Source organism: Oncorhynchus kisutch, unplaced genomic scaffold (genome assembly GCF_002021735.2).
Source record: "Oncorhynchus kisutch isolate 150728-3 unplaced genomic scaffold, Okis_V2 scaffold807, whole genome shotgun sequence".
NCBI classification, from domain to species: domain Eukaryota; kingdom Metazoa; phylum Chordata; class Actinopteri; order Salmoniformes; family Salmonidae; genus Oncorhynchus; species Oncorhynchus kisutch.
Genome location: NW_022262752.1, coordinates 36,604 through 108,692, shown reverse-complemented (window position 1 = coordinate 108,692; position 72,089 = coordinate 36,604). Strand labels below are relative to the sequence as shown.

General features: G+C 44.7%; 1 protein-coding gene and 2 pseudogenes across 3 annotated transcripts; all 3 read left to right on the top strand.

Moving 5' to 3' along the window:
• Nucleotides 1–28,409: 28,409 nt before the first annotated feature.
• LOC116362189 (protein odd-skipped-related 2-A-like) lies at nt 28,410–33,349 on the top strand (annotated as a pseudogene).
• A 1,614-nt stretch (nt 33,350–34,963) lies between these two features.
• LOC116352798 (protein odd-skipped-related 2-A-like) lies at nt 34,964–40,322 on the top strand (annotated as a pseudogene).
• An 11,704-nt stretch (nt 40,323–52,026) lies between these two features.
• Nucleotides 52,027–64,540, top strand: LOC116362190 (vacuolar protein sorting-associated protein 13B-like). Of its 3 annotated transcripts, none has more exons than XM_031816501.1 (3): nt 52,027–52,159; nt 55,472–55,625; nt 62,755–64,540. In XM_031816501.1, exons 2-3 carry the CDS (start codon nt 55,479–55,481, stop codon nt 62,938–62,940), a joined length of 333 nt encoding a protein of 110 aa, XP_031672361.1. In that variant the 5' UTR covers nt 52,027–52,159; nt 55,472–55,478; the 3' UTR covers nt 62,941–64,540. The 3 variants fall into 3 exon arrangements, with proteins under 3 accessions (XP_031672361.1, XP_031672359.1, XP_031672360.1); XM_031816499.1 differs by having other exon boundaries at nt 52,028–52,159; nt 55,467–55,625; XM_031816500.1 differs by having other exon boundaries at nt 52,035–52,140; nt 55,467–55,625.
• Nucleotides 64,541–72,089: the final 7,549 nt, after the last annotated feature.

The window sequence follows — 72,089 nt, the reverse complement described above, 5'->3', positions numbered from 1 at the left end:
TGGCTTAGAGCAGGGACTAATGATGTAAAGGCTGTCCCACATGGCTTAGAGCAGGGACTAATGATGTAAAGGCTGTCCCACGTGGCTTAGAGCAGGGACTAATGATGTAAAGGCTGTCCCACATGGCTTAGAGCAGGGACTAATGATGTAAAGGCTGTCCCACGTGTAAAATAATTATCAATCTGTAAAAATATGTATTTTTATTTGCCGTATATAATGAATTGGGAGTTTGAGGGCCATTTTAATTTCATGCCCAAATGCCAAAGGGGTGTGATATAAAACCGCTAGAGAGAGAGAGGGAGAAAGAGAGAGCGAGAGTGAGAGAGAGTGAGCGAGAGTGAGAGGGAGAAAGAGAAAGAGGGAGAGGGAGAAAGATAGAGAGAGAGGGGGACAGAGAGAGAGAGAGGGAGAGAGAGAGGGGGGAGAGAGGGAGAGGGACAGAGAGAGAGAGATGGAGAAAGAGAGAGAACGAGAGAGAGGGTGAGAGGGCGAAAGAGGGAGAAGGAGAAAGAGAGAGAGCGAGGGACAGAGAGAGACAGGGGGAGAGAGAGAGGGGGGAGAGAGGGAGAGGAACAGAGAGAGAGAGGGAGCGAGAGAGAGAGAGACAGAGAGAGAGAGAGAGGGAGAGAGAGAGATTGAGACAGAGAGAGAGAGAGAGAGAGAGAGAGAGAGACAGAGAGAGAGAGAGAGACAGGGAGAGAGAGTGACAGAGAGAGAGAGAGAAAGATAGAGAGAGAGAGAGTCAGTGAGAGCGAGAGAGAGGGAGAAAGAGGGGGAGAGAGAGAGAGAGAGAGAGAGAGAGAAGGAGAGAGAGAGAGAGAGAGAGAGAGAGAGAGAGAGAGAGAGAGAGAGAGAGAGAGAGAGAGTGTGTGTGATAAACCTAGTTAGATGTATGGTTAGAAACAGTACCAAGCCCCAGGTCAACTCTACGGTCTCTCCTAGGTGTTTAATAAACGCTGGTTCATCCTGCTAAGCACTTTAACGTGGATTATGTGCTTGAGAGAGTGGCCCTGGGGCCCTGTAACTTTCATAAAACACACTCCTGGCACACACCTCTTCCATCCATCACCCTGACGGCTAGCAGCTCCAGCACCACATCACGTCTGCATCCCAAACGGCACTCTGTCTCCTATATAAGTGCACTAACGTTGACCGCGGCCCATAGAATAGGATGTCATTTAGGACACAAGCCCCATAACGTCTGTCTGTGACAGTGTGAGGGGTAATAACAGGCCTGTATTCTAACGGTTTAGCCAAGTGAGGAAGAAGAGGGGGAGGTATTTCTACAGCTGTTGTCATTATTTGACTCCTCTAAAATCACACGGGTTTCCTAACGATGACGAAGAACTGATGCACTACACAAGACAGGCACCAATCCTGACTTTTACTTCAGTCACATTTTCTACTCAGTCATACTATCGATGTCAAACATCTGATTGTGTAAAAAATATAAGAGAAAGTTAGGATTCATCCCTCAGACAACAGCTAGTATTTTAGTATGTGTATTTACTATGAATCTATGAGAAGTACAATGTTCTTTTCTCAAATGGTTGGTGGAACCAAGGTAACAATCTAACAGGTTATTACTCGGTGCTGAGTCCTCCTCCCGTCTCCTCCAAACACCACTTCTTCTCCACTACAGCAGAGACTTGTCCTCCCGTCTCCTCCAAACACCACTTAGTCTCCACTACAGCAGAGACTTGTCCTCCCGTCTCCTCCAAACACCCCTTAGCCTCCACTACAGCAGAGAATTGTCCACCCGTCTCCTCCAAACACCCCTTAGTCTCCAGCAGAGACTTGTCCTCCCGTCTCCTCCAAACACCCCTTAGTCTCCACTACAGCAAAGACTTGTCCACCCGTCTCCTCCAAACACCACTTAGTCTCCACTACAGCAGAGATTTGTCCTCCCGTCTCCTCCAAACACCACTACAGCAGAGACATGTCCTCCCGTCTCCTCCAAACACCCCTTAGTCTCCAGCAGAGACTTGTCCTCCCGTCTCCTCCAAACACCCCTTAGTCTCCACTACAGCAGAGACTTGTCCTCCCGTCTCCTCCACCACTTAGTCTCCACTACAGCAGAGACTTGTCCACCCGTCTCCTCCAAACACCATGTCTGTGGCCAACTTCCCCTGGTTGGAGGACACAGTATCTACTACAGCAGGTGACTTGTCCACCCATCTCCTCCAAACACTACTTAGTCTCCACTACTGCAGAGACTTGTCCACCCGTCTCCTCCAAACACCATGTCTGTGGTCAACTTCTCCTGGTTGGAGGACACAGTATCTACTACAGCAGGTGACTTGTCCACCCATCTCCTCCAAACACCAGCACACAGCCCTGGTGAAGCCTGCCGTAACCAGCCAGGATCCACAGCCCTGGTGAAGCCTGCCGTAACCAGCCAGGATCCACAGCCCTGGTGAAGCCTGCTGTAACCAGCCAGCCAGGATCCACAGCCCTGGTGAAGCCTGCCGTAACCAGCCAGCCAGGATCCACAGCCCTGGTGAAGCCTGCTGTAACCAGCCAGCCAGGATCCACAGCCTCCCAGCACACAGCCCTGGTGAAGCCTGCCATAACCAGCCAGGATCCACAGCCCTGGTGAAGCCTGCTGTAACCAGCCAGGATCCACAGCCCTGGTGAAGCCTGCTGTAACCAGCCAGGATCCACAGCCTCCCAGCACACCGCCATGGTGAAGCCTGCTGTAACCAGCCAGGATCCACAGCCTCCCAGCACACCGCCCTGGTGAAGCCTGCTGTAACCAGCCAGGATCCACAGCCCTGGTGAAGCCTGCTGTAACCAGCCAGGATCCACAGCCCTGGTGAAGCCTGCTGTAACCAGCCAGGATCCACAGCCCTGGTGAAGTCTGCCGTAACCAGCCGCCCAGCACACCGCCCTGGTGAAGCCTGCTGTAACCAGCCAGGATCCACAGCCCTGGTGAAGCCTGCTGTAACCATCCAGGATCCACAGCCTCCCAGCACACAGCCCTGGTGAAGCCTGCTGTAACCATCCAGGATCCACTGCCCTGGTGAAGCCTGCTGTAACCAGCCAGGATCCACAGCCTCCCAGCACACCGCCCTGGTGAAGCCTGCTGTAACCAGCCAGGATCCACAGCCCTGGTGAAGCCTGCTGTAACCAGCCAGGATCCACAGCCTCCCAGCACACAGCCCTGGTGAAGCCTGCTGTAATCAGCCAGGATCCACAGCCCTGGTGAAGCCTGCCGTGACCAGCCAGGATCCACAGCCTCCCAGCACACAGCCCTGGTGAAGCCTGCTGTAATCAGCCAGGATCCACAGCCTCCCAGCACACAGCCTCACGTGACTAATAACTTCCCTCTCACCCCTACGTCGTTAACAACCTAAACTCTAGTAAAAGCACAAATACATTTTCAAAACTTAAGTAGACGTTTGTGAAACAGCATTTCCTGTCTAAGAGTTTGACTGTGAGTCATGTACCCAGAAGCAGGTTCTTACTGGTTACTCTGAAAAAGGCTGGTTTGAGTTCCCTGGATGCAAGTTGTGAATATGAGTTGCTGTAATACAATTCTGTAGAGAAAGCCTTGGGTTAACATGCAAGAACAGGCACAGACACAGACACGGGCACAGACACAGACACAGACACAGACACAGACACAGACACAGGCACAGACACAGGCACAGACACAGACACAGGCAGAGACACAGACACAGGCACAGACACAGGCACAGACACAGGCACAGACACAGACACAGACACAGGCACAGGCACAGACACAGGCACAGGCACAGACACAGGCACAGACACAGACACAGACACCGACAGGCACAGACACAGACACAGACACAGACACAGGCACAGACACAGACACAGACACAGGCACAGACACAGACACAGGCACAGACACAGACACACGCAGGACAGGGATAGATGAGAGAGAGAGGTCGCAGGCAGACTCCTAAATCCTCTGCCTCTGTAGATTGTACTGAGCTACTGCTAGGTCTGTTACATCCATTTAGCCAAACGTCTCTGGAACAGAACGCTATCTAAAGAAAAAAATAACACAGGAGTCCATTTATAAATGTTATTTCAGTTTAAAGACGGGGAGGAAAAGTGAGAGGGAGTGAAGCAACAAGCCTGGCCTACAGCCACACAGCTAGCATAGTATTTATAATATCTAGCTACTCATGCAGGGAAACATGCTCTGGGTCACTTCTTTCTGATCGGACTGGACACTCCGAGGCTGAGTGGGTTTGGTAGCGCTTCACATAAGGACTTCATAACACATTCATTACCCATACATAATGCATTTATAACCCATTCATAACCCATACATAACCCATACATAATGCATTTATAACCCATACATAATGCATTTATAACCCATACATAACCCATACATAATGCATTTATAACCCATACATAATGCATTCATGACCCATACATAATGCATTCATAACCCATACATAACCCATACATAATGCATTCATAACCCATACATAACCCATACATAATGCATCTATAACCCATACATAATGCATTTATAACCCATACATAACCCATACATAATGCATTTATAACCCATACATAACCCATACATAATGCATTTATAACCCATACATAATGCATCTATAACCCATACATAATGCATTTATAACCCATACATAATGCATTTATAACCCATACATAACCCATACATAATGCATTCATAACCCATACATAATGCATTTATAACCCATACATAATGCATTCATAACCCATACATAACCCATTCATAACCCATACATAACCCATACATAATGCATTTATAACCCATACATAATGCATTTATAACCTCATAACCCATACATAATGGATTCATAACCCATTCATAACCCATACATAATGCATCTATAACCCATACATAATGCATTCATAACCCATACATAATGCATTTATAACCCATACATAATGCATTTATAACCCATACATAACCCATACATAACCCATACATAATGCATCTATAACCCATACATAACCCATACATAATGCATTTATAACCCATACATAACCCATACATAATGCATCTATAACCCATACATAATGCATCTATAACCCATACATAATGCATTTATAACCCATACATAACCCATACATAATGCATCTATAACCCATACATAATGCATTTATAACCCATACATAATGCATTTATAACCCATACATAACCCATACATAACCCATACATAATGCATTTATAACCCATACATAATGCATTTATAACCCATACATAACCCATACATAATGCATTTATAACCCATACATAATGCATTTATAACCCATACATAATGCGTTTATAACCCATACATAATGCATTTATAACCCATACATAACCCATACATAACCCATACATAATGCATTTATAACCCATACATAATGCATTTATAACCCATACATAACCCATACATAACCCATACATAATGCATTTATAACCCATACATAATGCATACATAACCCATTCATAACCCATACATAACATTCAGTCATCAACAACAGTGAGATCCTCTATCAGACGTCCCTCAGCTCTCTCCCAGCCCGGGGTCTTTCTATTGACATGGTCAGGATCTGCTCTCCTTTCAACAGTAGAAAAACATTTCCTGTCTCTGTGAGTCCCCTCTCCATCTCCATCTGGCACTTCATAAAGAGAGAAGAAGAGGATAAAGGGGCGTGTTTTAGTGATGAAAAAACCTCTCACTGTGCCAGCAGAGGTCATGTTTCACAGATCTACACTCTGTGCCCTCCCAATATTCCCAATGAGTGACAAGCCAACTAGGAACAACAACCTCTGTGTCATTCCCCTTTAGTCAACAATAACAACAACAGGTTGGGAAGCCCTGTGTCCAAATAGAGTGAAACCCTCTATGTAGCACCTATACACAACTGGAGCACTTAACACAGGGGATCCTGAACTGACTCTAGAAAAGACATGGAACCCCACTAGAAACCACATCTCTCCACCCCTCCATCTCTCCACCTCTCCACCCCTCCATCTCTCCACCCCTCCATCCCTCTACCCCTCCATCTCTCCACCTCTCCACCCCTCCATCTCTCCACCCCTCCATCCCTCCTCCCCTTCATCTTTCCACCCCTCCATCTTTCCACCCCTCCATCTCTCCACCCCTCCATCTCTCCACCTCTCCCTCTCCACCCCTCCACCCCTCCATCTCTCCACCTCTCCATCTCTGCACCTCTCCACTCCTCCACCTCTCCATCTCTGCACCTCTCCACTCCTCCATCTCTCCACTTCTCCATCTCTCCACCTCTCCATCTCTGCACCTCTCCACCCCTCCATCTCTCCACCCCTCCATCTCTCCACTCCTCCACCTCTCCATCTCTCCACCCCTCCATATCTCCACCCCTCCATCTCTCCACTCCTCCACCTCTCCATCTCTCCACCCCTCCATCTCTCCACTCCTCCACCTCTCCATCTCTCCACCCCTCCATCTCTCCACCCCTCCCTCTCTCCATCCCTCCATCTCTCCACCCCTCCATCTCTCCACTCCTCCATCTCTCCACTCCTCCATCCCTCCATCTCTCCATCCCTCCATCTCTCCACCCCTCCCTCTCCATCCCTCCATCTCTCCACCCCTCCATCTCTCCACTCCTCCATCTCTCCACTCCTCCATCCCTCCATCTCTCCACCCCTCCACCTCTCCATCCCTCCCTCTCTCCACCCCTCCATCTCTCCACCCCTCCACCTCTCCATCCCTCCCTCTCTCCACCCCTCCATCTCTCCACCCCTCCCTCTCTCCACCCCTCCATCTCTCCATCCCTCCACCTCTCCATCCCTCCCTCTCTCCACCCCTCCCTCTCTCCACCCCTCCATCTCTCCACCACTCCCTCTCTCCACCCCTCCATCTCTCCCATCCCTCCACCTCTCCATCCCTCCCTCTCTCCACCCCTCCCTCTCTCCACCCCTCCATCTCTCCATCCCTCCCTCTCTCCACCCCTCCCTCTCCATCCCTCCACATCTCTCCACCTCTCCATCCCTCCCTCTCTCCACCCCTCCATCTCTCCACCCCTCCATCTCTCCACATGGCACCAGCCAGGCCAGTAGAACCCAAGAGAGCAGCTGTGGTCTTTTAAAGCCCGTCATGTCTGACAGCCTGCCCAGGACCGTGTTCCTGTAGTGTTTTACCATCCCTATTTACTGCTCTCCTCGGCCTGTTAACTACTGCTCAGTGTGGCCTACTGACTGGCCGAGAGGGAACGTGGCCTACTGACTGGCCGAGAAGGAACGTGGCCTACTGACTGGCCTGGAGGGAACGTGGCCTACTGACTGGCCGGGATGGAACGTGGCCTACTGACTGGCCGGGAAGGAATGTGGCCTACTGACTGGCCGGGAGGGAACGTGGCCTACTGACTGGCCGGGAGGGAACGTGGCCTACTGGCCGGGAGGGAACGTGGTCTACTGACTGGCCGGGAGGGAACGTGGCCTACTGACTGGCTGAGAAGGAACGTGGCCTACTGACTGGCTGGGAGGGAACGTGGCCTACTGACTGGCCGGGAGGGAACGTGGCCTACTGACTGGCCGGGAGGGAACGTGGCCTACTGACTGGCCGGGAGGGAACGTGGCCTACTGACTGGCCGGGAGGGAACGTGGCCTACTGACTGGCCGGGAGGGAACGTGGCCTACTGACTGGCCGGGAGGGAACATGGCCGATTGGCCGAGAGGGATCGAGGGAGGGAAGCAGGTACCCGGGTTTTATCGCTTATCACCTTCCAGCAGGAGCTCGGGTAGCCTACTCACCAAGAGAGAGGCCCGGGCCATTATTCAGAAAGAGTCTCAGAGAAGGAGCTCGGGTAGCCTACTCACCAAGGGAGAGGCCCGGGCCCTTATTCAGAAAGAGTCTCAGAGAAGGAGATCTAGGATCAGGTCATGAAGAGTCTCAGTAGGAGTGTTGATCTAGGATCAGGTCATGAAGAGTCTCAGTAGGAGTGTTGATCTAGGATCAGGTCATAGAGAGTCTCAGAGTAGGAGATCTAGGATCAGGTCATAAAGAGTCTCAGTAGGAGTGGTGATCTAGGATCAGTGGTATTAGTGGTATAGTGTGGTGTTAACATCTCAACTCCAGGGTGACATGGTGTGGTATAGTGTGGTGTTAGCATCTCAACTCCAGGGTGATGTGGTATAGTGTGAATACCCTGCACTATATTATACAGCAGAGCTGGAGGAAGTGGAGCCCTCAGCCTGGATCCTAGAGAATACCCTGCACTATATTATACAGCAGAGCATGAGGAAGTGGAGCCCTCAGCCTGGATCCTAGAGAATACCCTGCACTATATTATACAGCAGAGCTGGAGGAAGTGGAGCCCTCAGCCTGGATCCTAGAGAATACCCTGCACTATATTATACAGCAGAGCATGAGGAAGTGGAGCCCTCAGCCTGGATCCTAGAGAATACCCTGCACTATATTATACAGCAGAGCTGGAGGAAGTGGAGCCCTCAGCCTGGATCCTAGAGAATACCCTGCACTATATTATACAGCAGAGCTGGAGGAAGTGGAGCCCTCAGCCTGGATCCTGGAGAATACCCTGCACTATATTATACAGCAGAGCTGGAGGAAGTGGAGCCCTCAGCCTGGATCCTAGAGAATACCCTGCACTATATTATACAGCAGAGCATGAGGAAGTGGAGCCCTCAGCCTGGATCCTAGAGAATACCCTGCACTATATTACAGGTTGTCGTCAGCCAGGACCTGCCAGAGCCGTCAGTCAGCCAGGACTTGCCAGAGCCGTCAGTCAGCCAAGACCTGCCAGAGCCGTCAGCCAGCCAGGAGCTGCCAGAGCCGTCAGCCAGCCAGGACCTGCCAGAGCCGCCAGCCAGCCAGGAGCTGCCAGAGCCGCCAGCCAGCCAGGAGCTGCCAGAGCCGTCAGTCAGCCAGGCAATGCTAGAATCGCCCTTCACTCCGGAGCTGTCAGAGTCTCCCGCCTGTCCGGCGCTGCCGGATTCTCCCGTCAATTCGGGACCCATGTCTAGGGTTCCCAGTCCATGATCGGTGGCGAGGGTCACCGCTTTAAAGAGGCCACGGAGGTGGGCGAAGAGGAGCACCAGAACTTTGGTGAAGTGGGGTCCACGTCCCGCGCCAGAACCGCCACCGCGGACAAATCAAATCTTATTTGTCACATACACATGGTTAGCAGATGTTAATGCGAGTGTAGCGAAGTGCTTGTGCTTCTAGTTCCGACAATGCAGTATTAACCAACGAGTAGTCTAGCTAACAATTCCAAAACTACTACCTTATACGCACAAGTGTAAAGGGATAAAGAATATGTACATAAAGATATATGAATGAGTGATGGTACAGAGCGGCATAGGCAAGATACAGTAGATGATATCGAGTACAGTATATACATATGAGATGAGTATGTAAACAAAGTGCATAGTTAAAGTGGCTAGTGATACATGTATTACATAAGGATGCAGTCGATGATATAGAGTACAGTATATACGTATACATATGAGATGAATAATGTAGGGTAAGTAACATTATATAAGGTAGCATTGTTTAAAGTGGATAGTGATATATTTTACATCAATTCCCATCCTGACAGACGCCCACCCAGACCCTCCTATAGGTTCAGGTTTTGCGGCCGGAGTCCGTACCTTTGGGGGGGGGGGGGGTACTGTCACGTTCTGACCTTTATTTTCCTTTGTTTTGTCTTTATTTAGTATGGTCAGGGTGTGAGTTGGGGGGGGCAGTCTATGTGTTTTAGTATGGTCAGGGTGTGAGTTGGGGGGGCAGTCTGTTTGTTTTAGTATGGTCAGGGTGTGAGTTGGGGGGGGGGCAGTCTGTTTGTTTTAGTATGGTCAGGGTGTGAGTTGGGGGGGGGCAGTCTGTTTGTTTTAGTATGGTCAGGGTGTGAGTTGGGGGGGGCAGTCTATGTGTTTTAGTATGGTCAGGGTGTGAGTTGGGGGGGCAGTCTGTTTGTTTTAGTATGGTCAGGGTGTGAGTTGGGGGGGGGCAGTCTGTTTGTTTTAGTATGGTCAGGGTGTGAGTTGGGGGGGGCAGTCTATGTTTCGTCTTTATTTAGTGTTGGTCAGGGTGTGAGTTGGGGGGGGCAGTCTGTTTGTTTTAGTATGGTCAGGGTGTGAGTTGGGGGGGGGGCAGTCTGTTTGTTTTAGTATGGTCAGGGTGTGAGTTGGGGGGGGGGCAGTCTGTTTGTTTTAGTATGGTCAGGGTGTGAGTTGGGGGGGGCAGTCTGTTTGTTTTAGTATGGTCAGGGTGTGAGTTGGGGGGGGCAGTCTGTTTGTTTTAGTATGGTCAGGGTGTGAGTTGGGGGGGGGCAGTCTGTTTGTTTTAGTATGGTCAGGGTGTGAGTTGGGGGGGGCAGTCTGTGTGTTTTAGTATGGTCAGGGTGTGAGTCGGGGGGGGGGGGCAGTCTGTTTGTTTTAGTATGGTCAGGGTGTGAGTTGGGGGGGGCAGTCTGTTTGTTTTAGTGTGGTCAGGGTGTGAGTTGGGGGGGGCAGTCTGTGTGTTTTAGTATGGTCAGGGTGTGAGTCGGGGGGGGGGGCAGTCTGTGTGTTTTAGTATGGTCAGGGTGTGAGTCGGGGGGGGGGGGCAGTCTGTTTGTTTTAGTATGGTCAGGGTGTGAGTTGGGGGGGGCAGTCTGTTTGTTTTAGTATGGTCAGGGTGTGAGTTGGGGGGGGGCAGTCTGTGTGTTTTAGTATGGTCAGGGTGTGAGTTGGGGGGGGCAGTCTGTTTGTTTTAGTATGGTCAGGGTGTGAGTTGGGGGGGGCAGTCTGTTTGTTTTAGTGTGGTCAGGGTGTGAGTTGGGGGGGGGCAGTCTGTTTGTTTTAGTATGGTCAGGGCGTGAGTTGGGGGGGGCAGTCTATGTTTTGTCTTTATTTAGTATGGTCAGGGTGTGAGTTGGGGGGGGCAGTCTGTGTGTTTTAGTATGGTCAGGGCGTGAGTTGGGGGGGGCAGTCTGTTTGTTTTAGTATGGTCAGGGTGTGAGTTGGGGGGGGCAGTCTGTTTTGTCTTTATTTAGTGTTGGTCAGGGTGTGAGTTGGGGGGGGCAGTCTATGTTTCGTCTTTATTTAGTATGGTCAGGGTGTGAGTTGGGGTGGGCAGTCTATGTTTTGTGTTTCTATGTTTAGGTTTCGGCTCAGTATGGTTCTCAATCAGAGGCAGGTGTCGTTAGTTGTCTCTGATTGAGAATCATACTTAGGTAGCCTGGATTTCACTGTTGGTTTGTGGGTGTTTGTTTCCGTGTCTGTGTTAGTCACCACACGGGACTGTTTCAGTTTGGTTTTCGTTCATGTTCACGTTTATTGTTTTGTAGTTCTTAGTGTTCAGTTTATGTTTTATAATAAACCATATGGACACTTACCACACTGCGTTTTGGTCCGATCCCTGCTACACCTTCAGACGAAGAGGAGGAAATCTGCCTTTACAAAGAATACAATTCCACATGGTTCATGATGTGTTAAAGGAGAATGTGATTCCACATGGTTCATGATGTGTTAAAGGAGAATGTGATTCCACACGGTTCATGATGTGTTAAAGGAGGATATGATTCCACATGGTTCATGATGTGTTAAAGGAGGATATGATTCCACATGGTTCATGATGTGTTAAAGGAGGAGAATGTGATTCCACATGGTTCATGATGTGTTAAAGGAGAATGTGATTCCACATGGTTCATGATGTGTTAAAGGAGAATGTGATTCCACACGGTTCATGATGTGTTAAAGGAGAATGTGATTCCACATGGTTCATGATGTGTTAAAGGAGGAGAATGTGATTCCACATGGTTCATGATGTGTTAAAGGAGGAGAATGTGATTCCACACGGTTCATGATGTGTTAAAGGAGGATATGATTCCACATGGTTCATGATGTGTTAAAGGAGAATGTGATTCCACACGGTTCATGATGTGTTAAAGGAGGATATGATTCCACATGGTTCATGATGTGTTAAAGGAGGAGAATGTGATTCCACACGGTTCATGATGTGTTAAAGGAGAATGTGATTCCACACGGTTCATGATGTGTTAAAGGAGGAGAATGTGATTCCACACGGTTCATGATGTGTTAAAGGAGAATGTGATTCCACATGGTTCATGATGTGTTAAAGGAGAATGTGATTCCACATGGTTCATGATGTGTTAAAGGAGAATGTGATTCCACATGGTTCATGATGTGTTAAAGGAGGAGAATGTGATTCCACATGGTTCATGATGTGTTAAAGGAGAATGTGATTCCACATGGTTCATGATGTGTTAAAGGAGGAGAATGTAATTCCACATGGTTCATGATGTGTTAAAGGAGGAGAATGTGATTCCATATGGTTCATGATGTGTTAAAGGAGGAGAATGTGATTCCACATGGTTCATGATGTGTTAAAGGAGGAGAATGTGATTCCACATGGTTCATGATGTGTTAAAGGAGAATGTGATTCCACACGGTTCATGATGTGTTAAAGGAGGAGAATGTGATTCCACATGGTTCATGATGTGTTAAAGGAGGAGAATGTGATTCCACATGGTTCATGATGTGTTAAAGGAGGAGAATGTGATTCCACATGGTTCATGATGTGTTAAAGGAGGAGAATGTGATTCCACATGGTTCATGATGTGTTAAAGGAGAATGTGATTCCACACGGTTCATGATGTGTTAAAGGAGAATGTGATTCCACACGGTTCATGATGTGTTAAAGGAGGAGAATGTGATTCCACACGGTTCATGATGTGTTAAAGGAGAATGTGATTCCACACGGTTCATGATGTGTTAAAGGAGAATGTGATTCCACATGGTTCATGATGTGTTAAAGGAGAATGTGATTCCACATGGTTCATGATGTGTTAAAGGAGAATGTGATTCCACATGGTTCATGATGTGTTAAAGGAGGAGAATGTGATTCCACATGGTTCATGTGTTAAAGGAGGAGAATGTGATTCCACATGGTTCATGATGTGTTAAAGGAGGAGAATGTGATTCCACATGGTTCATGATGTGTTAAAGGAGGAGAATGTGATTCCACATGGTTCATGATGTGTTAAAGGAGGAGAATGTGATTCCACATGGTTCATGATGTGTTAAAGGAGAATGTGATTCCACATGGTTCATGATGTGTTAAAGGAGAATGTGATTCCACATGGTTCATGATGTGTTAAAGGAGGAGAATGTGATTCCACACGGTTCATGATGTGTTAAAGGAGAATGTGATTCCACACGGTTCATGATGTGTTAAAGGAGAATGTGATTCCACATGGTTCATGATGTGTTAAAGGAGGAGAATGTGATTCCACATGGTTCATGATGTGTTAAAGGAGGAGAATGTGATTCCACATGGTTCATGATGTGTTAAAGGAGGAGAATGTGATTCCACATGGTTCATGATGTGTTAAAGGAGGAGAATGTGATTCCACATGGTTCATGATGTGTTAAAGGAGAATGTGATTCCACATGGTTCATGATGTGTTAAAGGAGAATGTGATTCCACATGGTTCATGATGTGTTAAAGGAGGAGAATGTGATTCCACACGGTTCATGATGTGTTAAAGGAGAATGTGATTCCACACGGTTCATGATGTGTTAAAGGAGAATGTGATTCCACATGGTTCATGATGTGTTAAAGGAGGAGAATGTGATTCCACATGGTTCATGATGTGTTAAAGGAGGAGAATGTGATTCCACATGGTTCATGATGTGTTAAAGGAGAATGTGATTCCACATGGTTCATGATGTGTTAAAGGAGAATGTGATTCCACATGGTTCATGATGTGTTAAAGGAGGAGAATGTGATTCCACACGGTTCATGATGTGTTAAAGGAGAATGTGATTCCACACGGTTCATGATGTGTTAAAGGAGAATGTGATTCCACACGGTTCATGATGTGTTAAAGGAGAATGTGATTCCACATGGTTCATGATGTGTTAAAGGAGGATATGATTCCACACGGTTCATGATGTTGTGTTAAAGGAGAATGTGATTCCACACGGTTCATGATGTGTTAAAGGAGGAGAATGTGATTCCACATGGTTCATGATGTGTTAAAGGAGAAGAATGTGATTCCACTTGGTTCATGATGTGTTAAAGGAGGAGAATGTGATTCCACATTCTGTGTTGTGTTCCACATTCATGATGTGTTAAAGGAGGAGAATGTGATTCCACATGGTTCATGATGTGTTAAAGGAGAATGTGATTCCACATGGTTCATGATGTGTTAAAGGAGGAGAATGTGATTCCACATGGTTCATGATGTGTTAAAGGAGGAGAATGTGATTCCACATGGTTCATGATGTGTTAAAGGAGGAGAATGTGATTCCACATGGTTCATGATGTGTTAAAGGAGGATAATGTGATTCCACATGGTTCATGATGTGTTAAAGGAGAATATGATTCCACATGGTTCATGATGTTGTGTTCTTCTGTCATACTGAACATGTCAGGGTAGGGTGATGTTGTGTTCTTCTGTCATACTGAACATGTCAGGGTAGGGTGATGTTGTGTTCTTCTGTCATACTGAACATGTCAGGGTAGGGTGATGTTGTGTTCTTCTGTCATACTGAACATGTCAGGGTAGGGTGATGTTGTGTTCTTCTGTCATACTGAACATGTCAGGGTAGGGTGATGTTGTGTTCTTCTGTCATACTGAACATGTCAGGGTAGGGTGATGTTGTGTTCTTCTGTCATACTGAACATGTCAGGGTAGGGTGATGTTGTGTTCTTCTGTCATACTGAACATGTCAGGGTAGGGTGATGTTGTGTTCTTCTGTCATACTGAACATGTCAGGGTAGGGTGATGTTGTGTTCTTCTGTCATACTGAACATGTCAGGGTAGGGTGATGTTGTGTTCTTCTGTCATACTGAACATGTCAGGGTAGGGTGATGTTGTGTTCTTCTGTCATACTGAACATGTCAGGGTAGGGTGATGTTGTGTTCTTCTGTCATACTGAACATGTCAGGGTAGGGTGATGTTGTGTTCTTCTGTCATACTGAACATGTCAGGGTAGGGTGATGTTGTGTTCTTCTGTCATACTGAACATGTCAGGGTAGGGTGTTGTGTTCTTCTGTCATACTGAACATGTCAGGGTAGGGTGATGTTGTGTTCTTCTGTCATACTGAACATGTCAGGGTAGGGTGTTGTGTTCTTCTGTCATACTGAACATGTCAGGGTAGGGGAGATGCTTTATGAACATAAGAAAGGCTGGTAGTTGAGCGTCTGTGTGCAACACAGTACATGTCAAACAGGAGCTCACAGCAACTGAACGGCCATACGAACTGAACACAACGAGAAGATACACTACTTGATATAGGCTCCCATACGACCTGGGGGAAAACAATATGTATTAATGAGAAAGATTATTGTCACACTGAACTCAAGGTTGTGAAGAAAACCAATAAGGAATCGATAAAAAAATATTTTATGGTGAAATAAAGAGATCAACTGGGATCCCTCTCCCTCCTGCTCTCTCTGTCTCTCTTCCTCTCTCTCTCTCTGTCTTTCTCTCTCTCTGTCTCTCTCCCTCCCTCTCTCTCTCTCTCTCTCTCTCCCTCTCTCTCCCTCCCTCTCTCTCTCTCTCCCTCTCTCTCTCTGTCTCTCTTCCTCTCTCCCTCTCTCTGTCTCTCCCTCTCTCTCTCTCTGTCTCTCTTCCTCCCTCCAGACAATCCGTGTAAAGATGGCAGGTTGGACGGAAAGACAGAGCCGAGGCCCCTGAGGAGAGACAAAGGGAGGAAGCTATTTGCTGACAAATGTGGTTTGGTGCTGGGGTTGAGCAGCATTAACTGTGGGTTTTATTAGATGGAGGAGTACGATATCATGGCTTCTTCCTCTTTATGCCTCTGTGGCGTTGTGATGACGTTGCAGTGAGAGCATCTGGTCACGCTAAGGTGCTGAGTCCTGTTAACCAGATGGCAGCATTGAAGAGAGAGAATAGAGAATAGACTGGTAATGGACTGCAGATGGAGGGGAAGAGATCACACAGAGAGAGAGAACTGTTACCTAATCACCTCTTACTACTCTCACGGCTCCTACTACTACTACTACAATACCACTGCTGCTACTACTACTGTTACCTAATCATCTCATACTACTAGTACTACTGTTACCTAATCACCTCTAACTACTCTCACGGCTCCTACTACTGCTACTACTACTACTACAATACCACTGCTGCTACTACTACTGTTACCTAATCACCTCATACTACTAGTACTACTGTTACCTAATCACCTCTAACTACTCTCACGGCTCCTACTACTGCTACTACTACTACTACAATACCACTGCTGCTACTACTACTGTTACCTAATCACCTCTTACTACTCTCACGGCTCCTACTACTGCTACTACTAATACTACTATACCACTGCTGCTACTACTACTGTTACCTAATCACCTCTTACTACTCTCACGGCTCCTACTACTGCTACTACAACTACTACTATACCACTGCTGCTACTACTACTGTTACCTAATCACCTCATACTACTACTACTAACCCACTACTACTACTACTGTTACCTAATCACCTCATACTACTACTACTACTGTTACCTAATCACCTCTTACTACTCTCACAGCTCCTACTACTGCTACTACTACTACTATACCACTGCTGCTACTACTACTGTTACCTAATCACCTCATACTACTACTACTACTGTTACCTAATCACCTCTTACTACTCTCACGGCTCCTAATACTACTACTACTAACGTTACCTAATCACCTCTTACTACTCTCACGGCTCCTACTACTGCTACTACTACTACTACTACTACTACAAAACCACTGCTGCTACTACTACTACTCAACTACCACTACTACTACTGCTACTACTACTACTACTGACCTTCCACCACCACTGCTCACCTTCCACTACTACTACTACTACTACCACCACCACTACTACCACTGCTCCTACTACTCACCTACCACTACTATTACTCACCTACTACTATTACTCACCTACCACTACTACTCACCTACCACTACTACCACCACCACTACTACTCACCTACCACTACTACTACCACCACCACTACTACTACCACTACCACTCACCTACCACTACTACTACTACTCACCTATCACTACTAATCACCTACCACTACTACTACTACTCACCTACCACTACCACTCACCTACCACTACTACTACTACTCACCTACCACTACTACTCACCTACCACTACTACTACTGCTCACCTACCACCACTACTACTCACCTACCATTACTACCAACACCACTACTACTCACCTACCACTACTACTCACCTACCACTACTACTCACCTACCACTACTACTCACCACCACTACTACTCACCTACCACCACCACTACTACTCACCTACCACTACTACTCACCACCACCACTACTACCACCACCACCACTACTACTCACCTACCACTACCACCACTACTACCACCACCACTACTACTACTCACCTACCACTACCACCACCACTACTACTCACCTACCACTACTATCACCACCACCACTACTACTCACCTACCACCACCACTACTACTACTCACCTACCACTACTACCACTACTACTCACCTACCACCACTACTACCACTACTACCACCACCACTACTACTCACCTACCACTACTACCACCACCACTACTACTCACCTACCACTACTACTCACCTACCACTACTACCACCACCACTACTACTCACCTACCACTACTCACCTACCACTACTACTACCACCACCACTACTACTCACCTACCACTACTACCACCACCACCACTACTACTACTACTACTACTCACCTACTACTACCAGCACCACCACTACCACTACTACCACTGCTCCTACTACTCACCTTCCACCACCACCACCACCACCACTCACCTACCACTACTACTACTCAACTACCACTACTACTACTCCTACTACTCACCTACCACTACTACTACTCAACTACCACTACTACTACTCACCACCACTACTACCACCACCACCACTACTACTCACCTACCACTACTACTACTCAACTACCACTACTACTACTCCTACTACTCACCACCACCACTACTACTACTACTCACCTACTACTACTTCTCCTACTACTCACCTTCCACCACCACCACCACTACTACTCACCTACCACTACTACTACTCACCTACCACTACTACTACTCCTACTACTCACCTACCACTACTACCACCACCACTACCACTTCTCCTACTACTCACCTTCCACCACCACCACTACTACTCACCTACCACTACTACTACTCCTACTACTCACCTACCACTACTACCACCACCACTACCACTTCTCCTACTACTCACCTTCCACCACCACCACTACTACTCACGTACCACTACTACTACTCACCTACCATTACTACTACTCCTACTACTCACCTACCACTACTACCACCACCACTACTACTACTCAACTACCACTACTACTACTCACCTACCACTACTACCACCACCACTACCACTTCTCCTACTACTCACCTTCCACTACTACTACTCCTACTACTCACCTACCACTACTACTACTCCTACTACTCACCTACCACTACTACTCACCTACCACTACCACTTCTCCTACTACTCACCTACCACTACTACCACCACTACTACTACTCACCTACCACTACTACTACTCACCTACCACTACTACTACTCCTACTACCACCTACCACCACTACCACTTCTCCTACTACTCACCTTCCACTACTACTACTACTACTCACCTACCACTACTACTACTCCTACTACTCACCTACCACTACTACCACCACCACTACCACTTCTCCTACTACTCACCTACCACTACTACCACCACTACTACTACTCACCTACCACTACTACTACTACTCCTACTACTCACCTACCACTACTACCACCACCACTACTACTACTCCTACTACTCACCTACCACTACTACCACCACCACTACCACTTCTCCTACTACTCCTACTACCACCACTACCACTTCTCCTACTACTCACCTACCACTACTACCACCACCACTACCACTTCTCCTACTACTCCTACTACCACCACCACTACTACCACCACCACTACCACTTCTCCTACTACTCACCTACCACTACTACCACCACCACTACCACTTCTCCTACTACTCCTACTACCACCACCACTACCACTTCTCCTACTACTCACCTACCACTACTACCACCACCACTACCACTTCTCCTACTACTCCTACTACCACCACCACCACTACCACTTCTCCTACTACTCACCTACCACTACTACTACTCCTACTACCACTTCTCCTACTACTCACCTACCACCACTACCACTACTACTACTCCTACTACTCACCTACCACTACTACCACCACCACCACCACTCCTACTACTCACCTACCACTACTACCACCACCACCACCACTCATACTACTCACCTACCACTACTACTACCACCACTACCACTTCTCCTACTACACTGTTTTGGTTCCTACATGACTCCATATGTGTAATTTCATATTTTTGATGTCTTCACATTATTCTAAAATTAGTGGATTCTGCTATTTCAGTCACACTTGTTGCTGACAGGTGTATAAATCGAGCACACCGCCATGCAATCTCCATAGACAAACATTGACAGTAGAATGGCCTTACTGAAGAGCTCAGTGACTTTCAATGTGGCACTGTCATAGGATGCCACCTTTCCAACAAGTCAGTTTGTCAAATTTCTGCCCTGCTAGAGCTGCAACTGTAAGTGCTGTTATTGTGAAATGGAAACTTCTAGGAGCAACAACGGCTCAGCCACGAAGTGGTAGGAAACACAAACTCACAGAAAGGGACCACTGTGTGCTGAAGCGCATAAAAATCGTCTGTCCTCGGTTGTAACCCTCACTACCGAGTTCCAAACTGCCTCTGGAAGCAACGTCAGCACAACAACTGTTCGTCAGGAGCTTAATGAAATGGGTTTCCATGGCCGAGCATCCGCACACAAGCCTCAGATCACCATGCGCAATGCCAAGCGTTGGCTGGAGTGGTGTAAAGCTTGCCACTATTGGACTCTGGAGCAGTGGAAATGTGTTCTCTGGAGTGATGAACCACTCTTCACCACCTGGCAGTCCGACGGACAAGTCTGGGTTTGGTGGAGGAGGAATAATGGTCTGGGGCTGTTTTTCATGGTTCGGGCTCCTTAGTTCCACTGAAGGGAAATCTTAACGCTACAGCATACAATGACATTCTAGACGATTCTGTGCTTCCAACTTTGTGGCAACAGTTTGGGGAAGGCCCTTTCCTGTTTCAGCATGATAATACCCCTGTGGACAAAGCGAGGTCCATACAGAAATGGTTTGTTGAGATCGGTGTGAAATAACTTAACTGGCCTGCACAGAACTCTGACCTCAACCCCAATGATCACCTTTCAGATTAATTGGAATGCCGACTGCAAGCTAGGACAAATCACCCAACATCAATACCGACCTCACTAATGCTCTTGTGGCTGAATGAAAGTCCCCGCAGCAATGTTCCAACATCTAGTGGAAAGCCTTCCCAGAAGAGTGGAGGCTGTTATAGCAGCAATGTTCCAACATCTAGTGGAAAGCCTTCCCAGAAGAGTGGAGGCTGTTATAGCAGCAATGTTCCAACATCTAGTGGAAAGCCTTCCCAGAAGAGTGGAGGCTGTTATAGCAGCAATGTTCCAACATCTAGTGGAAAGCCTTCCCAGAAGAGTGGAGGCTGTTATAGCAGCAATGTCCCAACATCTAGTGGAAAGCCTTCCCAGAAGAGTGGAGGCTGTTATAGCAGCAATGTTCCAACATCTAGTGGAAAGCCTTCCCAGAAGAGTGGAGGCTGTTATAGCAGCAATGTTCCAACATCTAGTGGAAAGCCTTCCCAGAAGAGTGGAGGCTGTTATAGCAGCAATGTTCCAACATCTAGTGGAAAGCCTTCCCAGAAGAGTGGAGGCTGTTATAGCAGCAATGTTCCAACATCTAGTGGAAAGCCTTCCCAGAAGAGTGGAGGCTGTTATAGCAGCAATGTTCCAACATCTAGTGGAAAGCCTTCCCAGAAGAGTGGAGGCTGTTATAGCAGCAATGTTCCAACATCTAGTGGAAAGCCTTCCCAGAAGAGTGGAGGCTGTTATAGCAGCAAAGGGGGGGACCAACTCCATATTAATGCCCATGATTTTGGAATGAGATGTTCGACAAGCAGGTGTCCACATACTTTTGTAGTCATGTAGTGTAAAATTATAATTCAAATTCAATGGTTGATGTTGTTAGGCATGACATGGTAGGAAACCGAAGTGCTAATCAGTGTTTCTTTGGAGACCCTAATAGCGTTTTAATATATGCATACTGTTACATTTAGACAAATATATAGGCTTATCCGATTCCGAACATGCCGTTACACAAACGACACGCTGATAGACACACCACAACTGGTAGCAACGTGTATCAGGGCTGACGCCTGCTTTGACCTAGCTCAGTGTTTCCCAAACTCACTCCTCTGGATCCCAAGGGGTGCACGTTTTGGATTTTTTTGGACCTAACACTACACAGCTGATTCAGTTTATTATTTAAATCAGATTTGTAGTGCTAGGACAAAAAAAACGAAAGTACATCCCTTGGTGTCCCCGAGTACTGAGTTTGGGGAACCTAGCTAGTTCATTTAGCTAAAGGGCATTTCGCTTGCCAGCTAACGTTAGCTAGTTAGCGATTAGCATTAGTGATTAGCTTAAGGCATTTCCCAGCTTCCTTAGACGAACAAACTCACGTTTTGCACAAAAAAAAGCAAGATACACAAACTAATATTATAATAGAGAAAACATGTGGATTTATACTTAGAAGCAACTTGGAAAGCAGTATCATTGTTATGGAAGAATCTGTTGAGTACATGCTGAGAGAAAGAGGAAGTGTCTGTGTGCTGCCTGCCCGTTGAGTGGCAGGGGGCGGGACTTCAGCCTGTCTTGTTTGACCAGTGTAGAGAAGAAGTGTTGCGGTGAAATATGGGTCGCAGTTTTTTTTTTGCGTCCCAAAATAAACCTCCAAGTCGCACTTTAGAGCCCTGAGTGGTCTACAATCCATGTCTGTAGGGGATATTGGGGATATATATATAGCCTAGTCATGTTTAGTCATACTGTGAAGCAGCATTCCTCCTCATCTAGAACTGAGTTTCTCTGTGTGTCTGTGGCCTGAAGACCATATCGTCGGCTGAATGTTATCAGTCTGGAGTTGAATCACAATACACACAGTGGTTTGTAGTGGCAACTTCAGGAGATAAGCAAACAGCTGCTCCACTAGTATGGCAAGGAATGCTCAGCCCACTACCCAACTTCTCCCATGGGGGGGTTACATTCAGCCCACTACCCCACTTCTCCCATGGGGGGGGGGGGGGGGTTACATTCAGCCCACTACCCCACTTCTCCCATGGGGGGGGGGGTTACATTCAGCCCACTACCCCCACTTCTCCCATGGGGGGGAGGTTACATTCATCCCACTACCCCCACTTCTCCCATGAGGGGGGGGGGGTTACATTCAGCCCACTACCCCACTTCTCCCATGGGGGGGTTTACATTCAGCCCACTACCCCACTTCTCCCATGGGGGGGTTACATTCAGCCCACTACCCCCACTTCTCCCATGGGGGGGGTTACATTCAGCCCACTACCCCCACTTCTCCCATGGGGGGGTTACATTCAGCCCACTACCCCCACTTCTCCCATGGGGGGGTTACATTCAGCCCACTACCCCACTTCTCCCATGGGGGGTTTACATTCAGCCCACTACCCCCACTTCTGCCATGGGGGGGGGGGGGGGGGGGGTTACATTCAGCCCACTACCCCACTTCTCCCATGGGGGGGTTACATTCAGCCCACTACCCCACTTCTCCCATGGGGGGGACATTCAGTCCACTACAACCCACCAAAAAGGGTTCTATGCTTGCTTCATATACAGTGCCTTGCGAAAGTATTCGGCCCCCTTGAACTTTGCGACCTTTTGCCACATTTCAGGCTTCAAACATAAAGATATAAAACTGTATTTTTTTGTGAAGAATCAACAACAAGTGGGACACAATCATGAAGTGGAACGACATTTATTAGATATTTCAAACTTTTTAACAAATCAAAACTGAAAAATTGGGCGTGCAAAATTATTCAGCCCCCTTAAGTTAATACTTTGTAGCGTCACCTTTTGCTGCGATTACAGCTGTAAGTCGTTTGGGGTATGTCTCTATCAGTTTTGCACATTCATGATTGTGTCCCACTTGTTGTTGATTCTTCACAAAAAAATACAGTTTTATATCTTTCGCAAGGCACTGTACATGTATGGCACCTCTTAAGGTTCTAGAACCGAAAATGCTTCCATATAGAACTCTGTATGGAACCCATGGGTTCTATATGGAACCAATTTTGGTTCAGGGAAAAAGAACCCCTAGGGTTCTGATCAAAGAACCCCACAAAGGGGTTCAATATATACCTTTTAGGGGTAACAAATATGAAACAAGCGATAGAGCCCTTTTTGTCTCTATCCAGAACCTTTCTCTTTCTAAGAGTGTGTGGGTACAGGGGAATACAGTGTACAGTAGTAGTATGGGGTATAGAGTTGTTTCCTCCACTATGTGTTACAATGTAACCAACAGGAGACAATCCTGATCCCTAGGAGGAGGAAGGTGTTCAATGATTTAGGAAGCTGTTCCTAATGTTTTGAATACTCGGTGTAAATCACATGCAAAACCAAATGAACAGATAGGCCTACTGTTTCCAATATCATTTGATTATCTGCATCTACAATCATATTTTGAGTAATATTCTACGAGAGCACGTTCAGAGCGCTGTGTAGGCTGGTGCTGCAGAGCACAACCACATCGCTGAGGGATCCACGCGTCTGCCGCTCCAATAGCGGCGCGTAGCAATAGAAAGACCGTTTTCTCAACGCTAGAACTCTAATCGAGTTTCCTGTTCAGTTCTCCAGCTGGCATGATGATCTCCCGGTAGATAACCACGTGACTTCAAGGGGACCGGCGGAGAGCGTAGTCTAATGTGAATTTTCTCTGTTCCCTGGTTGGTTGACTAAGTGATGATTTCTCCGTACTGGTGCATTCCGGTGTACCCGCCGCACGCTGTGACATCCCAGAGCTCCACTCTGCTCTGTTGATGTGAACTGTCAGAATACGTGGTAGGTTACAATAGACTTGTTTTGTTAACTACATATTTAATCATCCCGTATTAGCTTAGTAACTACACGTCCACCTCTAGTAATGAACCGGGTTGACCTACTGTGTGTTGTATGCTATGATGATAAAATCCCATTGGGCAAACATTGGTTAAATGTCATTTCAGTGAAATCATGTTGAATCAACATGTGGAATAGACGTTAAATTGACGTCTGTGCCCAGTGGGATGATTTTCATGACTAGCAGACTTTTTAGTTTGAGTGAAATGTTTAGTTTTATTCTAAAATAGTTGAGAGACTAGTGGATTGTAATTCATACAATGGGCTCCTCCTGGGTGGTGCAGTGGTCTAAGGAACTCCATCTCAGTGCTAGAGGCGTCACTATAGACCCTGGTTCGATCCCAGGCTGTATCACAACCAGCCATGATCAACAGTCCCATAGAGCAGTGCACAATTGGCCTAGTGGCGTCCGGTTTAGGGCAGGGTTTGGCCGGGGTAGGCCGTCATTGTAAGTAAGAATTAGTTCTTTACTGACTTGCCTAGTTAAATATAAAACCATAAAACAATTATGGCCTGAAGACACTTCACTTTACATTTAGCAAGACAAGTTAAGAGGAGAGAGAGAGAAATAAGGGTCTTCTTTGTGAAAAACAACTATCCTGGGCTGGGCCTGGGACAGGATGAGAGAGAGAGAAGAGAGTAGGTGGAGGAGATGTGGGGGCTTCTAAACCACAACAGTAACCTACCACCATCCTGTCTACCTGCTAGAGACACAGAGGAGAGGGAGAGATGAAGACGAGAGAGAGAGAGAGAGAGAGGAGAGAGAGGAGGAGAGCAGAGAGAGAGAGAGAGAGAGAGAGAGAGAGAGAGAGAGAGAGCAGAGAGAGAGAAGAGAGAGAGAGAGAGAGAAGAGAGAGAGAGAGAGAGCAGAGAGAGAGAGAGAGAGAGAGAGAGAGAGCAGAGAGAGAAGAGAGAGAGAGCAGAGAGAGAGAGAGAGAGAGAGAGAGAGCAGAGAGAGAGAGAGAGAAGAGCAGAGAGAGAGAGAGAGAGAGAGAGAGCAGAGAGAGAGAGAGAGAGAGCAGAGAGAGAGAGAGAGAGAGAGAGCAGAGAGAGAGAGAGAGAGCAGAGAGAGAGCAGAGAGAGAGAGAGAGAGAGAGAGGAGAGAGAGAGAGAGAAGAGAGAGAGCAGAGAGAGAGAGAGACAGAGAGAGAGAGAGAGGAGAGAGAGAGAGAGAGGAGAGGGAGAGAGAGAGAGAGAGAGAGAGAGAGAGAGAGAGAGAGCAGAGAGAGAGAGAGAGAGCAGAGAGAGAGAGAGAGAGAGAGAGAGAGAGACAGAGAGAGAGAGAGCCCAACATTGACACAGGGACCCTATATACATCTCTGTCTGTCAGCCATTACTGTGGATGTGGAGTTTTCAAGCTGCAAAAAAAAGGTAAAATGTATTTTTGAAAGATGTATTTATTATTTTTTCCCAGCATTATCATCATAGAAACATCAGCAAGGCAGGTGTTTGGGATCGCAGGTGAATAGATTTAGGCCTAAGTAAATACCTCCCATATGAAGGAAGCATAATACATTATGTTTAAGGCCGTCCCAGCATTATCATTCTAGAGCTATTATTGGCAGATATCAGTATCAGGTGAATGTTTGTTAGTAATAATAAATTGTCACACAGTATTTTTTTTTTTTTTTTTTTGTTCATCAGAAACAAATGTGTCCTTTCTAAAGGACAAGTCTTACGCAATTTGCTCAAATCATTTTTTAAATGTTATTATTACAAGTGTTGTCGTCTGTTAGGCCTATAATCAAAAGTGTGGTATCGTTTCCACTAGCCTTTTTTTTTTTTCAACGTGAAAACAATGTAACATTCAGAGATATGAAACTGAATACGAAAACCACACATTTGCAAGCACGTCACTACAGCATACACGGAGCAGGATTTAAAAAAAACTACGAAATTCTGCATATCAACGAGAAAATAAAAAACGGCACCTGAGCTCTTAGACCTACTAAAACCAAATAGGTTACAAAATGCCCAACTAGACTAAAGATCCCCATCTCTCTTTTAATTGTGGTCTATCCAGTCAAGGAGACCAGGGTTGACCTGTGAACCCATCCTCTCCATTTGATTATTAACCCAAAGCGGTTGGTTGTTCATTAGTTCCATTTGCCCAACGCGCTTGTCTCGTTGTGTCTGGGTCTAAAGCCAGAACACACGCGGGTCCACCGCAGTGTCTATATGATCCAGGTCCCCTCTCTCTCTCTCTCTCTCTCTCTGAGAGATCTGTTTCCTATTGTTCCTTTATTGATTTTTCAGGTAAACGACTGTTGTTTTAGACAAATATTCATAGTCTTAATTGTAGTCAGAGCGTCAACACTTAAATAGAAATTGGAATTTCAAAAATGTAGGCTAGATTTTCTCAACGGGGTAAAACAAAAGGTTACCTCCCGCGCATAAACCTATAGATTCACTAATTTCAACAAATGTTGTTTACAATGATCGTCTGTTGTTGTTTTTTTACTGTATAACAATCGCATTAGTCTACTGAAGATAGATCGCCTAGGCCTTAGTCCATTACATTAATGAAACGTTGAATAGAAGGCCGAGCCAATGAGCAGTGAACGACGTAACTCATTTACTACGTCGTGTCTGTCACGCACCAATAGGCGTCGCTGCAGACCTGTAATTCTGCTCGACGCCATTTGCGTGCTCTGAGGCTGCAGCTGTAGCGTGCTGTAGTACTCGTCATTGTCCTGTTGTAGCTACAGTCATATTGAGGGATGCAGCAACACGTTACATATACAATGAGCCCCTCGTTCAATTGATACAAAAATATATCAGAATTTAACTAAAACATTTTTTGTAAATTCATTGAGGAGAAATGATTAGCCTTTCACTATTCATTCCCCTGTTAGATTTATTAATGTCTATTCGACCTACATAATCATTGTAGCATTATATTTTGCATGTTGTGGAATATCTCAAAGCCATTTATTGTCAAACTTTTTGCCATTTTACTGAAACTTTTTCTCATCAACCTATTAGTGAATGATCATCAAATGACTGGGAATTCATATTCAAGACTGATTAGATGCCTGCACCAACGGCATGTGTAAGGTGTAAAGAGAGAAATCACCTGATCGGATACATCATGTGGGAATTGTTCGATAAACAGATCTACATATCGAAGACAGAATGTTCGATACTGACTTAATTCAAACACATTTGTCTTATCATGAAATGTGAAAATCATTATTTGTGGCCAGAGAGAGCCGCGCGTCTTAGACTCGTTCCAGTTGTTTAATTCATGTTAGCTTTCTGTGTATTAGAGCATGATGTAGTTCTAAAAACTAAACTAAATGAGACCAAACATACAACTCGGCCTGTCTCATTTAGGTTAGAGAATTATTTTGGAAGTAGATGGTAGCCTAATTAGTATCTATAGTCTAGGTAATTATATGTTATTAACAGTGTCGGTTTTTTTTTTGTTGTAGAAAAGAAAATGCATCGGAAAGGATCTTAGATTTGAATGTAAATAGACCCGCATATAATATTTCAAAAAATGGTCATCATTTAAATAGATAAAGACACTATTCGGTGTTGATAGAATGTAATGGTCGCTATAACCTACTGTTTGGCATTAACATAAGACTGTAAAAGGCTTGTGGTGGAGGTGTTGGAGGGTAACAGTTGTTTATGTTGACTCTCACATGTTATTCAGAAGTCGTTGTGTTTAGCGGGTTATTCTGTTCTATTCTGAGCTAATAGGACAGATGTGGAGGAGAAGAGAAAACACAACAGTCATTGAAACACATTGAAAACAGCAGAGTAACGATTTTCTTGGAATTTCGGTTCTCCGCCGCTGTTTTTTTTTGGGGGGGGGGGAGTTTTGTTCGTGCTTTTACAGCTCCCAATACATAACCTTTACCACAATTAAATAAAACGATTTATTGTGGTGGCTCATACATGTGCCCTCTATTTACACAATACGCATGGTTTCTAAACTTTTCATATTAAATCACGTTTTGAATAACCTAAAAAAAATGCGTTCATTGGTTTGAAAATGGATCATGTTTGTCACTCTTGTTATTTCTGTGTTTCCCAAGAAAAAGTAACCATTTCCAACAACACAAAAGGTATAGACTATCTGTATGTGAAGTGTCAGACGCAGGTTGCGGTGAGCTGTGCTCGGTCCCTAGTTGCTATCCAAACACAAACAAACAGCGAAGAACATTGGAGTTGATCAGTACGAGAAGGCGTGGCGGAGGGCGGGCTGAGCACGCCGAGTGCCCCGAGTCCTGAAAAGTGAAGGGACTTGTGCTCTTCAAGCCCACTTTACAGCCCAACTCCGAACCGAGCAGAAACAGAGCAGAGTACGGGTCTCCTGCGCCTGGCGTCGCTTGAACTCCTTATAGTGATCGTAACTTTTTTTTCCCCTTCCCGAGGACTTCTTTGCCTCACTGTGCGCAAAGTATTACGAGTCGCAACAGATCTGGTTCTGCGACGGTATGGCGATGAGACTTACATGGACGAAGTTGGGAAACTTTTGCTGACTTTAAAGTGGAGTTTTGTCGCCTCTCTTAAAGGCATTGTGGATTATTGAAACACAGCAGAACTAACTGCGGAGTGACCTTTGGCGTCTGTTTATTGGGGGTAAGATTATGTTTCCATGATAGTTGCTCTTTAATAGATGACATTACACTTGTGTTGAAACAGGTAGTGATAGTTCATGACAATGAGATCCCGAGTAGCCTACTAATTGATAGTTCAAACGAGTCCATGCTGTCAGAATATACATATTTAACAGTGTAAAGCTAAGTGTCAAAATACAGAGACTACAGTAATATATAGAATAGCCTATCTCAGGGATCATCAACTAGATTTAGCCGCGGGACGATTTGCTCTTGAGGGGATGGTCAACGGGCCGAAACATAATTACAAACAATTTGTAGACTGCAAATTGACCGCAAGAACCACAAACGGATATAATATTTGACAAAAACATAATAATTTCAAACAGTTCAAACCCCTTGCTTACGTTTATATAAGGCCACATATATATTTATATTCTGCGTGGGAATACTTTGGAACACATTTCCAAAATTAAAATCACTCGGAGCTGATTTGCTGTTGTTTAAAAATATATATATTTTACGAAAAACAATAAAAAATAAAATAAAAAGTTAATAAATAAATAGATTGGTGGGCCAAATAAAATCCCAGGGTCGCCAGTTGGGCAACCCAGGCCTATAACGACACTACATATATGGCTTGTCATTCAACTATTACGTAAAGGCTATAGGTTATTGTAAAACTTCAGATATCCTTATCAACATGCATGTTGACCGGAAGTTTTGTTGCAGCTGCCCATTTCTGACAAATATCCACCTCACCATGACTTTTAAGACAAACTGTTTATGCCCTTTCATCTCATTGGCCCAGTAAAGAGTTGTCCTGTGCTTGTGAACATAAAAGTAGCCTGAGAACAAGGACCTAACTCTGCCCTTTCTCCGTCCACGTGTGAACGTATAGCTAGCTATATAGGTTACACACAGTAGCCTGTTTTATGCAAGTCAATCATCTGTAAATTAATAACCTAGCATTTACTCACTGACTTTAACCCGTGTTAGAATCAATCATTCCATTGACTAAAGTTTAAACTAACATGGGAAAACAGCTTATATTTTGGGTAAAATTCGATTATTGTGAATGAGTCGTACTTTTCAGACGAATTCTCAGCGAGGGTTGTCAGTCCTCGCTGGTTTTATGCGCAGTGGTATGCTGCTACAGTAACTTATAGAAACGTGAAACTCAAAGCACTATCAACACCTCAAAAACCACACTGCACCCAAAACGGTAGCTGTAAATGGGACGCTTTCAAATATATATTTATAAATATATTAAATTCATGTTCACACACAGTCTAAAGTGTTTGCATTTTACGCAAGAAGGTGAACATTTTAAATTGTTTTGAGAGGAACACAATTTATTTACACCTCAAAAAAAAACCACACGGTCTAAACAAGTATCGTGCGTGGGGAGAGTGACACGGTGAGCTTGTTCGTGGGTTCGGAAAACATTACTTTACAACTTGTTGTCATTACACCACTTGGTGCATGTAACCCTCAGTCATTTAACAGTCCCATAATATTACCATACAGTTCTCATAACCTCACACCATATAGCACGTCTAGCCGATGTACAAGAGTATTTACAAAGGATGTGCCGCAAATAAAGTATTTCTCTGACGTTGCAAATGGTGATTATAGGTTACAACAACATTCTATAATCGGTCTTGGGACGTAATTTACAACAAAAAGTTAAATCTAGTTTGTAGGCCCATATACGCTTTTGTTTTCAGAGATAAACATCGCTCAAGGCCTTAAACATGACTCCAATAGCCTAGAAATTGATTTTACAATAAAAATAAAATGGGGGTAAAGTTGATTTTAGGAGATAAGCAAAACCCCTTTTATATGTTGTTCTCTATTATAACACACCTAAAGAGAATAACGCGTCCGACAACGTGTGGCAAGATTACAAACTTCCACGTCCGTTGACGTAATAAGACATTTAATTAGGCCCTGTGTGTTGTTACACACGGGATTGGCGAATGTAATGGCAGCATTAAACCAATGAGTTGTTTTAATGTATCGTGGAACATTTCATTGGGAGTGACAGCATGCACAGTCGAGCGCATCGAAAACAAAACGTTCCAACTTTCTTTTTTTGGGGGGGGGGATGCATAACATATATTTATGTTATTAGAAGGAATAACCATGTGCTCTAGAAGAAAAAAATGACCGAAATGTATTTTCACCAGCCAAACATTCAATTTGCAGTACCCACGACGTTTTACACTTTGTGCTCACACACACAAAAATAAGATATAACTTGAACGCTCTCAACATGTCTCTATAACAACATTCTTTATAACCAAATAGGAATCGGTTCGCCTTTAGACGGTGTGCAAATCGTACATCTCGAAGCAAATTAGTCCCTGTCCTTGATTTCCACAATGGAAGTGAAGTATTAAAACACTGAATGTGAGATAATCCAATATCAACCCGTATTAAGGCCGTTCTCACGACGGTTGTAAATTCATTAAATGTCGACTAAGGTCAAACGGTTGGAAAAGCTCTAATGGAAAACTATTTGCAGCATTGTGCAAAATGTACAGAAATAGTTAGTCATTAAGTCTATGCTTGTTTTTTACTGTTTACTTGCAGTATTTTCTAGATCTATATTGTGCCATATTGTGGGTTGATGATGAACTCATATTCATTTGTATTATTCATGTCTCCAACAGGACCTTCAACGTGGTAGAGTTGTGCCGAGGCCTTAACCGTGAAGCCTTTCGCCGCCGAGATGGGGAGCAAAGCCCTGCCCGCTCCGATCCCTCTCCACCCGTCTCTCCAGCTCACCAACTACTCCTTCCTGCATGCGGTCAACGCCTTCCCGGCCGCGGTCGACCAGCTCCAGGGACTGTACGGCCTTAGCGCGGTGCAGACCATGCACATGAACCACTGGACACTAGGCTATCCGCACATGCAGGGACTGAGGTCGACTATCACAGAGATGGCTGCCGCTCAGGGCTTAATGGATCCCCGGCTTACCTTCACGGGGCTACCGTTCGCCGCACACCTCTTCCACCCCAAACAAGGCATTACTCACTTTATCCCCGGGCTGCACAAGGACCGACCACCGCGCTTTGACTTTGCCAACCTGGCGATAGCTGCCACCCAGGAGGACCCGCCGAAGGCTGGGATCTTTCAAAGTTGACAGCGGGGCTCGGAAGCGCGATATCTGAGTTCAACAAACTGTCGCCTGATAGAAAACCCACCCGGGGAAGGCTTCCGTCAAAAACGAAAAAGGAATTTATTTGCAAGTTCTGTGGCAGGCATTTCACCAAGTCATACAATCTTCTGATCCACGAGAGGACTCACACAGACGAGCGTCCTTATACCTGTGACATCTGCCACAAGGCTTTCCGAAGACAAGACCACCTGAGAGACCACAGGTAAGAAGCAGTGCTCTGAATGTCTGGGATGATATCGCTGTTGTTTTCTTTGAAAGGAAAAAAAAACGCGTTGATAGTGGTGTGTACGGAATAGCGTCATGTCATGTTATGATCGCGTTTTATTCATATTCATTTGACATTGTTCACAATTCCAACATTGTAACGCACTGAATAGTTTATTTCCATATGTAGGTATTTTTTTGTAATAACTATGTTGCGTGCACTGTGTAGAGTACGACTAGTCCATATTCCGGGAGGGCGCTAAAGCCCTTTTACGCACAAGAACACAGATCAAGTCGCACAACTGGCAGCAGGCACTTCTCAGCATGACTCAACCGCCTTGGAAAAGGCCACAAAGAAGAAATGCAGTTATATGAAAGGTGTTCCGTTTTAACCGCGTCTCCTTTTGTCTTCTAATTTCCAGATACATCCACTCCAAGGAAAAGCCCTTCAAATGTCAAGAATGTGGGAAAGGATTTTGTCAGTCTCGAACTTTAGCCGTTCATAAAACATTACATATGCAGGTGAGTCTTCCATCCAAACCTATATCATCTGCCAACGTAACACCAGATTTATTAACACAATTTGATACCAATCACCATGTATGTGAGTCAGCAAACTATATGAGGCACGAGCTCACATATCTGTGTACTCATGTTATTACACGCGTCATGTCTTTACTGCAGACGCCAACTGATCAAATTTGGCATCTTTTCTAAAAAAACGAAAAAAATATATACTTATTTGGATTGCTTGTATGGATAGTGATTGTGTCTCGACTATATTTGGCATGTATGGCAATAACTGAATGATTATGATAAGCAGCTTAAAGAAGTATAGGCTAGACTTACAGCCGTTCATTTTGTTAGGGCACAGCTTACTTTCAGCACAATGTCAATAACTGATGGAAGATTCATATTATATACAATACATATATTTAGCTAAATAAACTAAAGGGAATAATCCTTTGCTTGCTTTAAATCTAAACAGGAATCTCACACAAATGCCCCACATGCGGAAGAACCTTTAATCAAAGAAGTAACCTGAAAACTCACCTTCTCACCCATACAGACATCAAGCCCTACAGCTGTGACCGCTGCGGAAAGGTGTTTCGGCGCAACTGTGACTTGCGACGGCACAGTTTGACGCACACTCCTCATCAGGACTACTAGCCAATCTGAGAAGGCTGATGAACAGCCAATACAAACAAACAAACAGACAACAAACAACCAAACGGACGTTATTAACAGAGGAGACAACAACATCGACGAACGTTTCATTTTCTTCCATTGAAAGAATATAACAAACTGAACCGTGGACAAGCAATGTTACAACGGAGTGATGAGCAGTACAGCGCGTCAAGTGAAAGCCAAGGAGCCCAGACAGAGACAGACCGCTCTTCCTGGCCTCTTCTACCTGTAGAGACAGACCGCTCTTCCTGCCTCTTCTACCTGTAGAGACAGACCGCTCTTCCTGCCTCTTCTACCTGTAGAGACAGACCGCTCTTCCTGCCTCTTCTACCTGTAGAGACAGACCGCTCTTCCTGCCTCTTCTACCTGTAGAGACAGACCGCTCTTCCTGCCTCTTCTACCTGTAGAGACAGACCGCTCTTCCTGCCTCTTCTACCTGTAAATATCAAGACTTTTGGAAGCCCATGTAATCATGTATTTTTTTGTATTTGTTGTTGTTGTTGTCCTTGAATTAAAACGTTGTTTAAAAAACAACAACAACCCTAATGTTTAAAGTATGTTAAATTGTATTTTAGAAATAAAGCAAGTTAAATATTCACCATTGGTAAAAAAAGAAGAACTATTTCGTTTTATTTTGTTTCTTTGCTGCGGTAAAAAAGGGAAACGTATTTTAGCACGAAGTGGTGGAATGAAAAGAGAGGTTAGATCCACCACCTTATCGTCTTTAACACAAAAAACATATTTCATTGTGTACAAAAGGCTGACAACTTGTTATTTTAACACGCTTTCTGATTGGAAATAAAGGAGGGATGATGTAGCTTTATAGTAGAATAAAAAACACGAGCTGGTGCACAACCCAGAAAAAAATATATTTTGTTGTGGCGCTGACTAACGGACGAATAAACGGTAAGCTATAAAACATACAAAGGAGTCACACGCGCCATCTATAAACTCCTAGTAACTACCCGCGCGCCATCTATAAACTCCTAGTAACTACCCGCGCGCCATCTATAAACTCCTAGTAACTACCCACGCGCCATCTATAAACTCCTAGTAACTACCCACGCGCCATCTATAAACTCCTAGTAACTACCCACGCTCCATCTATAAACTCCTAGTAACTACACACGCGCCATCTATAAACTCCTAGTAACTACCCCGCGCCATCTATAAACTCCTAGTAACTACCCACGCGCCATCTATAAACTCCTAGTAACTACCACCCGCGCCATCTATAAACTCCTAGTAACTACCCACGCGCCATCTATAAACTCCTAGTAACTACACACGCGCCATCTATAAACTCCTAGTAACTACCCACGCGCCATCTATAAACTCCTAGTAACTACCCACGCGCCATCTATAAACTCCTAGTAACTACCCACGCGCCATCTATAAACTCCTAGTAACTACCCACGCGCCATCTATAAACTCCTAGTAACTACCCACGCGCCATCTATAAACTCCTAGTAACTACCCACGCGCCATCTATAAACTCCTAGTAACTCACACGCGCCATCTATAAACTCCTAGTAACTACCCACGCGCCATCTATAAACTCCTAGTAACTACCCACGCGCCATCTATAAACTCCTAGTAACTACCCACGCGCCATCTATAAACTCCTAGTAACTACCCACGCGCCATCTATAAACTCCTAGTAANATTGTGGATTATTGAAACACAGCAGAACTAACTGCGGAGTGACCTTTGGCGTCTGTTTATTGGGGGAAGATTATGTTTCCATGATAGTTGCTCTTTAATAGATGACATTACACTTGTGTTGAAACAGGTAGTGATAGTTCATGACAATGAGATCCCGAGTAGCCTACTAATTGATAGTTCAAACGAGTCCATGCTGTCAGAATATACATATTTAACAGTGTAAAGCTAAGTGTCAAAATACAGAGACTACAGTAATATATAGAATAGCCTATCTCAGGGATCATCAACTAGATTTAGCCGCGGGACGATTGCTCTTGAGGGGATGGTCAACGGGCCGAAACATAATTACAAACAATTTGTAGACTGCAAATTGACCGCAAGAACCACAAACGGATATAATATTTGACAAAAACATAATAATTTCAAACAGTTCAAACCCCTTGCTTACGTTTATATAAGGCCACATATATATTTATATTCTGCGTGGGAATACTTTGGAACACATTTCCAAAATTAAAATCACTCGGAGCTGATTTGCTGTTGTTTAAAAAATATATATTTTACGAAAACAATAAAAAATAAAATAAAAAAGTTAATAAAAAATAGATTGGTGGGCCAATAAAATCCCAGGGTCGCCAGTTGGGCAACCCAGGCCTATAACGACACTACATATATGGCTTGTCATTAAACTATTACGTAAAGGCTAGGGTTATTGTAAAACTTCAGATATCCTTATCAACATGCATGTTGACCGGAAGTTTTGTTGCAGCTGCCCATTTCTGACAAATATCCACCTCACCATGACTTTTAAGACAAACTGTTTATGCCCTTTCATCTCATTGGCCAGTAAAGAGTTGTCCTGTGCTTGTGAACATAAAAGTAGCCTGAGAACAAGGACCTAACTCTGCCCTTTCTCCGTCCACGTGTGAACGTATAGCTAGCTATATAGGTTACACACAGTAGCCTGTTTTATGCAAGTCAATCATCTGTAAATTAATAACCTAGCATTTACTCACTGACTTTAACCCGTGTTAGAATCAATCATTCCATTGACTAAAGTTTAAACTAACATGGGAAAACAGCTTATATTTTGGGTAAAATTCGATTATTGTGAATGAGTCGTACTTTTCAGACGAATTCTCAGCGAGGGTTGTCAGTCCTCGCTGGTTTTTATGCGCAGTGGTATGCTGCTACAGTAACTTATAGAAACGTGAAACTCAAAGCACTATCAACACCCTCAAAAACCACACTGCACCCAAACGGGTAGCTGTAAATGGGACGCTTTCAAATATATATTTATAAATATATTAAATTCATGTTCACACACAGTCTAAAGTGTTTGCATTTTACGCAAGAAGGTGAACATTTTAAATTGTTTTGAGAGGAACACAATTTATTTACACCTCAAAAAAAACCCACACGGTCTAAACAAGTATCGTGCGTGGGGAGAGTGACACGGTGAGCTTGTTCGTGGGTTCGGAAAACATTACTTTACAACTTGTTGTCATTACACCACTTGGTGCATGTAACCCTCAGTCATTTAACAGTCCCATAATATTACCATACAGTTCTCATAACCTCACACCATATAGCACGTCTAGCCGATGTACAAGAGTATTTACAAAGGATGTGCCGCAAATAAAGTATTTCTCTGACGTTGCAAAAATGGTGATTATAGGTTACAACAACATTCTATAATCGGTCTTGGGACGTAATTTACAACAAAAAGTTAAATCTAGTTTGTAGGCCCATATACGCTTTTGTTTTCAGAGATAAACATCGCTCAAGGCCTTAAACATGACTCCAATAGCCTAGAAATGGATTTTACAATAAAAATAAAATGGGGGTAAAGTTGATTTTAGGAGATAAGCAAAACCCCTTTTATATGTTGTTCTCTATTATAACACACCTAAAGAGAATAACGCGTCCGACAACGTGTGGCAAGATTACAAACTTCCACGTCTGTTGACGTAATAAGACATTTAATTAGGCCCTGTGTGTTGTTACACACGGGATTGGCGAATGTAATGGCAGCATTAAACCAATGAGTTGTTTTAATGTATCGTGGAACATTTCATTGGGGAGTGACAGCATGCACAGTCGAGCGCATCGAAAACAAAACGTCTCCAACTTTCTTTTTTTGATGCATAACATATATTTATGTTATTAGAAGGAATAACCATGTGCTCTAGAAGAAAAAAATGACCGAAATGTATTTTCACCAGCCAAACATTCAATTTGCAGTACCCACGACGTTTTACACTTTGTGCTGACACACACAAAAAAAATAAGATATAACTTGAACGCTCTCAACATGTCTCTATAACAACATTCTTTATAACCAAATAGGAATCGGTTCGCCTTTAGACGGTGTGCAAATCGTACATCTCGAAGCAAATTAGTCCCTGTCCTTGATTTCCACAATGGAAGTGAAGTATTAAAACACTGAATGTGAGATAATCCAATATCAACCCGTATTAAGGCCGTTCTCACGACGGTTGTAAATTCATTAAATGTCGACTAAGGTCAAACGTTTGGAAAAGCTCTAATGGAAAACTATTTGCAGCATTGTGCAAAATGTACAGAAATAGTTAGTCATTAAGTCTATGCTTGTTTTTACTGTTTACTTGCAGTATTTTCTAGATCTATATTGTGCCATATTGTGGGTTGATGATGAACTCATATTCATTTGTATTATTCATGTCTCCAACAGGACCTTCAACGTGGTAGAGTTGTGCCGAGGCCTTAACCGTGAAGCCTTTCGCCGCCGAGATGGGGAGCAAAGCCCTGCCCGCTCCGATCCCTCTCCACCCGTCTCTCCAGCTCACCAACTACTCCTTCCTGCATGCGGTCAACGCCTTCCCGGCCGCGGTCGACCAGCTCCAGGGACTGTACGGCCTTAGCGCGGTGCAGACCATGCACATGAACCACTGGACACTAGGCTATCCGCACATGCAGGGACTGAGGTCGACTATCACAGAGATGGCTGCCGCTCAGGGCTTAATGGATCCCCGGCTTACCTTCACGGGGCTACCGTTCGCCGCACACCTCTTCCACCCCAAACAAGGCATTACTCACTTTATCCCGGGCTGCACAAGGACCGACCACCGCGCTTTGACTTTGCCAACCTGGCGATAGCTGCCACCCAGGAGGACCCGCCGAAGGCTGGGGATCTTTCAAAGTTGACAGCGGGGCTCGGAAGCGCGATATCTGAGTTCAACAAACTGTCGCCTGATAGAAAACCCACCCGGGGAAGGCTTCCGTCAAAAACGAAAAAGGAATTTATTTGCAAGTTCTGTGGCAGGCATTTCACCAAGTCATACAATCTTCTGATCCACGAGAGGACTCACACAGACGAGCGTCCTTATACCTGTGACATCTGCCACAAGGCTTTCCGAAGACAAGACCACCTGAGAGACCACAGGTAAGAAGCAGTGCTCTGAATGTCTGGGATGATATCGCTGTTGTTTTCTTTGAAAGGAAAAAAAAAACGCGTTGATAGTGGTGTGTACGGAATAGCGTCATGTCATGTTATGATCGCGTTTTATTCATATTCATTTGACATTGTTCACAATTCCAACATTGTAACGCACTGAATAGTTTATTTCCATATGTAGGTATTTTTTTGTAATAACTATGTTGCGTGCACTGTGTAGAGTACGACTAGTCCATATTCCGGGAGGGCGCTAAAGCCCTTTTACGCACAAGAACACAGATCAAGTCGCACAACTGGCAGCAGGCACTTCTCAGCATGACTCAACCGCCTTGGAAAAGGCCACAAAGAAGAAATGCAGTTATATGAAAGGTGTTCCGTTTTAACCGCGTCTCCTTTTGTCTTCTAATTTCCAGATACATCCACTCCAAGGAAAAGCCCTTCAAATGTCAAGAATGTGGGAAAGGATTTTGTCAGTCTCGAACTTTAGCCGTTCATAAAACATTACATATGCAGGTGAGTCTTCCATCCAAACCTATATCATCTGCCAACGTAACACCAGATTTATTAACACAATTTGATACCAATCACCATGTATGTGATTCAGCAAACTATATGAGGCACGAGCTCACATATCTGTGTACTCATGTTATTACACGCGTCATGTCTTTACTGCAGACGCCAACTGATCAAATTTGGCATCTTTTCTAAAAAAAACGAAAAAAATATATACTTATTTGGATTGCTTGTATGGATAGTGATTGTGTCTCGACTATATTTGGCATGTATGGCAATAACTGAATGATTATGATAAGCAGCTTAAAGAAGTATAGGCTAGACTTACAGCCGTTCATTTTGTTAGGGCACAGCTTACTTTCAGCACAATGTCAATAACTGATTGAAGATTCATATTATAATACAATACATATATTTTGCTAAATAAACTAAAGGGAATAATCCTTTGCTTGCTTTAAATCTAAACAGGAATCTCCACACAAATGCCCCACATGCGGAAGAACCTTTAATCAAAGAAGTAACCTGAAAACTCACCTTCTCACCCATACAGACATCAAGCCCTACAGCTGTGACCGCTGCGGAAAGGTGTTTCGGCGCAACTGTGACTTGCGACGGCACAGTTTGACGCACACTCCTCATCAGGACTACTAGCCAATCTGAGAAGGCTGATGAACAGCCAATACAAACAAACAAACAGACAAACAAACAAACCAAACGGACGTTATTAACAGAGGAGACAACAACATCGACGAACGTTTTCATTTTCTTCCATTGAAAGAATATAACAAACTGAACCGTGGACAAGCAATGTTACAACGGAGTGATGAGCAGTACAGCGCGTCAAGTGAAAGCCAAGGAGCCCAGACAGAGACAGACCGCTCTTCCTGCCTCTTCTACCTGTAGAGACAGACCGCTCTTCCTGCTACTTCTACCTGTAGAGACAGACCGCTCTTCCTGCCTCTTCTACCTGTAGAGACAGACCGCTCTTCCTGCCTCTTCTACCTGTAGAGACAGACCGCTCTTCCTGCCTCTTCTACCTGTAGAGACAGACCGCTCTTCCTGCCTCTTCTACCTGTAGAGACAGACCGCTCTTCCTGCCTCTTCTACCTGTAGAGACTGACCGCTCTTCCTGCCTCTTCTACCTGTAGAGACTGACCGCTCTTCCTGCCTCTTCTACCTGTAGAGACAGACCGCTCTTCCTGCCTCTTCTACCTGTAGAGACAGACCGCTCTTCCTGCCTCTTCTACCTGTAAATATCAAGACTTTTGGAGCCCATGTAAATCATGTATTTTTTTGTATTTTGTTGTTGTTGTTGTCCTTGAATTAAAACGTTGTTTAAAAAACAACAACAACCCTAATGTTTAAAGTATGTTAAATTGTATTTTAGAAATAAAGCAAGTTAAATATTCACCATTGGTAAAAAAAGAAGAACTATTTCGTTTTATTTTGTTCTTTGCTGCGTAAAAAAGGGGAAACGTATTTTAGTCACGAAGTGGTGGAATGAAAAGAGAGGTTAGATCCACCACCTTATCGTCTTTAACACAAAAACATACTTCATTGTGTACAAAAGGCTGACAACTTGTTATTTTAACACGCTTTCTGATTGGAAATAAAGGAGGGATGATGTAGCTTTATAGTAGAATAAAAAACACGAGCTGGTGCACAACCCAGAAAAATATATATTTTGTTGTGGCGCTGACTAACGGACGAATAAACGGTAAGCTATAAAACATACAAAGAGAGTCACACGCGCCATCTATAAACTCCTAGTAACTACCCACGCGCCATCTATAAACTCCTAGTAACTACCCACGCGCCATCTATAAACTCCTAGTAACTACCCACGCGCCATCTATAAACTCTAGTAACTACCCACGCGCCATCTATAAACTCCTAGTAACTACCCACGCGCCATCTATAAACTCCTAGTAACTACCCACGTGCCATCTATAAACTCCTAGTAACTACCCACGCGCCATCTATAAACTCCTAGTAACTACCCACGCGCCATCTATAAACTCCTAGTAACTACCCACGCGCCATCTATAAACTCCTAGTAACTACCCACGCGCCATCTATAAACTCCTAGTAACTACCCACGCGCCATCTATAAACTCCTAGTAACTACCCACGCGCCATCTATAAACTCCTAGTAACTACCCACGCGCCATCTATAAACTCCTAGTAACTACCCACGCGCCATCTATAAACTCCTAGTAACTACCCACGCGCCATCTATAAACTCCTAGTAACTACCCACGCGCCATCTATAAACTCCTAGTAACTACCCACGCGCCATCTATAAACTCCTAGTAACTACCCACGCGCCATCTATAAACTCCTAGTAACTACCCACGCGCCATCTATAAACTCCTAGTAACTACCCACGCGCCATCTATAAACTCCTAGTAACTACCCACGCGCCATCTATAAACTCCTAGTAACTACCCACGCGCCATCTATAAACTCCTAGTAACTACCCACGCGCCATCTATAAACTCCTAGTAACTACCCACGCGCCATCTTAAACCTAGTAACTCCACGCATCTATAAACTCCTAGTAACTACCCACGCGCCATCTATAAACTCCTAGTAACTACCCACGCGCCATCTATAAACTCCTAGTAACTACCCACGCGCCATCTATAAACTCCTAGTAACTACCCACGCGCCATCTATAAACTCCTAGTAACTACCCACGCGCCATCTATAAACTCCTAGTAACTACCCACGCGCCATCTATAAACTCCTAGTAACTACCCACGCGCCATCTATAAACTCCTAGTAACTACCCACGCGCCATCTATAAACTCCTAGTAACTACCCACGCGCCATCTATAAACTCCTAGTAACTACCCACGCTCCATCTATAAACTCCTAGTAACTACCCACGCGCCATCTATAAACTCCTAGTAACTACCCACGCTCCATCTATAAACTCCTAGTAATGTGTTGTAGTAACTACCCACGCGCCATCTATAAACTCCTAGTAATGTGTTGTAGTAACTCACACGCTCCATCTATAAACTCCTAGTAATGTGTTGTAGTAACTACCCACGCGCCATCTATAAACTCCTAGTAATGTGTTGTAGTAACTCACACGCTCCATCTATAAACTCCTAGTAATGTATTGTAGTAACTCACACGCTCCATCTATAAACTCCTAGTAATGTATTGTAGTAACTTATAGTGCAGAAAATAACATTGCATAAATACAACTATCTTGGCCTAAGCAACATGTAGACCTATTTGAGAATGACTCTGAGTATTACTACAGTAGTATTATTATTGGTGTTACTATCATGGTGTTAGTATTATTACAGTAGTATTACTACAGTGGTATTATCACAGTAGTATTACCACAGTAGTATTATTACAGTAGTATTATTACAGTAGTATTACCACAGTAGTAGTATTACAGTAGTATTATTACAGGAGTATTATTACAGTAGTATTACTACAGTGGTATTATCACAGTAGTATTACTACAGTAGTATTACTACAGTGGTATTATCACAGTAGTATTATTACAGTAGTATTACTACAGTAGTATTATTACAGTAGTATTATTACAGTAGTATTATTACAGTGGTATTATTCCAATAGTATTATTACAGTAGTATTACCATAGTATTATTACAGTAGTATTATTACAGTAGTGGTATTACAATGGTATTACTATAGTAGTATTATTACAGTAGTAGTATTACAGTAGTAGTATTACAGTGGTATTATTACAGTAGTAGTATTACAGTAGTAGTAGTACAGTAGTAGTATTACAGTAGTAGTAGTACAGTATTATTATTACAGTAGTAGTATTACAGTAGTATTACTACAGTAGTAGAATTACCACAGGAGTAGTATTATTGTTGGTGTTACTGTCATGGTGTGATTAGTAATAGAGTATATTCTAATTATAATATGATCCTATCTATATGACAGCTGACAGTAGTGGTATTATTGTTGGTGTTACTATCATGGCATTAGTATTACTATAGTACTATTATTACAGTAGTATTATTACAGTAGTAGTATTACAGTGGTATTACTACAGTAGCATTACTACAGTAGTAGTATTACAGTAGTGGTATTACAATGGTATTACTATAGTAGTATTATTACAGTAGTAGTATTACAGTAGTAGTATTACAGTGGTATTATTACAGTAGTAGTATTACAGTAGTAGTAGTACAGTAGTAGTAGTACAGTAGTAGTAGTACAGTAGTATTATTACAGTAGTAGTATTACAGTAGTATTACTACAGTAGTAGAATTACCACAGGAGTAGTATTATTGTTGGTGTTACTGTCATGGTGTGATTAGTAATAGAGTATATTCTAATTATAATATGATCCTATCTATATGACAGCTGACAGAGGCTCATTAGCCGTTCCATTAGCAGCATTAGCAGCAGGGCAACACGTCATATCTGATATCTTTATCTCCACCATGGCCTCTGATCGCTACTGATCGTTATTATACATGAAAGAACCTGCAAAGTGGGCCCACAGTGGCACGAGGACACGCACAATTACACAGAAGGTTAATTTTTTAAATTGTTTTTATTTATTTAACCTTTATTTAACTAGGCAAGTCCGTTAAGAACACATTTTTATTTACAATGACGGTTCCCAACACATTTCTTATGCAAAATTAAAAACATTTTTTTGGAAAACATGTATTATTATTATAATTATAAATATAATTATTATTGTTATTATTATTATTATTATTATAGATCGAGTATTACAATTATTATTATTAGGATATTGCTATTACACTACTATATAATTGTTAAGTTTTACCAGTAGCCTATCGCCTACTGGTATTCAGTTATAGTATGTCGGCCTGCTTTGCTTTATCTTGGCCAGGTCGCAATTGTAAATGAGAACTTGTTCTCAACTTGCCTACCTGGTTAAATAAAGGTAAAATAAAAAAAATTAATAAATAAATATAATCTTGATTTTCTTAATCGTCTATTTTCATATTGTTCCAGCTCAAGACAATGGTTGAATGTCTGGTTGAATGTCTTTCCACCAATCAGTAAAGAGACAACATCTTTGATCAAGTGTAGACGCAAATAATAATTAACATGAACATAGCTGTTTTTGCTAAGACGTGTCAACTCTTGGAAACGAAATGCGTAAAAGCCTCCAAAGATTTTGTAATTTTCTAGAAAACATATTTTTTGTTTCCACGTCCAAGTGCTCCGGTAAAAACAAGCGTGAGGAAATATATTGTTATCTCTCTCTTTGTCTCTCTCTCTGACTCGCGCGCGCTCTCTCTCTCTCTCTCTCTCTCTCTCATTGTTAAAATATGTTCAGAACAACGTGATCGTTGAACAATAAGAGATAGGGCCTGACTTTTGACCCGGAAGTACTGTTGTAACTCGGTCAAAATGATAGGCCTACCTCCTATTTTCAAATCAAAAGTTTATTGGTCGCATAGGCCTGCACAGATTTGCAGATGTTATCACAGGTGCAGCGAAATGCATAACCTAAAAAATCAACCGCTTTCTATTGGTGCACTGAATTGAGCCCCATTCTACAGCGGTGCAACAGCTGACAGAAGTAGTCATATTCTAGAGCAATATAAAAACAATAACGCAACAGCGACAACAATGGAACCCATCGTGACAATAATCAGAAGCATACTACGGATGGAAGACAACTGGTCCTGTAATCTAGGCCTACCTTTACAATTGGGCCCCACGGGCCTAGTAATAATCGTGTGTATATTAAATCAGGCATTTCATTGATAGGAAATGCGAACAATAATCGACATTTCAATGATGTAAATTAGAATTATGTGATACTATTTTTCTATTTGATCTAGTGTCCTTTTTTAAAAATGATTATAGTCTGTAACCCTTTTGTTTATACGTTTGATAACCAGGAAAACAGGACACGTCATTGTCAACTTAATTTAGAGTTAATGGAACAAATGACCTATAGTGCTTTACTCTTAATAATACTAATAATACCATTACAATAGAACAATATTCTTACAGGTTTTTATTAATATTTGTAAACTATATTTTAGTAATATATATAATAACAAAACACACATTTCGGATTTTAAAAAATTAGGCCAATAAGAATACACTTGAATAATTAAAAACACAACAATTAACTATATATTTTTTCAAAATAAATATTTAACACAACTAACAAACAATTGCTAAGTCGTAAACATGACGTCTGTAACACATCGTAATGTCACCATCCGGGTCTGTTCTTTCAAAAAGAAGTTCGATATTCAAAACACACACACACTGAAAGCTCACGTCATAATCAAAAGCTATATTATGACGACTGCTTGGCAACAAGTGTGCTAAAACTAACCCGAGTAACAAAACCCCTAAACGCTGTATAAGTGAGTTTGACGTTTAATCTGTCTCCACATTTAAAACCCTTCTATGTAACTCCGCTCCGAAGCTTTCCCATTTCCAACAGGGAAAATAACCTTCTTGGGAAGGTTAAGCTGTAGCCTGAAACGCCATGGGGAGCCCGAAGATTTAGGGTGAAACTCGAGGAAAGTCGATCTTAAAAGGAACAAATATAGAGCTGTCCGATGTCCTGCCTGTTGACAGGAGCGTTCACAAACGGGACAGTATTTTCACATATTCTCAGACCTCTTTACCAGTCCATTTGCTATTCATTTCTATTGGTATTATAGCCCTTCGTGTTTTGGAGAAATGTGATTGTTTTTAGTCAAACACTTCAATCCAGTGGGCATATCCTGACTTTATTTGCAGTGACAAAGGGTTTCTAATATTGTGATTGGACATCAAAGGAGCAGCTACATTGACTATTGGCTGGAACCAAATCCTCTCTTTAAATAATTTCAGTGCGAGGACACATGTTAGCACTAAACCCACGCCAAGTCAGTGTACACGTCATCAGGGCTAAGAATGGGAACTCACATGTCTAACTGAAGAGTCAAAAGTTACAGTATATTAGGGCCAGGTTTAGAGCCAGGTTTAGGGCCAGGGTTAGGGTTGGGGCCAGGGTTAGGGTTAGGACTAGGGTTGGGGCCAGGGTTAGGGCCAGGTTTAGGGCCAGGGTTAGGACCAGGGTTGGGGCCAGGGTTAGGGTTAGGACCAGGGTTAGGGTTAGGGCCAGGGTTAGGGTTAAGGCCAGGGTTGGGCCAGGGTTAGGACCAGGGTTGGGGCCAGGGTTAGGACCAGGGTTGGGGCCAGGGTTAGGGCCAGGGTTAGGGCCAGGGTTAGGGCCAGGGTTAGGACCAGGGTTGGGGCCAGGGTTAGGGCCAGGGTTAGGGCCAGGTTTAGGGCCAGGGTTAGGGCCAGGTTTAGGGCCAGGGTTAGGGCCAGGGTTAGGGTTAGGACCAGGGTTAGGGTTAGGGTTGGGCCAGGGTTAGGGCCAGGGTTGGGCCAGGGTTAGGACCAGGGTTGGGGCCAGGGTTGGGGCCAGGGTTAGGACCAGGGTTGGGGCCAGGGTTAGGGCCAGGGTTAGGACCAGGGTTAGGGCCAGGGTTAGGACCAGGGTTAGGACCAGGGTTGGGGCCAGGGTTAGGACCAGGGTTGGGGCCAGGGTTAGGGCCAGGTTTAGGGCCAGGGTTAGGGCTGTGTCCTCACTAGCCTTATCTCACTGAGAGAGGACAACAGCTAAGTGCTCAATAGCCTCACTTACCTCTGACTCTATATATCAACAGGACCTGGCGTTGGACAACCCTAGCTGACACCAGGCCTGTTTATTATGCACCAGACTTTTATTATGGTAATATAACAATAGATACCAGAGACCTTTATTCTGGAATAAATAACAAACTAGACAGGACTATGTTAGTTATACATTTTGTTACAGAAAAGGAACACATATATTTAATTTTTAATTAAAGAGGCAATCAGCATTAGAAACAATAACAAAGCAGCCTCCCCACCTCTGGTTCAGGTAACCAGCTGAGGGAGGAGCAAGGAGAAATGGAACCACTCTCAAATTCATAGACAGAACTGTGGATACAAGGATTGACCATCCATGATATCAACATATGATAGTTTTAACCAGAGGCTATAATAGTTTGTTGACATTTTCTGTGTTGATTTATACATTTTTTTAAACATTTGATTTAACTTTTCTTTAATTGAATAAGTAAACATTGGATTAAAACAAGTTTACAGTGCCTTCAGAAAGTATTCATACCCCTTGACCTTATCCATGTTGTTATATATTACAGCCTAAATCTGAAATGGATAAAATGTGTATCTTTGTTTTGTCTCTGGCCTACCCACAATACCCCAGAATGACCAAGTGGAATTATGCTTTTTGAAATTCTTGAAAAGTAATAAAAATGTCTTGAGTCAATAACTATTAAACCACTTTGTTATGACAAGTCTTAATAAGTTCAGGAGTAAAACATGTGTTTTAACAGGTCATATAACACTCTGTGTGCAATAATAGTGTTCAACATGATTTTATTAATGACTGCTTCATCACTGTACCCCACCACACACATATAATTATCTGTAAGGTCCCTTAGTAGAGCAATGAATTTCCAAAACACAGATTCAACCACAGAGACCAGGGAGGTTTTCCAATGCCTCGGAAAGAAGGCAACCCGTTGGTAGATGGGTTAAAAAAAACAAGCTGACATTGAATATCCCTTTGAGCATAGTGAAGTTATTAATTACACTTTGGATGGTGTATCAATATACCCAGTCACTACCAAGATACAGGTGTCCTTCCTAACTCAGTAGCCGGAGAGGAAGGAAACCACTCTGGGATTTCACCCATTTTTAAATTTTTCAAATGTATTTTTATTTCACCTTTATTTAACCAGGTAGGCTAGTTGAGAACACCTTTATTTAACCAGGTAGGCTAGTTGAGAACACCTTTATTTAACCAGGTAGGCTAGTTGAGAACACCTTTATTTAACCAGGTAGGCTAGTTGAGAACACCTTTATTTAACCAGGTAGGCTAGTTGAGAACACCTTTATTTAACCAGGTAGGCTAGTTGAGAACACCTTTATTTAACCAGGTAGGCTAGTTGAGAACACCTTTATTTAACCAGGTAGGCTAGTTGAGAACACCTTTATTTAACCAGGTAGGCTAGTTGAGAACACCTTTATTTAACCAGGTAGGCTAGTTGAGAACACCTTTATTTAACCAGGTAGGCTAGTTGAGAACACCTTTATTTAACCAGGTAGGCTAGTTGAGAACACCTTTATTTAACCAGGTAGGCTAGTTGAGAACACCTTTATTTAACCAGGTAGGCTAGTTGAGAACACCTTTATTTAACCAGGTAGGCTAGTTGAGAACACCTTTATTTAACCAGGTAGGCTAGTTGAGAACACCTTTATTTAACCAGGTAGGCTAGTTGAGAACACCTTTATTTAACCAGGTAGGCTAGTTGAGAACACCTTTATTTAACCAGGTAGGCTAGTTGAGAACACCTTTATTTAACCAGGTAGGCTAGTTGAGAACACCTTTATTTAACCAGGTAGGCTAGTTGAGAACACCTTTATTGAACCAGGTAGGCTAGTTGAGAACACCTTTATTTAACCAGGTAGGCTAGTTGAGAACACCTTTATTTAACCAGGTAGGCTAGTTGAGAACACCTTTATTTAACCAGGTAGGCTAGTTGAGAACACCTTTATTTAACCAGGTAGGCTAGTTGAGAACACCTTTATTTAACCAGGTAGGCTAGTTGAGAACACCTTTATTTAACCAGGTAGGCTAGTTGAGAACACCTTTATTTAACCAGGTAGGCTAGTTGAGAACACCTTTATTTAACCAGGTAGGCTAGTTGAGAACACCTTTATTTAACCAGGCAGGCTAGTTGAGAACACCTTTATTTAACCAGGTAGGCTAGTTGAGAACACCTTTATTTAACCAGGTAGGCTAGTTGAGAACACCTTTATTTAACCAGGTAGGCTAGTTGAGAACACCTTTATTTAACCAGGTAGGCTAGTTGAGAACACATTTATTTAACCAGGTAGGCTAGTTGAGAACACCTTTATTTAACCAGGTAGGCTAGTTGAGAACACCTTTATTTAACCAGGTAGGCTAGTTGAGAACAAGTTCTCATTTGCAACTGCGACCTGGCCAAGATAAAGCATAGCAGTGTGAACAGACAACACAGAGTTACACATGGAGTAAACAATTAACAAGTCAATAACACAGTAGAAAAAAAAAGCCATGAGGCCAATGGTGACTTTAAAAACAGTTACAGAGTTTAATGACTGTTATAGGAGAAAACTGAGGATGGATCAACAACATTGTAGTTACTCCACAACACTAACCCAATTTACAGAAGGAAAGGAAGGAAGTCTGTACAGAATAAAAATATATTCCAAAACATACTTCCTGTTTGCAACAAGGCACTAAAGTAAAACTGCAAAAAATGTGGCAAAGCAATTCACTTTTTGTCCTGAATACAAAGTGTAATGTTTGGGGGCAAATCCAAAACAACACATTACTGAGTACCACTCTCTGTATTTTCTAGCATAGTGGTGGCTGCATATTACAATTGTATTTAACATGTATTTAACTAGGCAAATCAGTTAAGAACAATTTCTTATTTTACAATGACGCACTATCCCGGTAAATGCTGGGCCAATTGTTCACCACCCTAAGGGACTCCCAATCACAGCCACATGTGATTCAGCCTGGATTCAACAAACAAAACAAATCAGACAATGAATATCCCTTTGAGCATGGTGAAGTTCTCAATTACACTTTGGATGGTGTATCAATACACCCAGTCACTACCAAGAATGACAGGTGTCACCTCTTGCACTGAGATGCAGTGGCTTAGATGGCTGTGCCACTCGGGAGCCTGAGTGTTTAGGGTGTGCTTGTAATTGTTAATGACTGGGGAGGTTGTCAGGATAAAAATAAAAAAACGAATTGGATTTAAGCGCAGGCAAAATCCTAGATGAAAACCTGGTTCAGTCTGATTTTCAACAGACAATGGTGAGATGAATTCACCTTTCAACAGGACAATGGTGAGATGAATTCCCCTTTCAACAGGACAATGGTGAGATGAATTCACCTTTCAACAGGACAATGGTGAGATGAATTCACCTTTCAACAGGACAATGGTGAAATGAATTCACCTTTCAACAGGACAATGGTGAGATGAATTCACCTTTCAACAGGACAATGGTGAGATGAATTCACCTTTCACCAGACAATGGTGAGATGAATTCACCTTTCACCAGACAATGGTGAGATGAATTCACCTTTCACCAGACAAGAACCTAAAACACCAGGATTCTACACTGGAGGTGATTACCAAGACGACAGTGAATGTTCCTGATTGGACGAGTTACAGTTTCGATAAAAATCTGCTTGAAAATCTACGGCCAGACTTGTAAACAGTTGTCTAGAAACGATCAATACCAATTTGACAGATAATAATAATAATGGGTTGTTCAAAGCTCTTAGAGACTTACCCAGAAAGACTAACAGCTGTAATCAATCTTAGAGACTTACCCAGAAAGACTAACAGCTGTAATCAATCTTAGAGACTTACCCAGAAAGACTAACAGCTGTAATCAATCTTAGAGACTTACCCAGAAAGACTAACAGCTGTAATCAATCTTAGAGACTTACCCAGAAAGACTAACAGCTGTAATCAATCTTAGAGACTTACCCAGAAAGACTAACAGCTGTAATCAATCTTAGAGACTTACCCAGAAAGACTAACAGCTGTAATCAATCTTAGAGACTTACCCAGAAAGACTAACAGCTGTAATCAATCTTAGAGACTTACCCAGAAAGACTAACAGCTGTAATCAATCTTAGAGACTTACCCAGAAAGACTAACAGCTGTAATCAATCTTAGAGACTTACCCAGAAAGACTAACAGCTGTAATCAATCTTAGAGACTTACCCAGAAAGACTAACAGCTGTAATCAATCTTAGATACTTACCCAGAAAGACCTGTAATCGCTGCCAAAGGTGATTCTAACATGTATTGACTTAGGGTGTGTGAATTCTTATGTACATGAGATATTTCTGTATTTAATTTTCCAATACATTTGCAGACATTTCTAAAAATATATATTTTTCCACTTTGTCATGATGGGGTATTGTGTGTAGATGGATGAGAATAAAAATCTATTGAATCCATTTTGAATTCAGGGCTGTAACACAACAAAATGTGGAATAAATCAAGGGGTATGAATACTCTCTGAAGGCACTGTATATTTAGGGTCCTGATGGGGTGTGACAGTGGAACTAAGCTCATGAGGCGTTTAGAAGTTATATTCTTCAACAATCAATGGGTACATACCATTAATTTATAAGTCCAAAAATGGATGTAGAAACAGCTGATTGTCCCTTTTTAAATTTATTCAGCTATGTATTTGTCATTACATTTCATGATTAAAAGGACATGAGAGGAATAAGTTGTGTGTGATTTGTAAAGCTACACCTGGAAATAAGGGAGACATTTTAATATGAAATGGAATAAACATCAGAATTCAACAACATGCTCAAGCAGTATGTGGTTTAAATCAGATTATTTTCTTATACTTGAAATCTCCAGAGAAAATGAACATAACAGTAATACAATAATAAATGCATTGATCTATGTGATCTACTATTTTTCATTATATTGTATTGAAATCAGACATTTCCCAGAATTTGCTGGGAGAAGTAATCAACATGTCGACAATGACTAGCAGTTGACACGTGCAGACTAGAATCTAAAGACTAAGCATTCGTTTAAAGATTTCGGCATGATGAACGACACATTTAGCTTTCATTGTTTATTCCTATTCCAAGTACTGGTGCAACATTTGAGACATTTTTATTATAGCCATACATTTTCTACTATTAATCTATTTTAATTTTAATTACTGTATCATGCTAGAATTATAATCAAACCATTCATGAGCTAAATTTAAGAAGTTGACTAGCTACTTGTATGCAGATCATGTAGCCTCAAACCGCAATCGTTTTGTTTCAATTGCGCTTGATAAATGTACACCATTTTGCTCTGAACACAATTCACTATATTTTATGAATGAGACGCGGCAAGGAAAGGGAACCGCGTAAATGTATTGGTTTGGTCCCATCACGGGGGGGAGGGGGCGTGGTGTTTGATACCTAACCAGGAAATGACGACACAGTTAACACGCGGAAGTTCTGTGTTAGTTGACGATGACGTTTCCCTGAGAAAAAAATGTGCCTTGCTTCAGCTAACGGGATGAATTAACTAGTGTGCTACCGAAGAGATTCATTGAAAACTGCAGCAAACACGTAAGGGAAATAATTGAGTGTAAGTAGAGACAGCAGTCGTATATGCTTCGTTTATTTGGCTACTGAAATGGCTAGATATCTAGCTAGGCTAAGGTTAGCAAGCAGGTTAGGACTGGAGCTATCCAACTCAACTGTCATTTGGCTAGCCAACACTTTAGCAGAATGCAACACGGACACCCGTTTATAATAGTCCAATAACTAATCAGCTAGCAAACTAACTCTAACCAGCCCTATTAACTGCTGCTAACTAGGTAGATAACTAATGGTACGTGCCAGGCCCACAAGTTTGCTGAAACTTGCATGCTAATCGTGCTAGCTAGATGGGTTGCATTGAATGGACCCCAATCAACAATATTATGATGTCCTTTTTAAAGGCGCTTCATGGTCAATCCGATGTCTGCATTGGTCGTGCGGTATTTACGGTGATACGGCCTCTGCAGAAGTCATGGCGTTAATACTTGTTGCGCTTCGTAGAGCAGCTGTGGAAGGAAGATGTGAAGGAAGCGAGTTTGTGTTTATACAGGGACTTCCCGCCCTCACCTACAGTCAACCAATCATGTCAATGCGGAACTATACGGAGCCCTCCTCGTTGTTACGAGGTGCCTGGCGAGGTGGTGGCCTCTTATGCCTCCAGAGGCTCAGCAACATGCCTCTCATCATCCATACTGCGCCTCCGACCACATTCCAGATTAAACATAAATTGGATTTAATCCAGATCAAAGCGTCAGTACACATCAGATACACCCATAGAGATAGATAGACCAATCAGTACACATCAGATACACCCATAGAGATAGATAGATAGATAGATAGACCAATCAGTACACATCAGATACACCCATAGAGATAGATAGACCAATCAGTACACATCAGATACACCCATAGAGATAGATAGATAGATAGACCAATCAGTACACATCAGATACACCCATAGAGATAGATAGATAGATAGACCAATCAACCTGCACATGTACTCTACTGTATGCTTATTGTTATTGTTGAATGTAGGGCTATTTTGACCCTTGGTTATTGTTATTACTGTTAATACCGTTGACAATTTTCATTCTCATTTTTATATTGTAAATATCCAAAATAAGCTTTGGCAATATGTACATTGTTACGTCATGCCAATTAAGCTAATTGAATTTAATTGATTGAGGAATCAACTATTAAAAAAAAAAAAATCTGTGCCCGCTGTAGCGTCAGTGACGGCATAGGTAGCGCTATTGAGGCTACAACTCATAGGAATCCCCACCCAGTTGACTACTTTAAAATGGCGGAAGTATTGTGGAAGCCCTTCATGGTGATGCCCATGCTTAAATGGCCACTAGAGGACTCTATCATTCTCTATGTAGTATGGTGGAAGCCCTTCATGGTGATGCCTATGCTTAAATGGCCCTTTGGCCACTAGAGGACTCTATCATTCTCTATGTAGTATGGTGGAAGCCCTTCATGGTGCTGACTATGCTTAAATGGCCCTTTGGCCACTAGAGAACTCTATCATTCTCTATGTAGTATGGTGCAAGCCCGTCATGGTGCTGACCGTGTTTAAATGGCCACTAGAGGACTCTATCATTCTCTATGGCTACACTATCTAGCTACCTGCTAGGCTGTAGTGAGCTGTCACAGTTCAAGTCAATATAATTGTATTTGTCTCATGCTTCGTAAACAACAGGTGTAAAACTAACCATGAAATAGTTACGGCTCCCTTTTCCAACAATGCAGAGTTAAAGATGACAAATAAAAAAATAGTGACACGAGGAATAAATCCTCAGTGAATAACGAATAACAACGTTGATAAACTCTATAGTCTCACTACGTAAGCAATGCAATCTAGCAAATCATCCACACTCAAGTAACATAGATTTGGATACATGAAAAGGCAAAACCACATGATGTTGTGTGAGGTGGTTCGCTGTTGTCAAATAAAGGACGATCTATAACACACATTACCATGTGACTGGTTCTACCAGTTCTCTACAGTCCTGCATCTCTAGCTAGGGCAGTTAGTTTGACTGGAGGGCTTTTTGAAGGGCTGTAGGCATGGCTAGCTAAGGATCGCCCTCGGTTACCAGATATGTTGTTTGGCTAGCTAAGGATAGCCCTCGGTTACCAGATATGTTATTTGGCTAGCTAAGGATCGCCCTCGGTTACCAGATGTTATTTGGCTAGCTAAGGATAGCCCTCGGTTACCAGATGTTATTTGGCTAGCTAAGGATAGCCCTCGGTTACCAGATATGTTATTTGGCTAGCTAAGGATCGCCCTCGGTTACCAGATGTTATTTGGCTAGCTAAGGATAGCCCTCGGTTACCAGATGTTATTTGGCTAGCTAAGGATAGCCCTCGGTTACCAGATATGTTATTTGGCTAGCTAAGGATAGCCCTCGGTTACCAGATATGTTATTTGGCTAGCTAAGGATAGCTCTCGGTTACCAGATATGTTATTTGGCTAGCTAAGGATAGCCCTCGGTTACCAGATATGTTATTTGGCTAGCTATGGATAGCTCTCGGTTACCAGATATGTTATTTGGCTAGCTAAGGATAGCCCTCGGTTACCAGATATGTTATTTGGCTAGCTAAGGATAGCTCTCGGTTACCAGATATGTTATTTGGCTAGCTAAGGATAGCCCTCGGTTACCAGATATGTTATTTGGCTAGCTAAGGATAGCTCTCGGTTACCAGATATGTTATTTGGCTAGCTAAGGATAGCCCTCGGTTACCAGATATGTTATTTGGCTAGCTAAGGATAGCTCTCGGTTACCAGATATGTTATTTGGCTAGCTAAGGATAGCTCTCGGTTACCAGATATGTTATTTGGCTAGCTAAGGATAGCTCTCGGTTACCAGATATGTTATTTGGCTAGCTAAGGATAGCCCTCGGTTACCAGATATGTTATTTGGCTAGCTAAGGATAGCCCTCGGTTACCAGATATGTTATTTGGCTAGCTAAGGATAGCTCTCGGTTACCAGATATGTTATTTGGCTAGCTAAGGATAGCCCTCGGTTACCAGATATGTTATTTGGCTAGCTAAGGATAGCCCTCGGTTACCAGATATGTTATTTGGCTAGCTAAGGATAGCCCTCGGTTACCAGATATGTTATTTGGCTAGCTAAGGATAGCCCTCGGTTACCAGATATGTTATTTGGCTAGCTAAGGATAGCCCTCGGTTACCAGATATGTTATTTGGCTAGCTAAGGATAGCCCTCGGTTACCAGATATGTTATTTGGCTAGCTCAAATTGCTTTATTCAACCTTTTTTTTAAACTATGTGTTGTGCCTTGGAATGACCCCCCCCCCCTTTCTTCCCTGTTGTGTTTGTGGTCCAGGACAGAGGCAGGATGTTGGAGTCCTATGTCACGCCCCTGTTGATGACCTACGTGAACAAATACATCAAGAACCTGAAGCCCTCTGACCTGCAGCTGTCGCTATGGGGAGGAGACGTAGTACTGAGCAAGCTGGAGCTGAAGCTGGATGTCCTGGAGCAGGTATGGATTCATCCTGGAATTAAACTGGAATGAAGCGTATTAACACTGTAATAACACTGTAATAACACTGTAATAACACTGTAATAACACTGTAATAACCCAGTAATAACCTGGCATTAACCTGGTATTAACACTGTAATAACACAGTATTAACACGGTAATAAACCAGTAATAACACGGTAATAACCTGGTATTAACCTGGTAATACCCCTGTAATAACACTGTAATAACCCAGTATTAACACTGTAATAACCCAGTATTAACACAGTAATAACCCGGTATTAACACTGCAATAACCCAGTATTAACACTGTAATAACCAAGTATTAACACTGTAATAACCCAGTAATAGCCCGGTAATAACCCAGTATTAACACTGTAATAACCCAGTAATAACACGGTAATAACCCAGTATTAACACTGTAATAACACGGCAATAACCCGGTAATAACCCTGCAATAACCCTGCAATAACCCTGCAATAACCCTGTAATAACCCGGTAATAACCCGGCAATACCACGGTAATACCCCTGTAATAACCCAGTAATAGCACTGTAATATCACGGTAATAACCCAGTATGAACACTAATAACACGGTAATAACCTGGTATTAACACTGTAATACCCCTGTAATACCCCTGTAATAACACTGTAATACCCCTGTAATAACACTGTAATACCCCTGTAATAACACTGTAATAACCTGGTATTAACACTGTAATACCCCTGTAATACCCCTGTAATAACCCAGTATTAACACTGTAATAACCCAGTATTAACACAGTAATAACCCAGTATTAACACTGTAATAACCTGGTATTAACCCGGTATTAACACGGTAATAACCCAGTAATAACACTGTAATAACCTGGTATTAACACTAATACCCCATGTAATACCCCTGTAATAACCTGGTATTAACACCAATACCCCGATAATAACCTGTAATAACCTGTAATAACTGGTATTAACACCAATACCCTGGTAATAACCTGTAATAACTGGTATTAACACCAATACCCTGGTAATAACCTGCAATAACTGGTATTAACACCAATACCCTGGTAATAACCTGTAATAACTGGTATTAACACCAATACCCTGGTAATAACCTGTAATAACTGGTATTAACACCAATACCCTGTAATAACCCAGTAATAACCTGGTATTAACACGGTAATACCCCTGTAATAACACGGTAATAACCCAGTAATAACACTAATACCGTTTTAATTAAACAGTAATAACCTGGTAATAACACTAATACCTCTGTAATAACACTGTAATAACCTGGTATTAAAACTGTAATACCTCTGTAATAACCTGGTATTAACACTGTAATAACCTGGTATTAACACTGTAATAACCCGGTATTAACACTAATGCCTCTGTAATAACACGGTAATAACCCAGTAGTAACACGAATACCTCTGTAATAACCCGGTAATAACCCAGTAGTAACACTAATACCTCTGTAATAACACGGTAATAACCTGGTAGTAACACTAATACCACGGTAATAACCCAGTAGTAACACTAATACCCCTGTAATAATCCGGTATTAACAAGGTAATAACCTGGTATTAACACTGTAATACCACTGTAATAACACGGTAATAACACGGTAATAACACTTCAATGTCCAGGAATAACTCTTAGTAATGCTATTGACTTTGTATCTGCTCATATGCTGAGGTAACTATGAATGGAGGTCAGGCCAGTCTCAATCTGAGTCTGCTCTTTTCCTGGGGTAACTATGAATGGAGGTCAGGTCAGTCTCTATCTGAGTCTGCTCTTTTCCTGGGGTAACTATGAATGGAGGTCAGGTCAGTCTCTATCTGAGTCTGCTCTTTTCCTGGGGTAACTATGAATGGAGGTCAGGCCAGTCTCAATCTGAGTCTGCTCTTTTCCTGGGGTAACTATGAATGGAGGTCAGGCCAGTCTCAATCTGAGTCTGCTCTTTTCCTGGGGTAACTATGAATGGAGGTCAGGCCAGTCTCAATCTGAGTCTGCTCTTTTCCTGGGGTAACTATGAATGCAGGTCAGGTCAGTCTCAATCTGAGTCTGCTCTTTTCCTGGGGTAACTATGAATGGAGGTCAGGCCAGTCTCAATCTGAGTCTGCTCTTTTCCTGGGGTAACTATGAATGGAGGTCAGGTCAGTCTCAATCTGAGTCTGCTCTTTTCCTGGGGTAACTATGAATGGAGGTCAGGTCAGTCTCAATCTGAGTCTGCTCTTTTCCTGGGGTAACTATGAATGCAGGTCAGGTCAGTCTCTATTGGAGTCTGCTCTTTTCCTGGGGTAACTATGAATGGAGGTCAGGCCAGTCTCTATTGGAGTCTGCTCTTTTCCTGGGGTAACTATGAATGGAGGTCAGGTCAGTCTCTATTGGAGTCTGCTCTTTTCCTGGGGTAACTATGAATGGAGGTCAGGTCAGTCTCTATTGGAGTCTGCTCTTTTCCTGGGGTAACTATGAATGGAGGTCAGGCCAGTCTCTATTGGAGTCTGCTCTTTTCCTGGGGTAACTATGAATGGAGGTCAGGTCAGTCTCTATTGGAGTCTGCTCTTTTCCTGGGGTAACTATGAATGGAGGTCAGGTCAGTCTCTATTGGAGTCTGCTCTTTTCCTGGGGTAACTATGAATGCAGGTCAGGTCAGTCTCTATTGGAGTCTGCTCTTTTCCTGGGGTAACTATGAATGGAGGTCAGGTCAGTCTCTATTGGAGTCTGCTCTTTTCCTGGGGTAACTATGAATGCAGGTCAGGCCAGTCTCAATCTGAGTCTGCTCTTTTCCTGGGGTAACTATGAATGGAGGTCAGGTCAGTCTCTATTGGAGTCTGCTCTTTTCCTGGGGTAACTATGAATGCAGGTCAGGTCAGTCTCTATTGGAGTCTGCTCTTTTCCTGGGGTAACTATGAATGGAGGTCAGGTCAGTCTCAATCTGAGTCTGCTCTTTTCCCACAAGAGGTCACTTGTTCCATCGTCCGGTGGCTAGACATGTGTCACCCTGCCACCTGTCTGTTCCTGCTCAATAGTGACACCCAGGGACAGGGACTGGGATCCCACCAGGGCTGATGTCAAACAGTCTGTGTCCAGTGATTGATGACGCGGCTGTAACTCAAATGTGGATTTTAGTGATCACTTTAGGTAGCCTAGTGGTTAGAGAGGGGGGGGCAGGTAGCATATTGGTTAGAGGGGGGAGGCAGGTAACCTAGTGGTTAGAGAAGGGGGGGGGTCAGGTAGCCTAGTGGTTAGAGAGGGGGGGGCAGGTAGCCTAGTGGTTAGAGAGGGGGGGGGCAGGTCGCCTAGTGGTTAGAGGGGGGGGGGGCAGGTAGCCTAGTGGTTAGGGGGGGGGGGCAGGTAGTCTAGTGGTTAGAGGGGGGAGGCAGGTAGCCTAGTGGTTAGAGGGGGAGGGGGGAGGCAGGTAGCCTAGTGGTTAAAGGGGGGAGGCAGATAGTCTAGTGGTTAGAGGGGGGAGGCAGATAGTCTAGTGGTTAGAGGGGGGGAGGCAGGTAGTCTAGTGGTTAGAGGGGGGGAGGCAGGTAGTCTAGTGGTTAGAGGGGGGGAGGCAGGTAGTCTAGTGGTTAGAGGGGGGGAGGCAGGTAGTCTAGTGGTTAGAGGGGGGGAGGCAGGTAGTCTAGTGGTTAGAGGGGGGGAGGCAGGTAGTCTAGTGGTTAGAGGGGGGAGGCAGTGTAGCCTAGTGGTTAGAGGGGGGAGGGCACGGTAGCCTAGTGGTTAGAGGGGGGGGGGGGGGGGGGGTGGTCGCCTAGTGGTTAGAGGGGGGGGGGGCAGGTAGCCTAGTGGTCTAGGGGGGGGGGGGCAGGTAGTCTAGTGGTTAGAGGGGGGAGGCAGGTAATCTAGTGGTTAGAGGGGGGAGGGCAGGTAGCCTAGTGGTTAGAGGGGGAGGGGGGAGGCAGGTAGCCTAGTGGTTAAAGGGGGAGGCCGATAGTTAGTGGTTAGAGGGGGGAGGCAGGATAGTCTAGTGGTTAGAGGGGGAGGCAGATCGTCTAGTGGTTAGAGGGGGAGGCACGGTAGTTCAGTGGTTAGAGGGGGGAGGCAGGTGAGTCTAGTGGTTAGAGGGGGGGAGGCAGGTAGTCTAGGGTAGAGAGGGGGAGGCAGGTAGTCTAGTGGTTAGAGGGGGGGAGGCAGGTAGTCTAGTGGTTAGAGGGGGGGAGGCAGGTATGTCTAGTGGTTAGAGGGGGGGAGGCAGGTAGTCTAGTGGTTAGAGGGGGGGAGGCAGGTAGTCTAGTGGTTAGAGGGGGGGAGGCAGGTAGTCTAGTGGTTTCGAGGGGGAGGCAGGTAGCCTAGTGGTTAGAGTGGGGAGGCAGGTAGCCTAGTGGTTAGAGGGGGGAGGCAGGTAGCCTAGTGGTTAGAGGGGGGAGGCAGGTAGCCTAGTGGTTAGAGGGGGGAGGCAGGTAGCCTAGTGGTTAGAGGGGGGAGGCAGGTAGCCTAGTGGTTAGAGGGGGGAGGCAGGTAGCCTAGTGGTTAGAGGGGGGAGGCAGGTAGCCTAGTGGTTAGAGGGGGGAGGCAGGTAGCCTAGTGGTTAGAGGGGAGTGGGGAGGCAGGTTAGCCTAGTGGTTAGAAGGGGGAGGCAGGTAGCCTAGTGGTTAGGGGGGGGGGGCAGGCACCCTGGTGGTTAGGGGGGGGAGGCAGGCAGCCTAGTGGTTAGGGGGGGGGGGGGGCAGGTAGCCTAGTGGTTAGAGGGGGGGGGGCAGGTAGCCTAGTGGTTAGAGGGGGGAGGCAGGTAGCCTAGTGGTTAGAGGGGGGAGGCAGGTAGCCTAGTGGTTAGAGGGGGGAGGCAGGTAGCCTAGTGGTTAGGGGGGGGGGGCAGGTAGCCTAGTGGTTAGAGGAGGGGGGGGGGGGCAGGTAGCCTAGTGGTTAGAGGGGGGAGGCAGGTAGCCTAGTGGTTAGAGGGGGGAGGCAGGTAGCCTAGTGGTTAGAGGGGGGAGGCAGGTAGCCTAGTGGTTAGAGGGGGGAGGCAGGTAGCCTAGTGGTTAGAGGGGGGAGGCAGGCAGCCTAGTGGTTAGAGGGGGGAGGCAGGTAGCCTAGTGGTTAGAGGGGGGAGGCAGGTAGCCTAGTGGTTAGAGGGGGAGTGGGGAGGCAGGTAGCCTAGTGGTTAGAGGGGGGAGGCAGGTAGTCTAGTGGTTAGAGGGGGAGGGGGGAGGCAGGTAGCCTAGTGGTTAGAAGGGGGAGGCAGGTAGCCTAGTGGTTAGGGGGGGGAGGCAGGCAGCCTAGTGGTTAGAGGGGGGAGGCAGGTAGCCTAGTGGTTAGAGGGGGGAGGCAGGTAGCCTAGTGGTTAGAGGGGCGAGGCAGGTAGCCTAGTGGTTAGAGGGGGGAGGCAGGTAGCCTAGTGGTTAGAGGGGGGAGGCAGGTAGCCTAGTGGTTAGAGGGGGGAGGCAGGCAGCCTAGTGGTTAGAGGGGGGAGGCAGGTAGCCTAGTGGTTAGAGGGGGGAGGCAGGTAGCCTAGTGGTTAGAGGGGGAGTGGGGAGGCAGGTAGCCTAGTGGTTAGAGGGGGGAGGCAGGTAGTCTAGTGGTTAGAGGGGGAGGGGGGAGGCAGGTAGCCTAGTGGTTAGAAGGGGGAGGCAGGTAGCCTAGTGGTTAGGGGGGGAGGCAGGCAGCCTAGTGGTTAGGGGGGGGAGGCAGGCAGCCTAGTGGTTAAGGGGGGGGGGGGGGGGGCAGGTAGCCTAGTGGTTAGAGGAGGGGGGGGGGGGGGCAGGTAGCCTAGTGGTTAGAGAGGGGGGAGGCAGGTAGCCTAGTGGTTAGGGGGGGGAGGCAGGCAGCCTAGTGGTTAGGGGGGGAGGCAGGCAGCCTAGTGGTTAAGGGGGGGGGGGGGGGGCAGGTAGCCTAGTGGTTAGAGGAGGGGGGGGGGGGGGGGGCAGGTAGCCTAGTGGTTAGAGGGGGGAGGCAGGTAGCCTAGTGGTTAGAGGGGGGAGGCAGGTAACCGAAAGGTTGCTGGATCGAATCCCCGAGCTGACAAGGTAGAAATCTGTTGTTCTGTCCCCGAGCAAGGCTGTAAACCCACAATTCCCTGTTAGGCCGTCATTGTAAACAATATATTTTTCTTAACTGACATGCCTAAAGGTTAAATCAAAATATAAAACCCAGAATGAAATCAGGGCCTAAAGGTCTAAATATGGTTCCCCATTTATATACAGAAGGTTTCCTGTTGACTTCTTCTTCTTGTTCAGAAGTCAGAAGAGATCCTACCCTCATGTCTGGTCAGTTGTCCACAGATGATCTCCTGTAGAGATCCTACCCTCATGTCTGGTCAGTTGTCCACAGATGATCTCCTCTAGAGATCGTACCCTCATGTCTGGTCAGTTGTCCACAGATGATCTCCTCTAGAGATCCTACCCTCATGTCTGGTCAGTTGTCCACAGATCATCTCCCGTAGAGATCGTACCCTCATGTCTGGTCAGTTGTCCACAGATGATCTCCTGTAGAGATCCTACCCTCATGTCTGGTCAGTTGTCCACAGATCATCTCCCGTAGAGATCCTACCCTCATGTCTGGTCAGTTGTCCACAGATCATCTCCTGTAGAGATCGTACCCTCATGTCTGGTCAGTTGTCCACAGATGATCTCCTGTAGAGATCCTACCCTCATGTCTGGTCAGTTGTCCACAGATGATCTCCCGTAGAGATCGTACCCTCATGTCTGGTCAGTTGTCCACAGATGATCTCCTCTAGAGATCGTACCCTCATGTCTGGTCAGTTGTCCACAGATGATCTCCTGTAGAGATCGTACCCTCATGTCTGGTCAGTTGTCCACAGATGATCTCCTGTAGAGATCGTACCCTCATGTCTGGTCAGTTGTCCACAGATGATCTCCTGTAGAGATCGTACCCTCATGTCTGGTCAGTTGTCCACAGATGATATCCTGTAGAGATCGTACCCTCATGTCTGGTCAGTTGTCCACAGATGATCTCCTGTAGAGATCGTACCCTCATGTCTGGTCAGTTGTCCACAGATGATCTCCTGTAGAGATCGTACCCTCATGTCTGGTCAGTTGTCCACAGATGATCTCCTGTAGAGATCGTACCCTCATACCCTACATCCCTTAGCATTGCCAGACCCAGGCTCCAACCCACTGAGCCAATGCAGTGACTTATTTAATTGTATTCTCTCTTTCTAGGAGCTGAAACTGCCCTTTACCTTCCTGAGCGGTCACATCCATGAGTTGCGTATCCACGTCCCCTGGACCAAACTGGGCTCCGAGGCCGTGGTCATCACCATTAACACCATGGAGTGTATCCTCAAACTGAAGGACGGAGCACAGGTTGGTACCACTGGGTTTGATATATATACAGGAGCCCACTGATGATCAGTGCACTGCAGACAAGTGCAGTACTCCAATTTAGTGCATACTATCATGGCATTCCGAAGCTGGTGTGTATTCCTGAGACCTACAGTCTTGCTGTATCACTGAAAGAAGTTCAAGCCTTCCTTCGATATCTTAAGGGGAGAGGTTTTTACATGACCCAAGTTAGAATCCCTGTCATATAACGTTCCACAGGAATAGACTTGGTTTAAATCGTATCGTTGGTTTCTTCCCGATCCAAATTCCTTTCTAGACTCCTCTACCCAGAACCCCCTCTGTCTCCTCAGCACATTCTAGACTCCTCTACCCAGAACCCCCTCTGTCTCCTCAGCACATTCTAGACTCTGTGTGAAGGTGTCAACTAACTCTCAGGCTGTTTTTAGGTTTTTAGAGCAGGGCTGAGTGATGTCAACTAACTCCCTGGCTGTTTTTAGAGCAGGGCTGAGTGACGTCAACTAACTCCCTGGCTGTTTTTTAGAGCAGGGCTGAGAGATATCAACTAACTCCCAGCAGGGCTGAGGGATGTCTACTAACTCCCTGGCTGTTTTTAGAGCAGGGCTGAGTGATGTCAACTAACTCCCAGGCTGTTTTTTAGAGCAGGGCTGAGTGATGTCAACTAACTCCCTGGTTGTTTTTAGAGCAGGGCTGAGTGATGTCAACTAACTCCGTGGCTGTTTTTAGAGCAGGGCTGAGTGATGTCAACTAACTCCGTGGCTGTTTTTAGAGCAGGGCTGAGTGATGTCAACTAACTCCCTGGCTGTTTTTAGAGCAGGGCTGAGAGATATCAACTAACTCCCAGCAGGGCTGAGTGATATCAACTAACTCCCAGCAGGGCCGAGTGATGTCAACTAACTCCCAGGCTGTTTTTAGAGCAGGGCTGAGTGACGTCATGGTCTCTGTACAGTTGGTTTGTTATATTCTCGTCAGGTTTTCTAGAAGCTGTTGGGGGAATGAAAGAGGGGTTGGCCGCTGCTTTAAAGGTGCTCTTCAATGACGAGCACATTGGGGACCTCAAGGATGACAGTGTCCTCCCATGTTATTCACCCTGCCAGAAGGAAACAGCCTGCAAATGCTCTTTTTAATGTCTCTGTAAATGTGGCTGGGCTTATTTCTTAGCATCAGGCAGAGAGATCAGTAGTTTTAAGTAGTAAACGGCTGTTTAAAAATAAATAAAAGTGTCTGTCTTTTGTGAGTTTGGTTGTACAACTTCAAGCCAACACAATTGCTCACACTGCTCAGCAAATGTACTTTTCAGAACGAGGACTGATCGCCAGTGACCAGAAATATTCAGAGAGCGTCTCGGATTATAGTGTTGCTGGTTAGGCCTAATTCCACCACTAGTATTTTTACTATTGAACCGTAAAATGTCTTTGGCAAGTGACTAAAACTAGAGTTCAAAGCTGTGTATTGTTAGTCAGTAGTGACATTTTACTGGGCTCACTTGTTACATGAACTGTACCTTCCAAATGGCACCCTGTTCCCTACATAGTGCTGTACTTTTAATCAGAGCCTTGGGCTAAAGTAGTGCACTACATAGGGGAAGAGGGTTCCATTTGGTCCTGGTCTAAAGTAGTGCACTACATAGGGGAAGAGGGTTCCATTTGGTCCTGGGCTAAAGTAGTGCACTACATAGGGGAAGAGGGTTCCATTTGGTCCTGGTCTAAAGTAGTGCACTACATAGGGGAAGAGGGTTCCATTTGGTCCAGGTCTAAAGTAGTGCACTACATAGGGGAAGAGGGTTCCATTTGGTCCTGGGCTAAAGTAGTGCACTACATAGGGGAAGAGGGTTCCATTTGGTCCAGGTCTAAAGTAGTGCACTACATAGGGAAGAGGGTTCCATTTGGTCCTGGTCTAAAGTAGTGCACTACATAGGGGAAGAGGGTTCCATTTGGTCCTGGTCTAAAGTAGTGCACTACATAGGGAAGAGGGTTCCATTTGGTCCAGGTCTAAAGTAGTGCACTACATAGGGAAGAGGGTTCCATTTGGTCCTGGTCTAAAGTAGTGCACTACATAGGGGAAGAGGGTTCCATTTGGTCCTGGTCTAAAGTAGTGCACTACATAGGGAAGAGGGTTCCATTGGGTCCTGGTCTAAAGTAGTGCAGTACATAGGGGAAGAGGGTTCCATTTGGTCCTGGGCTAAAGTAGTGCACTACATAGGGGAAGAGGGTTCCATTTGGTCCTGGGATAAAGTAGTGCACTACATAGGGGAAGAGGGTTCCATTGGGTCCTGGTCTAAAGTAGTGCACTACATAGGGGAAGAGGGTTCCATTTGGTCCTGGTCTAAAGTAGTGCACTACATAGGGGAAGAGGGTTCCATTTGGTCCTGGTCTAAAGTAGTGCACTACATAGGGAAGAGGGTTCCATTGGGTCCTGGTCTAAAGTAGTGCACTACATAGGGGAAGAGGGTTCCATTTGGTCCTGGGCTAAAGTAGTGCACTACATAGGGGAAGAGGGTTCCATTTGGTCCTGGGCTAAAGTAGTGCACTACATAGGGAAGAGGGTTCCATTGGGTCCTGGTCTAAAGTAGTGCAGTACATAGGGGAAGAGGGTTCCATTTGGTCCTGGTCTAAAGTAGTGCACTACATAGGGGAAGAGGGTTCCATTTGGTCCAGGGCTAAAGTAGTGCACTACATAGGGGAAGAGGGTTCCATTTGGTCCTGGGCTAAAGTAGTGCACTACATAGGGGAAGAGGGTTCCATTGGGTCCAGGTCTAAAGTAGTGCACTACATAGGGGAAGAGGGTTCCATTTGGTCCTGGGCTAAAGTAGTGCACTACATAGGGGAAGAGGGTTCCATTGGGTCCAGGTCTAAAGTAGTGCACTACATAGGGGAAGAGGGTTCCATTTGGTCCTGGGCTAAAGTAGTGCACTACATAGGGAAGAGGGTTCCATTTGGACCTGGTCTAAAGTAGTGCACTACATAGGGGAAGAGGGTTCCATTTGGTCCTGGTCTAAAGTAGTGCACTACATAGGGGAAGAGGGTTCCATTTGGTCCTGGTCTAAAGTAGTGCACTACATAGGGGAAGAGGGTTCCATTTGGTCCTGGTCTAAAGTAGTGCACTACATAGGGGAAGAGGGTTCCATTTGGTCCTGGTCTAAAGTAGTGCACTACATAGGGGAAGAGGGTTCCATTTGGTCCTGGTCTAAAGTAGTGCACTACATAGGGGAAGAGGGTTCCATTTGGTCCTGGTCTAAAGTAGTGCACTACATAGGGAAGAGGGTTCCATTTGGACCTGGTCTAAAGTAGTGCACTACATAGGGGAAGAGGGTTCCATTTGGTCCTGGTCTAAAGTAGTGCACTACATAGGGACGAGGGTTCCATTTGGACCTGGTCTAAAGTAGTGCACTACATAGGGGAAGAGGGTTCCATTTGGACCTGGTCTAAAGTAGTGCACTACATAGGGGAAGAGGGTTCCATTGGGTCCTGGTCTAAAGTAGTGCACTACATAGGGGAAGAGGGTTCCATTTGGTCCTGGGCTAAAGTAGTGCACTACATAGGGGAAGAGGGTTCCATTGGGTCCAGGTCTAAAGTAGTGCACTACATAGGGGAAGAGGGTTCCATTTGGTCCTGGGCTAAAGTAGTGCACTACATAGGGAAGAGGGTTCCATTTGGACCTGGTCTAAAGTAGTGCACTACATAGGGGAAGAGGGTTCCATTTGGTCCTGGTCTAAAGTAGTGCACTACATAGGGGAAGAGGGTTCCATTTGGTCCTGGTCTAAAGTAGTGCACTACATAGGGGAAGAGGGTTCCATTTGGTCCTGGTCTAAAGTAGTGCACTACATAGGGGAAGAGGGTTCCATTTGGTCCTGGTCTAAAGTAGTGCACTACATAGGGGAAGAGGGTTCCATTTGGTCCTGGTCTAAAGTAGTGCACTACATAGGGGAAGAGGGTTCCATTTGGTCCTGGTCTAAAGTAGTGCACTACATAGGGAAGAGGGTTCCATTTGGACCTGGTCTAAAGTAGTGCACTACATAGGGGAAGAGGGTTCCATTTGGTCCTGGTCTAAAGTAGTGCACTACATAGGGACGAGGGTTCCATTTGGACCTGGTCTAAAGTAGTGCACTACATAGGGGAAGAGGGTTCCATTTGGACCTGGTCTAAAGTAGTGCACTACATAGGGGAAGAGGGTTCCATTTGGTCCTGGTCTAAAGTAGTGCACTACATAGGGACGAGTGCTCCATTGGGTCCTGGTCTAAAGTAGTGCAGTACATAGGGGAAGAGGGTTCCATTTGGTCCTGGTCTAAAGTAGTGCACTACATAGGGAAGAGGGTTCCATTGGGTCCTGGTCTAAAGTAGTGCAGTACATGCCATTTGAGACTCAATCAAAGAACATGGTTGTCAAGACAGTCACACTTCTCTCTCTACCGGCCCAAGCTGCATGTCTGACAGGAAGAAGGGATAATGTCCTTGTAGTTGGTCGGTATTAGAGGCAGGGATTATGTAGTTGGTCGGTATTAGAGGCAGTGATTGTGTTGTAGTTGGTCGGTATTAGAGGCAGTGATTATGTTCTTGGTCGGTATTAGAGGCAGTGATTATGTTCTTGGTCGGTATTAGAGGCAGTGATTATGTAGTTGGTCGGTATTAGAGGCAGGGATTATGTCCTTGTAGTTGGTCGGTATTAGAGGCAGGGATTATGTTCTTGTAGTTGGTCGGTATTAGAGGCAGTGATTATGTTCTTGGTCGGTATTAGAGGCAGTGATTGTGTTGTAGTTGGTCGGTATTAGAGGCAGTGATTGTGTTCTTGGTCGGTATTAGAGGCAGTGATTATGTCCTTGTAGTTGGTCGGTATTAGAGGCAGTGATTATGTTCTTGGTCGGTATTAGAGGCAGTGATTATGTCCTTGTAGTTGGTCGGTATTAGAGGCAGTGATTATGTCCTTGTAGTTGGTCGGTATTAGAGGCAGTGATTGTGTCCTTGGTCGGTATTAGAGGCAGTGATTATGTTCTTGGTCGGTATTAGAGGCAGTGATTATGTCCTTGTAGTTGGTCGTTATTAGAGGCAGTGATTATGTAGTTGGTCGGTATTAGAGGCAGTGATTGTGTTCTTGGTCGGTATTAGAGGCAGTGATTATGTCCTTGTAGTTTGTCAGTACAAAAACCTACTTTGAGTCTTAGCAGCACCACCACTGAAACTGAACCGAAATCTGAGAACGATTACCCCCAAAATAAATATTTATAATTTATTTAGGTTTGATTTATAAATATTTTGATCATGGGCAAAGTGTAGTATGAAAGACATTTTTGTGAGATTTATTTGTGCTGAAGAGTCTGGTTGTGGTCGTACCTATTCTATACCACCCATGCTGTTGCCAAGTAGAAAGGCAAGCTGGCAGTGTGGAGCTCAGAGAGCAGACTACGCACCTAATGGCGCCCTATTCCCTATATAGTACACTGCTGTTAACCAGAGGTCTATGAGCCCTATGAAGATGGTAGGGTTCCAATTGGCCCTCGGCCCCCCCCCCTGTATGGAGTGTCTCAAGGCCAGATGTCCCCGTCACTAGAAACACATTGTAAGGGAAGTCAATTACACCTAATTATGTAGACTTCAGGCTAAAGACTCGGCAACACATGAGCTTGAGCAGGCCAGAACTCATGTTAAATATCATAGTATGTAGCTGGCTACTGCTGCAGAGATCGTATTCCCTGTGGGTCCGTACACAGCTCAGGGTCACGGCCAAGCAGTGGAATGTACTCTCATGTACAACTACTATTCTCAAAACAAGTATTTGTTACAGATGTTTTTCCTAAAGGTTCCCCCCCCTCCCCTAGTCAAGAAAATGATTTTTTTGGGGGGTGAAAATTGCAAATGACGTTTGGACAAATTTTATTCAATGTTGTTCTCACCCGGGAGACACACAATTTGGAGCCAAGCCAGACTTCCAACAGAAGTCCTGCTAGGCAGCGGGAGGAATTGAAATGAGCTGTCTGGAGGGCCCAGGGTACTTCTCTCCTATTTGAGGGGGAGGTAGGAGGGCCCTTTCAGTTCGGGAGGAATTGAAATGAGCTGTCTGGAGGGCCCAGGGTACCTCTCTCCTATTTGAGGGGGAGGTAGGAGGGCCCTTTCAGTTCGGGAGGAATTGAAATGAGCTGTCTGGAGGGCCCAGGGTACTTCTCTCCTATTTGAGGGGGAGGTCGGAGGGCCCTTTCAGTTCTGACGCCAGCATAATGGACACAGCCTTTTCTTATCCTGGTGATTTGTGACATGTCATGGTCATATATTACATTGTACTGATAAAGGTATTTATTTAACTACTCATTAAAGGATGGCAGTGGCACCCTCCTAGAGCTCAGTACCACCCGTCACTGGGAGGTACCTGGAGGGGCTTCCTGCTGGTCCTCCTCAACCTGGAGGGGAGGGGCTTCCTACTGGTCCTCCTCAACCTGGAGGGGCTTCCTACTGGTCCTCCTCAACCTGGAGGGGAGGGGCTTCCTACTGGTCCTCCTCAACCTGGAGGGGAGGGGCTTCCTACTGGTCCTCCTCAACCTGGAGGGGAGGGGCTTCCTACTGGTCCTCCTCAACCTGGAGGGGCTTCCTACTGGTCCTCCTCAACCTGGAGGGGAGGGGCTTCCTACTGGTCCTCCTCAATCCGGAGGGGAGGGGCTTCCTACTGGTCCTCCTCAACCTGGAGGGGAGGGGCTTCCTACTGGTCCTCCTCAACCTGGAGGGGAGGGGCTTCCTACTGGTCCTCCTCAACCTGGAGGGGAAGGGACTTCCTACTGGTCCTCCTTAACCTGGAGTGGCATCCTACTGGTCCTCCTTAACCTGGAGGGGAGGGACTTCCTACTGGTCCTCCTTAACCTGGAGTGGCATCCTACTGGTCCTCCTTAACCTGGAGGGGAGGGACTTCCTGCTGGTCCTCCTTAACCTGGAGGGGAGGGACTTCCTGCTGGTCCTCCTTAAACTGAAGTGGCATCCTGCTGGTCCTCCTTAACCTGGAGGGGAGGGACTTCCTGCTGGTCCTCCTTAACCTGGAGTGGAGGGACTTCCTGCTGGTCCTCCTTAACCTGGAGTGGAGGGACTTCCTGCTGGTCCTCCTTAACCTGAAGTGGAGGGACTTCCTGCTGGTCCTCCTTAACCTGGAGTGGAGGGACTTCCTGCTGGTCCTCCTTAACCTGAAGTGGAGGGACTTCCTGCTGGTCCTCCTCAACCTGGAGGGGAGGGACTTCCTACTGGTCCTCCTTAACCTCTTCCAGCAGAAAGCTGATACACACTGAAGCTCCCGACGAACAGTTCTTGTCCTGATGTTGCTTTCAGTTTGGAACTCGTTAGTGAGGGTTACAACCGAGGACAGACGATTTTTTTACGCACCTCAGCCCACGTTGGTCCCGTTCTGTGAGCTTGTGTGGCCTACCACTTCACGGCTGAGCCGTTGTTGTTCCTAGACGTTTCCACCTCACAATACCTGCACTTAGAGTTGACCCGGGGCAGCTCTCGCAGGGCAGAAATTTGACAAACTGACTTGTTGGAAAGGTGGCATCCTATGACGGTGCCACGTTGAACATACATCCACATACTGCTGTATATATAGTGTATGAAGGGGTGTCCTGTATATATAGTGTATGAAGGGGAGTCTTGTATATATAGTGGATGAAGGGGTGTCCTGTATATATAGTGGATGAAGGGGTGTCCTGTATATATAGTGGATGAAGGGGTGTCCTGTATATATAGAGTATGAAGGGGTGTCCTGTATATATAGTGGATGAAGGGGTGTCCTGTATATATAGTGGATGAAGGGGTGTCCTGTATATATAGTGGATGAAGGGGTGTCCTGTATATATAGTGGATGAAGGGGTGTCCTGTATATATAGTGGATGAAGGGGTGTCCTGTATATATAGTGGATGAAGGGGTGTCCTGTATATATAGTGTATGAAGGGGTGTCCTGTATATATAGTGGATGAAGGGGTGTCCTGTATATATAGTGGATGAAGGGGTGTCCTGTATATATAGTGGATGAAGTGGTGTCCTGTATATATAGTGGATGAAGGGGTGTCCTGTATATATAGTGTATGAAGGGGTGTCCTGTATATATAGTGTATGAAGGGGTGTCCTCATTCTGCTGTATATATAGTGTATGAAGGGGTGTCCTGTGTATATATAGAGTATGAAGGGGTGTCCTGTATATATAGTGTATGAAGGGGTGTCCACACTGCTGTATATATAGTGGATGAAGGGGTGTCCACATACTGCTGTATATATAGTGTATGAAGGGGTGTCCTGTATATATAGTGGATGAAGGGGTGTCCTGTATATATAGTGGATGAAGGGGTGTCCTCATACTGCTGTATATATAGTGTATGAAGGGGTGTCCTGTATATATAGTGTATGAAGGGGTGTCCTGTATATATAGTGGATGAAGGGGTGTCCTGTATATATAGTGGATGAAGGGGTGTCCTGTATATATAGTGGATGAAGGGGTGTCCTGTATATATAGTGGATGAAGGGGTGTCCACATACTGCTGTATATATAGTGGATGAAGGGGTGTCCATACTGCTGTATATATAGAGTATGAAGGGGTGTCCTGTATATATAGTGGATGAAGGGGTGTCCTGTATATATAGTGGATGAAGGGGTGTCCACATACTGCTGTATATATAGTGGATGAAGGGGTGTCCTCATACTGCTGTATATATAGTGGATGAAGGGGTGTCCATACTGCTGTATATATAGTGGATGAAGGGGTGTCCTGTATATATAGTGGATGAAGGGGTGTCCTGTATATATAGTGGATGAAGGGGTGTCCTGTATATATAGTGTATGAAGGGGTGTCCATACTGCTGTATATATAGAGTATGAAGGGGTGTCCTGTATATATAGTGTATGAAGGGGTGTCCTGTATATATAGTGGATGAAGGGGTGTCCTCATACTGCTGTATATATAGTGGATGAAGGGGTGTCCATACTGCTGTATATATAGAGTATGAAGGGGTGTCCTGTATATATAGTGGATGAAGGGGTGTCCTGTATATATAGTGGATGAAGGGGTGTCCACATACTGCTGTATATATAGTGGATGAAGGGGTGTCCTCATACTGCTGTATATATAGTGGATGAAGGGGTGTCCATACTGCTGTATATATAGTGGATGAAGGGGTGTCCTGTATATATAGTGGATGAAGGGGTGTCCTGTATATATAGTGGATGAAGGGGT

Excerpts from the sequence above, each read along its gene's own strand:
- LOC116362190 (XM_031816501.1), top strand. The coding sequence starts at position 55,479 with ATGTTGGAGTCCTATGTCACGCCCCTGTTGATGACCTACGTGAACAAA. Across the intron at positions 55,626-62,754 it reads AGCTGGATGTCCTGGAGCAG|GAGCTGAAACTGCCCTTTAC; the intron begins GTATGGATTCAT and ends CTCTCTTTCTAG.